Here is a 55850-nt window from a genome sequence, read left to right on the forward strand (position 1 = left end):
ATTTTTGCAGGTCTCATTTTATCTTACTTGGTGCTCACATTATCTCAACAATTTGATTTGGAAGTTCTTCTATTGTGAATTATACCACTTTCAGAAAACCATTAGTCTCTTTATACTGAGAAATACTTTCTCACTTCTATGTTGCTGGTGCCTTTTCTTGTGAAGCTTAAATCAATACAATAGTTTTTAAAATTTGTGGGAAAACTGACTGATCACTTTTTTTCCTAGCTGTCCTGCTAAAACATAATTATTCTTTTAATAGATGTAAATACTCCTTCTCCAGAGAGAACTCTCCAAAATCTTCATTTCAGATTGTGTCAGAACTCCAGGGTTCCACGTGGGTACAGATCTTTCTGGAGCATAGCCACATATGGAATTAGAAGTAACTGGATTTAGTGTTCATTTTCCAGGTATTCTATCAGATATGTTACCACAGAATACAAACTAAATAAGAAATGTCTAAGGGTTTTCATATGGATAGTCTGTTAAAGGCATGAGTGCCTGCCAGTGCTGAATATCTTGAGCACCCCAATATGGCAAATATTTTACCTATCTGAGACCAAAAATCAGACTAACCTCTTGAGGGACTCTGTGCAGAAGTTCTCCCAGCATACTTGTCTGGTGGCCCTAGGAGCAGACTCTACCGAAAGGACAATTGTGGCCACCACCTTTTTGAAGTTTAAAAGATTTTTTTTTTCATTTTTTGGAGTTGCATCATTCTGAAGAGGAAGAGAAGAGGGTATTCTAGACTCCAGAAATCAAGACTCCAGTGAAGAATGCTCTTACCTAGTATAGGGAAGGAGCCTGTGATTTCTTTCTCTACTTCATCTTGTTTGTACATCTTATCTGTAATTCTTTCATTTAAAATGCAGAGCAGTTCTTGGACCAGGAACTAGAAACAAGGACTCTCCATTTCATGTCCAGGTATGCAGCCTACACAGAAATCTGTAGTCCTAAAACTTTTCTTCCTTGCTCTCTAGCCCAATGAATCTCAAATTCACTTTTCAGTTAGGAAAATCCCCAAGAGTGGAGGCCTGAGTCTCCTCAAGGAGAGAAGGAATGAAATGTGGGCTCCTGTGAGCATGCTCTGACTTGTGCACAGGGTATGTGCCTCTACCTCTCACCATGCCAAGAAACAGTTTCTTGCTCCAGTACCAAAGCAAGAATAGGAGAAGCACAAAAAAACCCTCCAACCTTGTACACTTCTAGTTATCAGCCACTGTCAGCTCAAGAACTTCCTGATGTGAATTATATTTAACAGCTCTCAGTGAATTATATTCCACTGGCAATGTATCTGCTACACCCTTTTTTGAGGTCTGGTTTTAAATTTCTTCTCAGAATAGGATTCAAGACACATTGCCATTCTTCAGCTTTGCTTACTGATTAATTTGGAGTAACAGAGCCTGCTGACCTGCAGGAACTAACTTGAATGTAGAGTTGGGCTGGCATTTCTTAAAATGTCAAGTATTAGGCTTAGTAGCTGGCATGTACAGAAGGGGAAGAAAGAAATGCTACTGAAGGAGTTTACTAGTTATTAATTTTCCATTATACTGAAATAAGAGATAGGAGAAATTAACCAAAATGTGCAGTAGTGGAAAATGTATTTTGTCTTAATTGACTTGGTTGACTAAATAGCAGTGTTTTCCAGTGTCAGATACACAAATGACTTGACAGGAATCATTGTGTCTGGGTTTGCACTTCCTTTCACTGGAAACTGCTATTAAGATCTAAGTGCCTGCAGAAGTAAAGCTTTTAACCTCCACCTGCTATGACATTTTATCATTATGAATTCCAGTTCAACGTAGTGAGCTGAAGGTGCATAGATGAAGTGGGATACAAATTACTTTTACACAACTAATACATTACACCCAAATAAATATTAAAACAAGAATCGTAATAACATTAACCATTACTCTTTTTTAAATGTGTTTTGCTGGAGGACGATTTCAGGTATAATGAAGCACAAATAAAGGGAGTTTTTATTTATTTTAGCTTTCAGTAGCGAGGTGAAAAAAGGAAGTATTTTTTAGCTGTTTGCATATTTGTCCTCAGCCAAGCTCCCCCCTGCCAAAAAGAGTACTCAGAGCTTTTCTCTTGTCCAAAGGGGAATTAGCAACTGAGAATGACTGCAGGAAGGAGAGCATAGCTGTCTTGCAACACCATGGGGAAGTCATAGAAGAAGAGTTTTATCATGCTCATCCATACTAGAGTATCTTCCTCACTTTAAGTCACCCTAGCCTGCACTGGAAGGGCATTTTCAACACTCTAGGACATACCTCTCCTCTGGCTACTTGCTTTTAGGAAGAAGAGTACCTTGGGGCCTGCCTGTGTAGATGTGTTTGGCAGCGTGCTGATTCCAGGTGTGTTTTGGGAGGTGTGCTCTAGCAGGGCACCTCCAGATGTATTATGAAGAGGGCAGTCTTTTCCTGAGAACACTGTAAAGACAATCCTTAAACAGTCTCACTGACATAGATAGCAAACCTTTAGTCAGTAATGCATTGGCACTTTACCTCTAGGCCACTACCTTCCTGGGTAAGGTCACAAATGGAGAGAAAATGTCCACAGGATGTGACACACAGACCTGTGAAATAATGAAATAATACAATAAGGAACAATGTAGACACAGATAGTAACATTCCTTTGCATTTGGAGGTAAAATACTGGTCTTGTGCTCTCTTTGGAAAATGAAACAGTTGTATCTCAAAGATCATACAGAGCTTCTCATTTGTGTCTGGGTTTGTGGTCCCAGGGCTGTTGTATCTGCATACAGACTGGTGTGCCCAAAAGATTATCTGGTAGGTTTAAAAAAAGGCTTCTAAAATCATGTCCTAATTTATGACAGCAAAGATCTGTGGGAAATTACTACAGCCTTAAATGCAGTGTAATCTGATAATTCACGTGGCTTTTATCTCATTTTAGAGTTCAGATTCATGTCCTTGTGACAGATACCACAATCTTAAATACAGTTACATTGGAAAGGAGGGAAGGGTAATGCTGCTGATGCAAGCCCTATTTCAAATTTCTTGACAAGTCACATAAACCCAGAGTCCAAACCCTCAAAAATTCGTGGTCCAGTTCTTTTGAATGAATATGCTCTTAGTTGTATCCAACAATATTTAACAGCGAGCAGGAGGAGCATGGGAGGGAGGAGTGGAAAAGGGAAATCTGATCCATAAAAAAAGAAACCTTGGGTTTTCTGGAGTTCTCCTGGCTGCGGCTGCCATCTGGTGGTGTGTCAATCACGGTGAAGTGCATGGCTTCAGTGGCTGCTCAAGCTCTTCCGAGAATGAACTGCGTCTGGGTACAGGGACAGGATGAACAGGACAGTCCCATCCCTCCAGGGGACAGCAGAGGAGAAAGATCTGCCTCAGCAAGTTGAGGAAGGGCTCCTAGTAAATTAGGAGTCAGGTAGGTGGGGTAGCATCACTTTGAATTAACTGCTTTACATGGTTGTTAAGTGTGGTCTTAAAACATAAACCTAAATATTCCACTGAATTAAAAGGAGGTAGGGTTCTGTTCATAGTTGCATTTTGGGATTCTTCTCCTTTCACTTAAATGGGTTTATGGAAGGCTCGATTCCTAACTAAAGTAACACTGGTGTAGGGAGAATTATCTCAGTGTGAAAACCATTACTGCAATTGTGCAAACCAAGAGTAAGCACAACACACAATCTATAAATTCAAGAGTCATCAACACAGGCTTTGCTCTTCTGGAACAGGATGTACAAACACCAATTTTAAAAATCACATATTCTTAGCTTGCATTGTGGTAGGAAATGCTTTTGCTCTGCTGTGGGATATCTAAACCATCCTCTACAAACAGGCAAGAGTTCGTAGCTCTTTGACAGTGGCGTAATGTGCTCTCACCTGAGTTTGCTTGTTTTGGACGTTGCACGTGGCTTTGAAGCGTTTCTTGTGTGCCCTGGTAAAGTAGCAGGAAGACACTGAGAAGAGAGGACATTTCAGAAGCTCCCGATGATCTTTGAGATGCTGTGGATCTTTGCACAAAGACTGTATAAACCCATGAGTGATGTGACAGACCACATGGGCTGTCACTTTTGGTGCAGGACAAGCAGTAATCCACAGATCAAATGGCTGGTGTTGTCTGGGTCATCTGGCTGACGCTGGCTCTGCCAGAGACTTCTGAGTGTCACATCACTGACAATATCCTAATGTCTGAAGTTTGTGCAAACAAAGCAACTCATGCCAGATGCTGTAGATCCAAAACCAATGTCCTGTTGGAAAGTTTCCTGTCAGCTCTTTAGCAGCAGGATCAGGGTTGTCAATCATTTACTTTATTGACAGGTAATGACCAGGGCTGAACTAGCAGCTGATTTTGAAACAATGGGAAGAAGCCCAGGAAAAGAAAGATATCTCACTTACTTGAATTCCTTCATATTGAGGTAACAAGTTGACGTTTTCTATCTAGTCAGAATGTCTAATGCACATGTAGGCATTAGATTATGCAGAACTAACACTATAGCTTTGGGTCACAAGATATAAATTATGAGGAATAGTCTGTATTCCATAGGGGAGCAAGGAGAGGCCAGGGGAGGGATTTTCTGCAGGGCTACAGATCACAATTCCTAAAGTTCGACCTCTGAGGTTGGAGATGATTAATGCAGCACAATTGGAAGGTGTTGGAATATCCACTCTGAAGAAACTACTGCAGGTGCAGACACAATCCCATTTATCTAAAGGCATAAGAGTTTATGTTCTATGTACACCAGAGACCCAGAAAGTGTTCAACTCAGAGAAAGTCTGAGGCCCACAAATCCAGATTATTGGGACCCAGCATCATGAACGTTAAGAAACCAAACACATCTGAAACTGCTGCTGCTAAAGCATAATTTATTTCAAATGTCTTCTCCCACCTCAACTGTTTTTCAGCCACTGATTTACAAATAAATGAGTTTTAAAACATGATGCAGAACTTGTTATACAAAAGGCAAAAAACTGGTACAGTAGACACACTTCTAGAAATAATCAATTACATCAGTTACAGCAATAAAGTTAGAGAGAAATGATCAAAAAAGTTTCTAACCTTGTCAATGGGAATTTAAAAAGTACAATAATGTAGGTCTAGCTTTTTGACAAGGCCTTTATATAGCAGGCTGTTCTCATTTATGGCAATCATTTGGCAATAGATACAACTTCAAACTAAGTATTTTCTGCAAAATCTGCAAAAATCAACTGATATAAAAGACTGAAATTTATAATCAGAGATCTGTTGAAACGTCAAGACAGAGAACACCATTTTCCAAAATAAAAATAGTGGGAAAGCAGTACAAAAAATCACGTCTTCCAAAACATTGCTCTGTCTTGACTGGGTCACCAACGTAGGAACTTTCTGTAGGAAACTTTAGACATGGAGAAATCAGTCTAAAAACCGATCTCAATTTTAAAGTGCATCAGTTATCTGAACAGTACAGATACTTACAACAATCCTAAATACAAAAATTCAAAGAACCAGTTCAATTTTTTAAGTATGTCTTAGATTTATAAACCCTTTAGGTTTAGACATGGATCTTCTTTTCTGCCCATACAGTTTGTAACACAATGGAAACACGATCCTGGATGGCCACTGCTTTCATAACTTACACAAAATGATGTGAAAAATCAATTATGGGTTTATTTTTCTGCCAGCTGAGTTACTGAGAACTCTTTACCAGATCTTAATGATTCTTTAGTCTTTGAAACACACTCACCCATGGAGAAACTCAAGCAAAATTACCAGAAATTATAACTGAATAAGATAAAGGACACAGTATGAGCTGACTGCAATGGTCAAATGGAAATCACAGTTGATCTTAATTTAGGGTAAGTCCATTTGCTGATAGGTGTGCTCAGTGCCTATTTCTGGGAGATGCACAGTAACTATCATTTTTGCAACCCTCATGAATTTGCAAGTATACTGGCCACATAAGAGGCTAAAAGAGACCGTTTTTGTTTATGTACCATGAGAAAGGTAAAATGATGACTACAAAAAAAAAAAGAAAACAAAAAAAAGACAGCTAAATAGCAAAGGCTTTAAATTAAAGCTGAAAGTAACCAAAAAAAAGTTTGGAAATGTGTGAGCTAATCTCTATAAAACCTGTAACAAGGTAAGAAAAGAGATACACTGATGACACTGAAGAAAGCAACAGACGGGAGACAGGCTGCATAAACAGTAATGCCTTCATCTTTCTGGGTTCAGGATTAGATGTGATGATGCAGTGCTAAGACAGAATTTTTTGTCACTTGTGGAACTAGAGACTTGTATTTATCTAGACATCAAAAAGCCTCTTACTATGTCTTACAGTGTAGCATAAAAGCTGAAAATATTAATTGTGTATATTTTATTACTTTTATGGATCTTTATGCAATTGTGATGTTAAATAAAATACTAAACAGTAAAAACTTATTTAGAATGTTGGTCCAGTCTCAAAACACTACTTAGCTAGCAGTCACACAACTATTGAAAGACTACCATCTATTTTTTTAATCAGCTTCAAGGTGTAAAAAAAACCATCACATGGGATTGAGACAACATTATAGAATTACATTTAAGGTGCAGTTTTGGTATTCAGTTAGTTGCATCATCCCTTTGCAGAGGAATTATTTGAAGTGCTTTGGCTATTCTTTCTCCTATAGCTCGACTACTTGCTGCAATTATTCTTCGAGACATCAGATCAAATGGGCCACCTGGAAATCAAAGCAAGCAGAGTAACTACCTTTTATCTGGTGAAAATATAAAGTAGGTAAGAAAATGAGCACTGAAAATATAAAGTTTAAATGACACATTACTCTTTAAGCCCCAAGATAAAGCTGCATTTAATATAGTGGGTATCTCATGTAAGCTACATTAAAATTCTCTTTGGTGTATGCTTACTGTTTTTTCCACTTTTCCAGGTGCTCAGAGAAAGGAGTAAAAGCTGACTTGTAGCTTAAGAACATACAATTGACTCTCTTCATCAATTAACTGGATTGGATTTCTGTTTAGTAGAGAGAACTTGGAAAGGGGATAGAAAAACCTCCTTGTCTTTTAATTTCAGATGTGTTTTTCTCCCAATTAGCTACTTAAAGGATGGAAGACTGTCATGCATGCCTGTGTATTTACCTGATACATCCAGCAGTACTCCACCTGCTTCAGTAACAACGATTCCAGCCCCTGCCATATCCCAGCAGTGAATTCCCATTTCATAATAGGCATCAGCTCCACCCGTTGCCACAAGGCACATGTTCACAGCTGCTGTACCAACAGCTCTAATCCTAAAGGAGACATAGTTGTTTTTTCAGTTGAGTAGAGTTTGTAAGAAAGTCACAGTGTCTGTGTAGACTGCACAAAGAACACAGAAGCATCACACATAAAAGGAACTGAGCTAGAGAAAATCCAGTGGAATGCTGCAGTGAAACAAAACAAAACATTGAGAACAAAGTTTTCCTTAAGAAGCTTGAGGAGCTCCACAAAACACAGATTTCCAGAAATTATATTTATGAATTCTATTAAACAATTTTGTCTTAGAGTGAGAACATATCTTAAAAAATAACTTAACCTAAAGCATATTACAGGAAGTATCTACCCATGCAACCATAGAACAGATGTTCTATGATTTTTCAGTACAAAAAGTAGAGCATACAGTGCTCTCAGTGTTGAAAAAAGAAGTTACTTCAGTTTCTCTGGTGATGTTCAGTAAGCATTGCTGACTGGGAAAAAACCTGACAGTAGTAACCACAAAAAATAAATCTCACAGGGTAAATTTGGTCTGGTTAACTTTATCAAAATCCTCATGTTATGAATTCCAGATTCTTTCAGAACTGTTGATGCACTTACTTAGCAAGTATGACTTTTACAAATAATTGCATTTGTTTCCATTATCAGTAAAATGTACATTAAATTGTAACTGAAAGCAGCAAGATTACTGCAAAAGATTATCTATTAAAAAAATTACAAAAAGAATACTTTTTATAAATAAAATAACACAGCTGAACTGACATGTATTCCCTACTGTCAATTTAGTATATATTCTTTCATGACATTAGAAGACTTTCAAAGTAAAAAAAAATAAATCTACCTTTAAAATGTCAAAACAAGCATCCTGAGAATCTTCGCATAAAACTACAAACCCTTTTAGATGAGAAACATGAGTGGGGTTGAGGATCTGAAATCACTTTTAGACATAAAATGGTTTGCAGAAATGTAGGCTTTGGCTTATATGGAGAAGAATAAAGGGAATGTAACAAAATAAGAACATTCTATGGGCAATTTCAACTGCTTGGACAAGCAAAAAAAAAAATAGTATGGTGTTGAAAGAGCACTGGAAGATCTACTTTTGTCTTCTGATATGTATTTTTTAAAACCCAACAATTTTCATTGCTATGGGGAAAGGAAACTAGGAAATGTAATACACCTTCTGTCCATCCGGTTTTACTCTCTGTACTTCTGAAAAAAAAACAACCCAAAAGGCACAAAATTGTATTGACAAAGCAAAACATACTGAGTTTCTCTGCAGAAGCTACTGGACAAAAATATTTAAATAATATTTCATATTTTAAGATGTCAAATATAATGCAACCACTTCCTCCTAAAAATGATCATGTCTACATATTTACAGTATTAACACTATCAGTAAATATAAAACCCAGGAAGTATCTTACCCATGAATAGGAATACTGAGAAGTCTTTCCATGTTAGACAGGATTATCTTTATAGTCTCTGGATCACGATTTGATCCCAATTCTGTTACTAAGAGGGATTTTGTAATGTCTGGAAAAGAAACAAACCCTCACTTTTTTAACAGCACAGCTTATATAATAACAGCAATCAGCAGAGTTTACTTCATTGCTTTCTTACAAGGCTGAAAAAAAATGAGATATTTTAACGTAAGTATTACATAGAATGTATAATGATCTGTTCTTAAAATGGCAGGAAAAAATACAGTGAACAAAACTGGTTCAATTTTACATATATATTAAACAATGTTATTAGTAACACTTTTATTTCTGTAAAAATTAGAACAGAACTTAGATCTATAAAGGTCCCACTTGAAGTGTAGATTTTGTTTTACATAGGGTAGTGAGTATACAAGAGTGATACTAATTTAAACCACTACTTCACACCTGGAATAACTTGAATTGTTTGGTAGATTTGTTAGAGACTCTAATGAAAAATCACAGATATAGTACAGACATACAAGGTCTGTAAGGTTAAAAGCAAATTTAAAAAAAACCCACAACATACAGACACATAGGCAATAAAAACTTCAGTTGCTGAGTCCTGATATTGCAGAGCACACAGGCATATTATATGCATGAAAGAGAACATAAAAGCTATTTCTTTGAAACTGAACAATAAATGGCAAAAAAACCCCATCTGTTCTTGCAAAAAGAAAACTAGGAACCAAGAAACAGGAATATAGCCAGATCTAAAACTGCTCATGACTCATTTGCAAAATAAAAGTAATTATTAGAAAGAAGCTACTGAGTTCAGCTTACCTTCTTGGCCTGATACTTGCAGTTTCTGACCATTGCAAAATGCACCTTTTCCTTTTCTGGCAGTATACATCTTGTCTTCTACACAACTATACACAATACCAAACTCTATCTGAAAGAAAAAGTAAAGACGCCTTGAGGCTTTTTCCCCCCTTTCTACCTGATTACTGAAAAAATACAGGTATCAGTTATAATTAGCAACAAGGAATTAATTTGGTTTTGACTGATTAGATATTAAATAATAAAAAGTATACCTTTTTGTTTACAACAAAGCCAATTGAAACTGCCACAAATGGAAACCTACAAAACAAAACATTTCACTAATTTATAGTGAGACACTATGCTTCTTTCATTACCATGCTTATTCATAATTTAAACAATGTGAAGTTAAATGTATATTTGAAAAAGAAAATTGGACTATACAGAAAATATTAATTTTCTGGAACTTGTCTGATTTCCTATGAAAACAGACCATATAACACTCAATTACTATCTAAGAATACAATTTTTCCACCCACTGACACTAAGCCTGGTACATCTTAGGACTGTCATCCCTGTTACAGCTGTTATTAGATAGGGACTGACAGTTTATAGCCCAAGAATACAAGCAAGCCTCTATGCTACTAACCCTTCTCAGAAGGAACAAGCTGGGCAAAATGGTCTCATGAAAAGCATCAAATTCTCTTCTCCCTCACTTCCACCTTATGTGTCACATACAGTAGGAACAGGAAGTCAGTGTTACACTGAAAATGCCCTCTACACTCTGGTGCAAAATGTCACTGGAAAAATCACTAATGATATTTTCCTTTCTTTCACGGTAGCAGCTCCTAGATGTCAGTTCATTTGAAATTTCTTAGAAATCAGCACTTGGAGCTGTTACTGTTTCTTGCCAAAGCTTCTCTGAGGGTGCTAATTCCAAGTCCTGTTGCTTCACTATTTAAATCTGCCCATCCATCTTTGGCACTCATGCCAAAGGCTGATGGCTCCTATTACACAGTACAGGTTACAGAGTGAGACTACTGTAATACCTACAGAAATACTAAAATGATTACAAAAACTGCCCAATAGCTCTTAATAAATGCTGTAACCATTGACAAGTTCATAGTATTGCTTTAAAAGACATTTGTAAATGAAAAAAAAAACACCTTACTTCCATGGAACTGAGCAAATAAGGTAATCCATTGAAACTGCTAACATAAAAAAAAATGAAAGATGGACCTGTGTACAAAGTTGGTAGTTCCATCAATAGGGTCAATAATCCATGTGGGGTTATCAGTCAAAATGCTGCCCTGTCCAGCTGCAACAGATTCTTCTCCAATGAAGCTGGAGTAGTAAACACATTTAAAAGATAAAAAAGAATTGCTTAAAATGTCTGAATTACAACACTGTTCTTGAAGTAAAAATCCTTAAAATAAGACACAGGTTTTTGTGACAGTAGTCAAATGTAAAAAGCTGAGAAATACACAAGTTATCTACAAAGCACTAACCCATCTGACCATCAACATTTATGATGGCAGAGGTAAGCACAGTTTGTGGGGAAATTTATGTTTTAACATCCATTACTGGAATTAAGCATTCAGAACATGAAGATTTTCATATTTTTTTTCCTTTAGAAGCATCATCAAATTTTGGTCTGAATACCTGTAGCTGAGTTCCAACTTCCAGTTCATTTTTCTATAAACCACTTCTTTTTAGTTTATGTTGCAACCAAAGACAGCATTTGTGGTCATATGCATTTGATCAGACCACTGTGGTAACTGTTATATTTGTAGTGTGATTTCAACACTAATATGTCAGAAAGTTGTTGCTCTCAAAACTGTTTAGTTTTACAGGCATAACAAAAATAGTAACATGGTCAGGGGATGAAGCCCAAACCAGAGCTGCTTCTGAAGAAGACAGCAGAGTGCACGCTCAACCAGAACACTAAACTTAGGGAATACAAAAGGCACAGTGCCACAGGAATCCAAATTTCACATGTTTTGCTGCTCATGAAAATATTTGTTCTGAACAACAAAATTATCTGATTGAGTGTAAGTGGGTGGAACTCTGTCTTTTGCACGGTTTTGAGTTGATAAAGATTACTCAGCCCATGAAAAGCATTCGTCAAGCACATGCTTTCCTCCACAAACATGCAGAATGAGAAAAACTGCTGAAAGTAAATAAGCTCCCTTTAATATTGACCAGGAGTTTTATGATTAACTATGGAAATGACAATGACTGCTAAGAAAGAAACAGCATGTTTCCAAAGAACAGCAGATCTTCACAAACAGAAGAGAGACAGAGAAAGGTTATTTAGGTAAATGGTTAGGTTATTTCAGGTAAACTTATTAGAAAGAGAAATTCAACACCAGTATGTCTAACATTGTATCAATTATCTAATATGAAATGAAGCTAAAAATATTCTAAAACATTTATCAGTGTCATGGAAAAGTGTTATTTCAAGGTCATTCCAAAAACCTGTACACTTAAACTAACATGGTTAGGTTACTGACATTTTGCATTCCCTCAGATGTTTCTTGTGCATGTTTATTAAGTCTTACATATACAACTACAATAAGAAAACATCCAAGAAAATGTAAGGAAAAATTAGCTAACCTACTTTTAGTTAACTGTATTAAATTTCAGTCATTTTGTCAAAATGGGAAAGCCCCTTGTGAGTAAAAGTAGGCAAAATACAGATAATTCACTCTTCCAGAGATAACAACCTTATCTGGGGAAGGAGGACAGGGGAAGATTTTTAAAAAAAAATATCAGTTTTTTAAATGACTGAGTTTCAGCTATGCAGAAAGAATTCTTTTAAGGATGTCTGATATGAAAGATTTGCCAGAGGCACACTCAGTTCCATGCGACTCTTCCAGCACAGCCAGTAAAGGGATCCTACAAGAAATTTGCGTTCTGGGGCTTCCAAGTATCTTGGGCAACCTTTGATTCTCCCAACACAAATAACAAAGAAGCTACTTACAGGTGACTCAAATTGAAGTTAATTTCAGCATAAGTCTTGAACAAGGCTAAATTTATGTCAGTAGACCCTGGGGATACCTTGATTCATTACTACAGCCCTGGGTAAAATTTCAACTCACTAGTACTCTAAAATACTCAATATACTGAGGATAAGGTAGAGTTCTACAACTTTCCAGCATGTCAATTTGAACCAAGCAAAACCATAAACCTTCCATTTTTTTCTTCCAGTCACCTCATCTATCAAAAGTGTACTGATATAAAGCCTTACCTGTGAGAAGGATATTTTTCTTTTATCAAAGAAATAATGAAGTTTTCTACTTTTTGATCAGTTTCTGTTACTAGATCTACTGGTGAGCTTTTAGTCATAACAGATATTTCTTCTTTGAGTGCTCCACGGATTATCTGTTAACACAAGAAAAAAATCTTTAGTCATTAACAGCATGGAAAATACTAGTTTTACCCAAAAGTTGAGCATCTTTTTACTATAATTTTCTATACTGCACATCCATAACACAAACACAAGCAGTGACAAAACCTAGATTTAACTGTAGGATCTGATGCTTACCCTTGCATCTACCTCCAGACCCCTATTCAGCACAAACTTTTATGTGGCCACTGATACATGAAACTGAGCTCTGTTTCATTAGGGTAAGTTTTAGGTTTATAAATGTAAATACCAGAGTTGAATGAAGAACTGAAGACTGAACTTAAGTCAGCTATTTTTAGCCAGAGAATGCATTTATGACCTTAAAACCATCAGAATCAGCTTAAACAAGAACCCATGCCTCCCAGCTGACAAAATTAGTTTACTATAACTTAGAAAGATTTTCTGAGGGAAGACTTTAATGAGGTTGTTGCAGAGACAATGTTCTGCAGATTCTGCAGCTCCAAGGAACAGAATTACTACATGTGCCATCTCGTCTAGCTACAACATTCAAATGTGCCAAGAAGAACCACCAAGAACTGAACGTTTGGTAATCATGCATGCTGAGGCTCTGCCAAGATATGCTCTTTCCTGTTTTAAGCCACCTCAGATCACAAATGGGTGAAGTTCTGCCACTGCAAGGGATGCTTATTTATAGAAGTAAAGCAGCATTCATAAAGAGAACATGATATGGTATCTTGTGCCAACAAGAAGCTACCGTATAAAGTTGACTGAGGTGTTTGAAAGAAAGGCTGCTTATAGCCTTCAGGTAAAATAATAAGATAGACAGGTCCAGTTTAAGGGAAAAAAAAACAACTGAGAATTTTCTTTTTTTTTTAAAACAAAATTTAAGGACCAAAAGATATTCTTTAGTCTTTAATCAGACTCCGGTCCAAAGAAGAGCAAAGTTCTTTTGTTAAACTGACCAAGCTGTAAACATGAAAGACACTACAATCTTGAACTTGAACACCACTGAATAATTCTGCTAATTTATGTTTTTGACAAAATACTCCTCAGAAGACTATCCAACATTAGCATATATGTAGTTTTGAATGAGCTGTAGACTAAGTAATATTATTTAATAAATAGTTTACACTTACCTCACCAGCTTTCCTTGCTAAAGTAACTGCATAATCCATACATTCTTGCCAAGGATCTGCCATCTTTTCTTAGATATACAGCCTACCAAAAGGATCGATTAACAGAAAAATTATTATAGCTATTATTTTAGATATTCTAATTATGTATTCCCTCTGCATTGTATTCTCCTTGCTAGGAAACTGAAGCCTGTCCCATCCCTTACCCTGAAAAAATAACTTTAAAAGTATTAAAAGTTCAGTCTAATATACCAGATTTTTTTCCCCCCTCACATTTTGTGGCTATCATAAAAGCATAACACAAAAACATTCACAAGCACAGAGCCTCAGACTTGAAAGATACATGCATATACAAAATTCTACATTAGGAAACTTGACCTCAATGTACATAAAGGCTCTGAAAAACAAATAGTGTGGTTATGCACAAACATACTCTCAAATACAGCTCAGGGCCTTTTTTCTTAAAATACTACATTTTTCACTGTAATTTATTGGAGCAGATTGCTGACATACAGCACAGTCTATTTTTAAGTATGGTTTAAAAGACTTCGAATATCTTAAATTAGAAGATTGGAATTTCAAACAAATCTGTCCTTCTTGTGTTTAAGACTTCTGTGCTTAGTTCTAGGGGTTTATTCCAGACACATATATGAAATGGTTTTAATTCTACATGAGAAATTTACAAAATCCCACACTCATTTAAGAGTGCCTTCTATTTTGGCAAGTATTATGAAGCAATACAGGCTACCTTGTATTCTATATGCACTTCTACTTGCATGAGCAGGGGAATTGCAAATCAGCATATCATCCATTATTTCTCCTACACCCCCAACAGACCACACATTCATTCAATGATTCAAGAGTATTCTGGATTTTGACAGTCTGTTTCATTTCACAGAACCTAGCTTTTACAGAAGCCTTCTGGGCACTTAAGTACTTAGTCTTTAAGTGATCACCTGGGTAACGGTTTCATAACACTTGCAGAGTCACGAAGATGAGATAAATGATCATTTTAAAAAAAATTAGAACTGAAACAATATTAAAAAACTGTGCCATTAACATGACCCACAAGTTCCCAGTCCAATCACCCTGATCTGGTCTTTCTCTTGGTCTGAAACAGGTGCAGATGGAAAGAAAAGCTACACAAAATGCAAAGGGTATGATGCCTCCATTATGCTGATAATGTTCTTTACTGATCATAGCATTTCAACACAGAAATAACTTATCAGGACGCAAAACAGGGTACAATAGCACTAAAGTTACTACTCTGATGTTCATAAACGATTGGTAAGTGTTAGCGGGGCCTAAATTACACGGATATCCAGCACAGCAGAGGAAAAAAAAACATTTACATTAAAAACGTCACTAAAACAGTAACTCCAGAACACGCCTTCTCCTTAAGTCCGAACGCCTATACTGACTGGAAGAAGCGTATTTTTTTTCCCAGCTTAGTTTTGTACTCTCGGCATGCCCTGTGACGAGCTTGCCTCGCTAACAGAGCACAGACGTCTGGACCCCGGGCTGAAAGGACCGAAGGGCGGCCCGGCACTGCCCGGCCCGGGGAAGAGCAGCTCCCGCAACGCCGAGCGGCTGGGAGGCTGCGCCCGGCCCCGGCCCTCGGGGCAGAAGCGCATCCCCCTCAGGAACCCCGAAATGGCGGCCGGGGAAGGAAGACAAGACTCACCGGCTGCCGCGATGCCCCGCTGTCACCTCCACCCTTCCCCGGTGCCCGCTGAGGACGGCAGCCGCGCCAGTGCGCAGGCGAAGCGCTGAACCCGCCTCCTCCTGCGCGCTGCCTCATGGAGGCGGAGCGGGGCGGGGCCGCGTGTGGTTGGGTGTGGTTGGGCGGCGTGTGGTTGGGTTGCTGCGCCGTTAACTTCAGAGTTCGGATGTTGAAATTGGTCTCTAATATCTGATTGCTTGTAATTAATTGGACGTGGAAAGAAGAAGATGCTGAAAATGTTCTCCCGCGGAGCACGCGATTGGCGTTTACTTGGGCTTGGGGCGGCCGAAGGAGCCACTCCTGAACACGGGAGTGCGTTGTTCAAACGTGAAGAAAATAGAGTGAAGGGCCGTATAAAAAGGACAAGAACGTACATGTAACCGTCCCTTCAGATTAAAACGGCATTTAATCAATTCAGTTTACGGTGTATTTGGGTTTTTTTTCCCCAGAACCATCAGCACAGCGTCCTTTTCCCCTCACTAGCTCCTACTGCTGACAGTTCTGCCAAGGAGGATAATCCCAAATCAGAGACAACTGATACCTTTATGCTGTAAACACGTTTTCCAGAAAAAAGCAAAAAACCCCTGGCTTTCAGACAAATTTTTGAGAAAAATTCGCAGTTGCAACGATGCATTTGCAAGATCACTATAATCAAAGTCATACAGAAGGAAAAAACTTTCTTTTGTATTTCCATTTTCTATGGCTTTTTGTCCTTTTTTGTCAAGTAAAGATAAACCACTTAGGTGTTGTGTTCACAAATTGGAACTGATGTTATTTACTCTCAGATGTAAAATGGTGATGTACTGTAAACAGGACAAGGGTTGTAATTTCCACTAGGACTTTAAATGATCATCAGTGATCTGCAACAAAGGAAGCAGCCTTATCCCTCACTGCCAGTCCAGCCCACGCCTAGGCACTTGCTCAAGGCCAAACAGGGGTAGTTTTGTCCTTCCCACACCAGTGAAGATACAAATTCCATTCCCAGCAGTTTTGCTGGGTGGCACAAACCACTGCACCTTCTCACATGACTTCCTTCCCATTTGGTAAACAAGTATAGTAACTTAAGACTATTTTTTTAGGTACTGGCATTCATTAAAGAATTGCAGCAGTGATAAGGTGTGTTTTTATTAATTATTTTCCAAGTTCTCCATTACAAGGTTATACTAAAAACATACAGCCATTTGAAAGAGGCACTTTGGCTCTGATTCAGTTTTTGCTGAAGCAAGCTGCCAGACAGGCCTCAGTACAAGTTAACACTGGACTGCACTGGTATGGCTTCTTTGACATTGTTAAGAGTATACTTAACATAGCAAGTACTTTACAGCCTGTTTAAGGGGATCAGAAATTCTGTATTGTTCCTAAAATCTGCAGAAGTAAAACAAAAAAGAAATGCCTGATATTATCTCCTCATAGGTATTATAATTAATAAAAGGCAAACTGTAATTTCCACTCCAGCTGAAAGGAATTTGTATTTCATGGAAGAGGCTACTACAAGGAGAACTGAGCTGCAGGGAGGTATATTTTTATGTGGAACCTCATCAGCAAGATGAACAGAAGTGACCTATTGATAAAAAAGGCTTCTAACTAGGCTGATCACATGCCAGGACACACAAAGGAAACTGATGAAAAGCATGAGATCAGAGCCTGCTTTCTTAATGTGATGAATTATTATTTCTTCTTTCTACATTGCCCAGCTGATGTTAAAGGTCACATATCCAAGCAAAATTCAGCTCTGAATGTTAATACAACCCTTCCTAAACGGTGTTGAACACTGCAAGTATATGCCAGCCAATTTTGTAGCAGCATTTGAACTGGAATGAGGCCATAAGCTGCTATCAAGAGCATTCTCAGCAGTAAAATGCTTGCAAAACCTTGACCTTGTGCATTCTCTAAAATTATTATACAGATGTAACTACCAAACAGCTAGATATTCACTATTTTAATAGTTTGGCTACATGTACCATTTATTATAAAATTATTAAGTATTTATTTTGACAAATTCCTCTTCGCAGATAAGTAACACTGCATGACTTTTCTTTGCATCTATTAGAAGTGAGTTTAACATTTTTTTAAAATTAACTTTGAAGTGAAACAGTTCTGACCCTTCTAAACACAAGTCTGTAAAATTACTGATGGTTTCAAATGTCAAATTTATCCTCCAAAGGGGGGAGTGTTTTTCTTCAGACCCAGTTGCTTAAATTTCCCTATGAACGTGCTAAGATAATAAGCTTTAAAAAACAAAAAAATGTTATATGCCAAGTAAAGATATGCTGGAGTCTAAATAGCTAAAAATGTGAGCAATTCTAGCCTAAACAAGATACTGAAGCTCTGGGAAAATTTCTGCTTTTGTTCCTAGAGCTGATTATTAGAACAGAGTTTTCACCTCTCTTGAATTATTATCTGTCAGACTAGCTTAATTTGGTTTTGTTTCTCAGCTTCTGAAAACTAAGTGGAATGAGCTTCTATACACAATCCCAGGCACTTTCCTGGAGTAAGATGAAAGTGAATGTGAAAACCTTTTGGAGCCTTATCAACTGTGACTTGCCATATTTGTACTGTCATTTACAGGCTGCTAGCCTTTAGCAATAACTGGCGAGTGATGAAAGCAACCTTCCTGGTAAAACCTTTGAGATTGCCCCAAAAATTTACTTCTTGCATCCCAAGTCTATCTTCTATCCACAATAAATGTTATTTTAATTATTTTGCCTGCAACTGATAGTGCAGAAAAATCAGGCGCAGAAGACTCCAGCATGGGTCTTTTCCATGGGCTGTAGTCCTTTGGGAACAGACTGCTCTAGTGTGGCTCCTCCACAGCATGAGTCCTGCCAGCAAACCTGCTCCAGCAAGGGCTCCTCTCTTCATGGGTCACAGGTCCTGCCAGGGACCTGCTCCAATGCAGGCTTCCCATGAGGTCACAGCCTCCTTCAGGCATCCACCTCCATGGGCTACAGGTGGATACTTGCTCCACTGTGGATCTCCATGGGTTACAGGGGGATAGCATACTTCATCATGGTCTCCTCCATGGGCTGAAGGGGAATCTCTGCTTTGGTGCCTGAAGCACCTCCTCCTCCCTCCTTCTTCACTGACCTGGGTGTCTGTAGTGTTGTTTCTCCCACATACTGTCACTGCTCTCTCCAGCTGCTGTTCCACAGTTCTTCCCTTTCTTAAATACATTATCCCAGAGGTGATCACTATCCCTCTAACTGCTGGGCTCAGCCATGGCCAGTGATGGGCCTCCCCTGAAGCTGGCTTTCTTTGGCTCTGCTGGACGTGGGGAAGCTTCTCACAGAAGCCTGTAGCCCCCCCCACTACCAAAACTTTGCCACACAAACCCAGTATGCTGTCAGGTGCATATAAAAAGTACAACTGACAGTGACACACTTACTGAGATATTTTGGAGCTTTATGCAAGTCCAACTGATATAATAAACCTATAGATATTCCTGAGTTGTTATAAAGGTGTACTCCTTGGTAAAACCCAAAACTATACAGCTACTTAACAAGGCCACGTTACTGTTCTGCCAATGGAGAGTATCTTGAAAAAAATGTAAGACCCTTTTACCTTGTGATTTATTTTTTTTTATTGCCGCTGTGCCTAAAATGAGTATGTCATGCATGGCTATCTGTTTGGTTTCAAACCAGTACAAATGAACCAGAATCTGTCATTACAGCCAGTGGAGAGTGGATCCCTTTCAGCAAGTACTTACTGGAGGAAAACCTGGACATTTTTCCTTGGTTAGTGAACACGATAACTAAATGTGCCAAATCCAAATCTGTGAATAATTTACCTGTTAATTCAAGTATGACTCTGTGTCTTCTATAAATAGAACATCATTATCAAGATACTCCAAAATTATATTTCCACCATTGTACAATGGATAGTCTTTGTCAGACAGCCATGTTTCCAGTGTGTGTTCAAAAGGCAAGGCTTCTCCAGAGGCAGTATGGCATAATCGCAATTTCTGTAAGACAAACACCACAGAAATTAAGATCAAGATTTGCCTGAGATGCAAGGAGTGGGGTGGGGGAGGACAAAAAGGGTAAAATAAAACAACAAAAGAAAAAAACCAAACACCTGGAAAATGTTTGTTATTTTTACTGCTTTACCTGGGCTGTTGATTTGTTGTTGTCATTTTTAAGGCTTGCTAAGGAAGCTGCAAAATCTACTACTTTGCCAATACTCCACTTACTGCAAAAGAACATGGGCTTGCTCTTCTCTTTGTTCCCCTTTGGTAAAAACACTTGAAAGTAAATTCTTTCTGTCTAGAAAAACACGAAAAATAAACAAAAAATTATTCATGGAAGAAATACATACCAGTCATACGCTTCTAATAGCTTTTCAGAAAAAAAAAAACCCATAAACTGAAACTTGTTTTATTCCCTCAGTACCGAGACCCCACTTTACTGCAGAATATAAATGAGATCATCAAGTCAGATCCCCTCCATGTCTTCACAAAGTTCTCACCTTTCGCTGGAGTCCCACAGCCAGTCTGTTAGATATAGACAGACATAAAAAGGTGTCTGCCCTGGGTTTACCAGACTGCTCTGGGGAGAAAAAAGGTGAGCTTAACTAAGCAGTGCTGGCTTTTGGCAACACTATAATGCTTCAAATTGGAATGCAAAGGTGGTTAAGACAGAAAAAGTCACTTCTAGAAATTGCCTGCATTCCTAACCAACATTCTGGTCATAATCCTTCATCCCATTTTTCTCCTTTTATGTACTAAACACTCTTTCAATATTTACTAGATGGAAACATTTATTTAAGAAATTTCAAGACTGACATGTGAGGGAAAGATTTTAAATGGGATTAGGGCAAGCCCTTCTTCAGGTTTTTGGGTTGTTTGTTTTTTTTTTTTTTTTTACATTCAACAGAAAACTCAGAGCAAGCATGACTGGTGTATTCATCAGTTCAGACTGTACTTGCTGAGTCCAGGCCAGACACTATCAAACCACACAAAAGTCTTCTTTTGAAACAACTGATTTATGCATTTCCTAGAAAAATTTGGAAATGCTCTTCACCCAGCTATGTCTGTAATACTGAGTCTGAATTTCAACCTGTGCATTTTCCTAAAAACTTTTTTCACACACATAAAAAATCTTTAACATTCAGGAGTGTTACAAAGGGGCAAGGAAAGCAGGATGTGAATCTTGCTAAAACAGAAATTACCACAACTTGTAAAAAAGATAACACAACAGCCACCCTATTATTATTATTATTATGGACACACACTAATAACACCCAATTGCTATCAGTGCCCTGGCACCTTCCTACCATAGCTCCTACAGTTCTAAGGCTGATGAAACATTCTCCCACAGTTCACTGTAACTTTGTTCAGAAGACAGCTCATTGTACTGTTGCATCCTCAATGTAGGATATACCTCCTGGATCTTCTGTGGCATATCCAGGAAAATACTGATCAGCCAGGGATACAATAACTAACACTATTTTACAGCATGGCCCCAGCCAGGAGGTCCCCTTTTTGGGAACCAAATGGATAGGGGGTAAGATATAAGTCCCCCAGTCCACTTGGCAAACCAATTATGTTGGACCTCTGTCTTGAACACCCAAAGGTTAAAATACTGGAGGTGAAATAATATGGAGCTTAGGGAAAGCTTTTGCTTGACAGAAAGCTGATGGTCTTAAAACTGTGGCAGGACTTCATAAATGGTTTGCTGACACTCCCATGCCCTCTGCTGTGCAACCTGACAATGGCATTCATTAAAAAAAAAAAATAAATTCCAGAATGGTGTGAACACAAGAGTTGCCTGGGCCTTTCACCTGCCCTACAGACCCCAAAGTAATGGCACAGTCGAAGTGGAATGGTCTACTTAAATGAGCTCTAGGGCAAAGTTTTTATAGACGGAAATGGAATAAACATCTACTTAAAGATGTCTGATGCTTAAATAACTGGCAGTCATTCACTGGATGCCTGGTAGAACAAACTTATTTACTGCTCACCAACCCATAAAGATCTAAAGCCTCTGCTGTCAGCCTGTTCTTTTTCTCAGGGTGACACTGTTCTTACTAACTACCCTTTAATGGTTTAAATATCTGTCACTTTACTAACTTACTGAAAAAAGAGGATATGGTACACTGTAAGTGGGGACTCCATTCAACTTTCACAGAAGGTTGGAGAATTCCCAAGTCTGAGCAATTTCTTATTGCTTTGGGTAATGAACTATACTGAGATGGATTCTTTAGCCTGAACAAACCTGGAGTGCACCCAAGGAATCATCACGTTACCTTTACGGAAACCTCAACCGTATAATGTTGCTAAAAACACCCACTATACTTTACTTACTCTTATTTGTACCCTCTCCCTACCTATGTCAAGAATTGGACAATAATGATGTCATTCAGTTCAGGAAATGAATCCATTATTCATAATTCATTATAATAGAATAGTTCATTATAATAGAAATTACCCATTTCTCAAATGGGTAATAAATCCAAATCTTGGAATCATTTACACCATCCCTCAGTTTTCAGGGTGGGTTGCTGACTCTGCTGCTGAAACATCTTGTTATCAACTTAAGTTGGTGTACTCGTACCCCAACCCTCCAAATTATCAAACTCAATCTTTTAAGTCCCATTCTTATGATAAGACCCTATGGTGCACTGCAGTGCCTCAACATACAAATTCAACCTGGGTAGGAAAAAAACCCAACCATGACTATACCCTGCTCTATAACTGGATACAAACCCAGTTTCAGCTGATACACTATAATTTATCCAGAGTTTGCTATGAATCAGATTTTAAAAACATCAATTTTTTTAGAATAAATTGGTGATTACAAGTAATAGTGTTGTAAACATTTTGCCACCCTGGAATCTCACATAAGCTGTTAATGGCACATTTTGACACAGATACTGTAATCTCACTGATCCTAGTTCTACATTTTACATAGTAATGGTTGGTTAAGAACTTAGGACAACTGGACCATCTGTATGTAATTGGAGTAATACATCTGGCTCTATATACACCAATACTTTTCACACCATTTGAATGAGGCCGAACTAACCTGCTTCAATTTCATCATCCTGGCAATTAAAAAGAGGTTTATCAGTGATGTGAGGAATGTTTCCATAGAAAATTTACATTACCAAATCAGTGGCCCTCCATTCTAGCATCATCCAGATAGTTCTGATTCTGGGGCACAAATGCCTATAAAGGTCTGCCACCACAATATACAGGGACAATGTACAGGTCTTATTCTCTGTGAATTTCAATTAAAAAATTAGCTTCTACCTTTTCACACAACCATTACCCTGTATCCAGTAAGTGTGTTGTGATCAGTCCCTTAGTAAAAAGAATTACAACATTTCATAAATTTATGTATGCATTATTTCCAATTTTTAGTATTGCTGAGCTGGAATGACCTATTTTAAGTATGTCTGCTACACCTGAAACTGTGCAAAATACTACTGCAGATGCTTTAAAAATGTTTGTAATCAGAAGTCAGTTTGCCCTCCACAATTAGCTACTCAAAATCATTGGGCCTTGGATTATCTTTTAGAGTCACAAGGAGGTATATGTACAAACATAATTTATGGTTTTTATACTAATGAATTTAAACAAATTGATATAAACATCATTCAATGTCAAGTTTGTACTTTTCACCAAACAGCTCATAAGCAACTCTTGTCACACGGTCAACCTGATGAGTGCTTTTGGTTCTGGTCCTGGTTACCCAATTTCAGAATAATGAGACCATTGCATTTTGTTAATATTAACCCTTAATATAGATGTTATAGATGTATACATTATTTTGTACTATATCTTACTTTAGATCTTTATGCACATCAATTGCTAGTATCAGTGTTTTCTTTGTCTCTTCCCCTGTTCAGATGAAGACCCTTCAGGTAACACACAGCTCATTCCTGCCATGGAGTCCTATTTATGAACCAGTTACTAAGCTGTAGGCCATGGGCAAGAGGTGACATATCACCACCACTGGCATCCTTCCCTGTTCATGATGATGTCAAGGGATATGGTGAGACTGACTCCTGGTAATACAGTTAGACTAACTAACATCATTTTACAAGGCAAATGGACATTCTCTGTGACCAAGCTGGTCATGTATGGCCCTCTCCTGCTGGCCTACATACTAGGTTTTTTCTCCCCCCTCCCATTCAGCCTCAAGGTTCTTGGGCACCAGGCTGACTATTCCCTTATTTACTGGCCTGGAAGGTCCCAGGCACCTGGCCAACCTGGTGGTGATGACCCCAACACAAAAAGAGGGAAGCAGAACAGCACACAGAGTGCTGCCCTTAAAACTAAGCAGTTAAAAGCCCTGAGACTCAGACCAGAACTGATGCTGGACTGCAAAACCTGTGCTTCCCCTGATGTCCAGGGACACCTCCACCTGTGTCCTCCACCTCCACCTCATCTGTGTCCTCCAAGGACTGAGTGAGTGACTAGTACTCTATTTCATATTTTGAGTCTGGATGATAACTCTGATATTAAAGCCAAACATTAAGATTTGACCCAATCTGCAAAGGGTCCAGGTGCTTAGGAACCATAAGCTAAACTGTGGTCAAAAATTCCTGTGCTACCCTGCTTATGAAACTGTTTTATGCTGGTTCCAATTACAGAAATCCTGTGCTACTCTGATCATAAAATTTTATGCTGTGCTGATCATCAAATTCAGTTAAAATAATAATAAAGCTTTAATTGTAACTACAACTTTGTGCCATCATCTTTCTGCCAGGAATCTCTGAAAGAGCCTGTCTGTCCTGGAGTATCAGATGACACTTGTATGGCAGGAATATATATTTCTGCTATAAAATAAAGGAATTTGATCTGACTGCTGCAAACTCTACACAGACCTTATAGGAGACATTAAGACCAGTGAGATTGCTTTTGCGTACCAAGCTAAAATATACATATAAAGCAACTGTGGGCTTGAGAAATAAATCCCAAGCCAAACCGAGGGGACTAAATGAAGAGCAAGGATTCCACAAAACTTTACATTTCCTTTGAAAATTCAAATACTGGAAACAAACACAACTGACCTGAGGCAAGGACTTGTCCCCGCATGCATGCATTTTCAGTTTCATTAATGCCACTTTTGCTGCTGTCTCACTGTTTTTTGCTCCTTTACGTTTTTTGCTTTTTCCTTCTTCGCTTTTTTTTGAATCTGAAAACAGTATTATTTCTGTTACTGTGATGATACAGATTGTCTCCTGAACAGCTCTTGGCGTTAGCCTCATTATATCTGCAAGGTTCCAAATCCTTTCATGTCCCTTTTTTGTCCTTCTGAGGCCATGACATCAAGAACTCCTATTCATTAACAGCTGGAATTGTTACAGTCCTTACAGAACCCCTTTACATTGAAAAAATAGGTGAACACTCTCACAAGATAAACACAAGCTGAAAAACCGCAGTATAGATAAATTCCTAACTTTTTACATGTGGGGCCCTTACAGCATTCATATGGCAACAGTTTCAGATTCTCCTGTCTACACAGTTAAGCAGTGCTGTTAATTCTCTTTTCAGTCCTATAACTTCTTTAAAATCTGCAAAACATTACCTTGTAGACTCACTTTGTTGGGTTTTTTTGCCAGCTTGGTTGTGGAGATACAATCCCAGCAGACTGGCATGTGCACCCCATACAGTACAACTGCATTATTTGCATATGAACTAATATGCAAGTAATAATGGCTGGGTACAATTCATTACATTATGGTACTTGTAGAATGAGAATAAGACAATAATTCTGAAAGAAACCTCGGCCCTATTTATTCTTTAGAGATTCTCTTCAGAGACATGTAATACTGTTGTCTCAGTATAAATGAACAGTTTTATATCCTGACACGTGAGTTAAGGGCTACTGAAACAAGGATACTCCACATCCTTTCATCTTATTTGGTCAAACCTGACCCTTCAGTGGAGATTACAAGCTCAAACAGCCTTCTGAAGAAAACTGTAGAATATAAATCCCACTGTACTTGCCTATAATATGTTTAACTAGCTGCTGGGTGGCAGCCATTCGAGGAGTTGGTGTTTCCAGTTTCTCACATTCATGGTCTGATTGATGCCGGTGTCTGCAAACAACAGTGTAAAACTTTTATTACCTTTTCCATACACTAATGAATGAGTACAGATGTTTAAACTCTTCCACTCACCTTAGACAAAAATGTTTTTCACAATAGGGACATAAAACTGGCAAAAGCTCCTTTCCATTACAGTTCTTGTATGAGCATGGGTAAGATCTGTGCTGATCTGGCTTCACAGAATTGTTTTTTATGTTCACCTAGGCATTAGTACAAAATACTTTATGTAAATAAACACATTTTACAGATAAAAGTCACCACCCCAGCTTTCCAAAGGAACTGTGCTAGCTCTCTATTCAAAACCAGTCCAGCAATTTTCTCCTACTTTTGTCCTGATTAAGTCTAGATCAGAGTTAGAAAAAGAACGAGTATTCTACTCAAACTCAATTTACTTTTGACAGGCAGCAAGACAGCAGATTCATTGTTTTAAGACTGTCACATTGTCAATTAAATAATTCATACTTTATAATATGTGTCTATCTCTAATCTGCAAATAGTTAAGTTGCATGGAATTTTAATTTTAAGTTAGTCATATAATATTAGATTACCTCAGAACACCCATGTGCATCCCGGCTCCTGTGCTGAAGGCTTTGCAGCAGAAGAAGAAAATATCACAGTTACCAGCTTGTCAGGAAAAGAAAACTGTGTGTGAGTTGATTCAAGTGTTTAAAGAACTATCTGACAAGTTTTATCACGGAAACACTTCAATTTAATAATGACTTTTCAAAACTTGTTCTAACCTATGCATTTCAGATCTTGAATGGATTAATCATATTGTTCCTGAGTATGTAAAACATTTACCTCTTGGAATTTACACCCCAAGATAACAATTTAAAGAGATTAAGAAAATTATCAAGCATGGGAATTAATTTGAGAACAACTGGAGTTTGCTTGTGTTAATGGATTTTGAAGCACCTTCCACCCAGCAGAAATCACTTAAAAGACTTCTAACATGTTAAAGTGAAATCTGTCCTCAGTTTATCTGAGTTTATCACAACTGCCCTCTGCTGATCTGAGGTGTAAACTGAAGTGCAGGAACAGATTTGAACCTTGGAGGAAGCTTCAATTATTTTATTTCTACAAGAAAAAATATCTCCCTTACCCCCAAATAAATCAGTACAAAACAGAGTCTAAGGCTGACGCCTTCCAAAATAATCTACCTGTATTACAGAGATATTCCCATTTATGCCAAAGCTTCCCAACAGCCACTTGAAAAAATGTGGCAAGATCAATGAAACAATATTTTTTTAATTTAATGGATCTGAATTAAGTCAGTGAATGTTCTATACATTTAGCTCTTCACAACTGCCACAATGGTATCTTATAGGAAAACCAGTTTAATTGCCTTTTATGCTAAGGTTGACCTAGGGAAGTCAACAGATGTGTTTTTGTCTCTCATTATATCCTTTTGGACAAAATGTCCAGCACACAGCTAGACAAGTCCATAACACACTGGGTGAGTGATTGGCTGATGAGGTGCAGAAGAGGTGATAAAGATAGTGAAAGGCCTCAAGGGCAAGACTTTCAAGGAGTAGCTGAGGTCACTTGGTTTGTTTAGCTCGGGGAAGGCTCAATTGTTGCAATCTACAGCTTCCTCAAGGGGGGCAGTAGAGGGGGACATCCTGATCTCTCTCTGGTGACCAATGGTGGTACAAGAGGAAATGGGATAAAGCTGTTTCATTGCAAGTTCAAGCCTGGACAACAGGAAAAGGCTCTTCACTGAGAGGGTGACTGGTCACTGGAACAGGGTCCCTGGAAAAATGGTCATGGCACTAAGCCTGTGAGACTCCAAGAAGCATCTGAATGATGCTTTTAATAAAATCATAGAATGGTTTCAGTTGGAAAGGACCCTAAAGATCATCTAGTTTCAACCCCTGTGCATAGGCAGGGACACTTTGCACTAGACTAGAAAGCTGTTCAAAGCCCCATCCAAACTGATTCCAGGAATGAGGCATCCACAACTTCCCTGGGCAAACCTGTTCCTGTCTTGCCACCCTCACACTAAATAATTTTTTCCTAATATCTAACCTAAATCTACCATCTTACATCTTAAAGCCAGAGGACCTTTCATCCTATGACTACATGCCCCTGTTAAATATCCCTCCCCAGCTTTCGTGTAGGCACCCTTCGGATACTGCAAGGCTATTATGAGTTCTCCTCAGAGCTTTCTCTTCTTCAAGCTGAACAAGTCCAACTTTCTCAGCCTGTACTCATAGGAGAGATGCTCCAGACCTCTGATCAATTTCGTTGCCCTCCTCTGGACTCCCTCCAAGAGGTCCATGTCCTTCTTGTGCTGGGGGCTCAGAGCTGGACACAGTACCCCAGGTCACTTACCAGAAGACACCTGAACAGCCATCACATACAAATGGGAGAAAATCTGAAACAGACATTTTTTTTCAGTTAGACAACATGGTCATTGTTTTGCTAATAGTTTCTACCTTAATTTTTACATGACTAAGTTTTGTTTACCTATACCACTGGGTAGGTGTCTTTGCAAGGACACTTAGCAAATGCATGTAGTACCTAGAAATAGCTTTTGTAACACAGTTCCACTGTTAACTCTAGTTAGCATTACTGGAAAATGTACAAATAGGTCAATTATATTTATTTACATTCTAGATGCTGGAATTATGCTTTAATGTGAATTTTTGGTACTAGACTTTGAAACTTGGACATTTGGATAGCTATCAAACTCTAGTTACACTAAAGATTGAATTTACTGTGAGATCACTCAGAATACTATCTACTGACTGCTGGGGCACTGGACAATTTACATTTTTATTATATAGACTGCCAGCTGAAGGAGATGCTATCCCTTCCAAAAAACCTAGCATCTCCTCTATTTTCCAGTTCTGATCCCACTCTTCCCTCTCTATCCTTTATTTCACACATACCATCATTGGGTAATTTAAATTGAACATAATTCTGACATCTCTGTGCACACACCCCATCTACTGCATCAGTTCTTATACATAAAATCACTTAACTGTCTGCTGAACTGAACCACATCACATATGGTAGCAAATGCCCATCCCTGGGCCACTAACTCTTGTTTCTCCATCCTTCAGATTTGGTCTAAATGGATCACCATACATCTGGACTGCAAAGGTCAGGTCACAAAGATTTCAGTCACTTCCCCTGTAAGACCCAGTGCTCCCATCAGAAGGCTGTCAGCACAAGCTGCCTTTCTGAAAGGCTGCTTGTTTACAAGTGTCTTTTTCTGACATCAGGGAAGGCAAGCAAGGGAAGCACGGAAAAGCAGGGTACCCACAGCTGGCAAAGCAGGGGACTAAACACCGAGTGGTACTGCTGAAGCGACAGGCCCTGGACAGGGGATCGCGCAGGGCTCCAGTATGTTATACCCACAAGACCTGGCTCTGGGACATCTACCCTCTGCTAGTAATTACAACTGGATTTAATTATGTAGCTCCTCTTGTCTTTCTGGTTGTCCCTGTTCACAAGACGCCTTTCAGACCTGCCTACCAGTAGCAAAGCTATCGTATTCTTATATCTGTCTACTGTAGTCATTAATGGTATCAGACAAGACATACGCGGAGAAAAAAAAGACGCCCCAAGTTCAGCGCGACTTACCCAGCGCCCCGCCGCAGCAGCTCTGAGAACGGCCCGAGGGGATGGCACCACCCCGCAGCCCCCTGACCGCCACTACAGCCCCGCCCCGGGCCCGCCCACGGCCCAGTTTCCCCGCCCGCGGCCGCCGGCGAGAGGCCGGGCCCTGTATGACACCGCGACCCGCCGGGAACCTTACCGAGCTGGCGGCAATCCGGCACTCCGCAGTGCTGCCCCACTTCCAGCTCCGCCATCTTCCGCTCGTCCCGAAAGCCGTGGGGCAGCGGAGAGGCGACAGAGGCGGGGCGCGCAAGGGCTGCCGGGCCGCTTGCGGACACCGGCGCCCAGGCAGGGGGGAGGCAAAGCGGGGCGGGGCTGCTGTGCCGGTGAACCCCGCCCCGGGGAGCGGCTTGGGGGGCGGGGACGCTGAGGCACGGGCCAGGTCAGGTCAGGTCAGGTCAGCGGGGGCGGTAGGCACGGGAGTGTTAGGCTGCCAGGGCCCAGCCGGTTTCGGCCTCTCGGATGCGCCCTCTGAGGTTCCGGGCAGGTCTGACTGCCTCGCTGGCTCCGGACAAACTGCGCTGACGAGCTCGTCAGCAGCGCCGCAGGCTTCCAGTCCACCCGGAGCCGCGGGGTTGGGGCTTGTGATGAATCCGGATGCTCTTATCGGGGAAAAATATTTTTTGTGTCTTATTCTTGTAGCGAGTTGCCTCACCCCCTCCGAACGTGGTCTGTTGCGAGGGGCAGAGGGAAGGGGAATGCGGCTTTCCGAGAGGCTTCTTGCCCTCTTGTAATTTATTAATTTATTTATACCACCGTGGGTTTTAGCCATGCACCTATACTTTTAAGAGCACACATTAAATTCCACCATTCCTTAAGAATTTAATGTTTTATTTTCTCCGTTCTAACCCGTCTGCGTTCCTGTGCCTTAGAGTCACCCGGCACGGCGTTAAGAACCGTGACTAACGGCAGGGTCCATCCCAGCCCTGACCCCACTGACCACCCACCAGTCGTTCTGCCTCTGACACCTGCTTGTCGCCCACCGGGCGCGGGGTGTTCCGTTCTGGCCAGGCTACTAGAGCCTACAGCCCTCCCAAAACACAAACCTACGGGGGAAATCACAATTAGCAGCAGCCGCCTCAGGACGGGCAAGACGGACGAGCCGGCCCGGCCCCGCCTCGGCCGCCTTCAGCCCCGCCCGGGGCTCTGCCTTCCACCCCCCGGTGACCCTTGCGGAGTGCCTTGGGAGAGAGGGTTTAGCTTTGCTGCCCTCCTCCAGACGCTGGCAGAGGGCACGCGTGAGGCCCGCGGCGGGCAGCAGCACCTCGGAGCCCCGGAGCCGCCCTTGGGCGGGCAGTCCGGTCCCGCCCCGCCGCCAGGTGCGGTGCCACCGTCCGCGGACCCAGGAAGTGCCGTCACGGCCTGTGCCGGGTGAAGAGGCTTCCGCGGGGCGGACAGACCCTTCCGTCGTCGGGTGGCGAGCCGGGGCCGCCGCCGCCATGAGCAAGATTTCCAAATTCTTCAAAGGGGGCGGCTCGGCCGCCTCCAAGAGCCGCGGGAGGCCCTCGCCGCAGGAGGCACTGGCCCGTCTGCGGGAGACTGAGGAGATGCTCAGCAAGAAGCAGGAGTACCTGGAGACCCGAATCGAGCGGGAGCTGGCGGCAGCCCGGCAGTACGGTACTAAGAACAAGCGAGGTGAGTCCGCCCGTCAGGACCGCTCTGAGCCCCGCCGCTGGGGAAGCGCAGGTGCGCCCCGCGGGGCCGGCGGCGGCAGCTTGGGTACTTGGCGGGCTGTAAATCCCGCGGTTCGAACCCCGTAGGTGCGGGGGCTCGGGTATGAAGAGGGAGGGGGGGAGTAAGGGTTGTTACTGGGTGGGGTCTGTTGGCTCCGCAGGTGCGCGGAGTGGGCTCCGAGCGAGCGTCACCACGGAGAGTGCGCATCTGGAACACCTTGGTGGCTTTGGGACTTTCTCATCTATACGTGTTCAATGCATAGTGGATTCATTGTGGTGGGCTGATAACAGGGTGCTTTATTCCTCACAGATTTATTGTCTGTGGTTTCTCGTGCAATGCTTTTGTTCACGCTTTGCGCGGCAAAGTGTTGTTCACCGTGGGAAAGAGGTCACAGCTTGGGTGTTGAGCATTGGGTGTACAGAGGAACTGAAGCATGTGAGGACCTCTTGCATATTCGTGGCAGAATTCACCTTATTCCCACTGTAAGGGTTGGCAAATATACTGCTGGCAACAGAGGAACAAAGTGATTCAATGATTTGCCTCACATCACAAAGGAAGTGCATGATACTACTTAAAAATGAATAATAGATCAAGGCATTAGTGACTACTTGCCTGGGCTGCTGTTAGCTGCAAAGGAGAGGATACTAAGGGATAAACATCAGCCTATACTGGTGTTGTAATCCCTGAGAAGCAAATGATGGTAGTGTCTTTGGGATACTCAGGCTTCAGAAACAAATTAATGGCTTCCTAAAGCCACCTGGAGTTCTTTTTGTCTACTTTGGGCTTTATTTTTCTTTAAATACTAAAGAAGCAAAACATTTCAAATGAAAGATATTTGATGTAACAGGAAAGAAGCTCTGTTATTGCTTTCAATTGCTGGATAATTTAAAAAGTTAATGCAATTTAACTCAGAATTTAGGATTAGTTGCATGTTAAAGGTGTTTTGGTTAGCCCTTTAATGTGTTTGTAATACTTAAGCATTTATTCTCATTAGCAAAAGGCATTTCTTCAGAAAGGATTTAAGAGCATCAGTTGAGATGGGACAGATTTAAAGGCACAAACAGTTGGAGGGGGTAAAGCCGGTTCAGCACCTCTGCAGCATGGGGGCTGTCAAGGTTGTTGCAGTCCTACACTTTTCACTCCCCTGTATTCAACTGGAGTGTCTGCTTTGTTGCTCAGTGTAGGTATTGAAGCCTGTGTGCTAATGCAGCGAGCTCTTTTGGGGAGGTGATCCAGCTGAAAAAGGGTTTGCTGTGGGACAGAGTGACCAGAGTGTCAGAGCTGACATGAGAAAATAGGCTGGCTTCTATGACTATAGCAATTCCTGTTTTGATCCAGGCAAGCTGAAATTTTATCTCCAGCACAGACTTTAAGCTGGCATGGTTGCAGGAAGAAACAATGCTTCCTGCCTTGCTCCTGCCCCTGTGCTGCTCCCTTCCTTTCCATCACAGAACTGCCTGAAGGGTGTGTTTCAGAAAGCTGGATGTAGCTGTAAGCTGCCATGGATTTTTTTTTTATGTTATTTTTTTTTACCCAGGGTGGGTTAAGTTCCACTTATCCAGTTGAATCCACAGCTGCACAGGTGCTCTGGCACCTGTGAAGGAGGGAGAGGTGTAAGGCGAGGAATGTGTACTTGTTTTGGGGAGAAGGTGGATCTTCTCCTTTAACTCAGTTGGTCGATGCTGGTTCTAGGTGTTTGTCAAACTATGGCCTCGTGCTTCAGGGGTGCAGCATTTGACACAGGAAGCTTTTTTACCAGATGTTTGTTTCCACTGGTATGTTCAGTGTGCAGTTCCCCTAGTTCTATGCCTTTGTTTGTGGAGTGATGCTGCAAAGTGGATTGTTGAGCTGATTGTTTAAAAACCCCTCTTTTTTATCTTTTAGTTTGCTCAGGAACCTACAGGAAAGGGCAGCAAAAAGAGTAGGGCAAGAAGTGCAGAGTGGGAAATTTTTCATGCCAAAGTGGCTCTAAAACCAAAGCAGGATAGTGTAACTACAGTCAGAAGAGAAACAAAAGAAGCTAACCTTGCTGTGCTGAAGTGCTTGAATTTAGCAGGCTGGTGAGTGAACTTAAATCTCAAGGATACCTCTTAATTTGATATAGCAAGTGCTTTACAGTTTAATTGCTGTTGATTTACATAAAACAGCATAATAATTGGTATACTGTAGTTCAGAAGAAATACATGCTAACCAGCATCTCCTGTAGTGTTATGTAGACATACACACAAATGAGGGAATGAAAGGGAATCTACATTCCTTGTTAAAGTGAGTGCTTCAAAGGGACCTTGAAGGTAATTTTTAATGTTTTTCTCTTAATTGCATATGTGGAGAAGCTTGTGGAAACTAAACAGGAGTGTCAAGACTGGAGCAAGGTGTATCTAGGTATAGAAAAAGCACCCAATTAGCATGATGTCATTTGATTTTCAGGTGTATGAGTCTGACTCAGTTATACTGACACAAGAGAGATTCAGGCACTAGCAATTTTTCATGAGTTCAGATGATTCTTGCATGGTCTCATGTGACATCAGTAGTCTTAAGTTGACTTAAAGCTGTAACACGTTAGCAATGCTAATAGATGTGAAACATCACTTAAATGTTTTTGGCTTCTCCTTCATGGAGTATCTTTGCAGTTCCTGTACCTAATCTGAAATTAGCTACACTTTTGGGGTGATACATTCCCAGTATTCCCCATTAGTATCTTACTGTTGCTAGACTGCTTGAGAGTTTTTGAAATAGCAATGTGCATTGCAGATCTCATGTCACGATAAGCAGTATTTCTTTTCACACATAGCACTGCCTTTTAATGTCACCCCATTCCAGATACAAACTCAGGATTTTATTTTATTTTATTTTATTTTTTAATCTCTAGCTGTACTTTTTTTGGTATCTCATTTTCAGCCCATACACAGCTGCCAATGCCATCTGCAAACTGGCTTTTCATCTTCAATGTTTTCACAGAATCACAGAATGTTAGGGGTTGGAAAGGGCCTCCCACATTTTGAGCATCATACAGGCAAATTTAAAGGACAGAAAGTGATACTGAATATCTAAGAACTCTGTTTAAAAGGAAATGTGTTTTCTCAAATGTACCAGGGCCTGTGAAAATAACACATGAATGAGTGTTGTTTCAGCTTGGAATTTTTTACAGATAATGAAAAATGGCTAAATGAAAAGAATTAAGTTAAAAGAAGTGTCCAAAGTAGCATTAAATCTTAACTATAAAGAGCCACATAATACTACTGAGGATAAAGTCTTTACAGCAAGTTGGAGTAACAGGTAGATTTTTAGAAGTAGATGCTTCTAAATGGCTTATGTGGGACATTTGGGCAGGGCTTATGTAGCCGTGTGGCATTCCTCTTCAATGAGTTAGTTGTAACCAGAAAGCTGTTAAAACCAGTCGTGTGTTATCATGTGGACAGGTCTGTCATACCTATGGCAGGGTGTATGACAGGATGGAAAAGAGGGTTTCTGTCAGGGAGATAGGAGGAAGTGTGTTTGTTCTGTGAGTTACAGCTATTGTTCTCTGATCCTCATGACCACATTTCAAGTGTGTTGCTCTCAACAGGAGTGATTGTAATGGGTCAAGTGCATTGTGGTTCTTGAATAAGTGCCTTGGTTGTAACTGTATGTGGCTTCCCCCATGAAGGTTTAAGGGTTATGAATTCTGATAGTGAAGTGGTATGATTTTATGGCCTCAGCAGGCTTTGTTTTGGTTGTCCCTGGTGTATGGGTCATCAGATGTTGTCATCCATCAGTCCCTTGCAGGACTGAAGTGGAGGTTTGTGAACTGCATCCAAGAATGAGGCCCAGTATTTTCACAGTAGTGTTACATGTATAGAAGAAACACTCTTTTCCCTCTTCTCCAGTTTTTCCCTGGGGTTACTAGAAAGTGTTTTTATTGCTGCTTGAGAAGATGAGACGGGTAACTCCAGTTGGTAAATGGGCATCAGTGCTGGCCTTGACAGGCAAATGTGTTGTTATCACTATACCGTCTCTTCATTTTGATCTGCCATGAAACAATGAGGAGGGTGCCACAACTGTTTCTATGTCATTAATTTTGTTCTTTCCTTTAGAAACCTAGATTTTCAGTGTGTCTGGGATTACTATTGCCCAGCAGGCCATTTTTGCTTCCTTAATGAATTATCAGCATTTTACTAAGACTGGAAAAGTGTCCTTCTGTATGTTAAGAACAGTAGTTCTTTAATATGGATACTTAAACTTACATAATAGTCTGCTGTTGTTTCAGCCACTTATCTTGAAAATAAAATAAAAACTTGGATTAAAAGCAGTGCTTCCTAATCTATGAGCTGTATCCTGCTTGCTGGACTTAGAAGTATAGCAGAGGAAATGTGCTAAAGCTCAGCCAGCTGCTAGCCACTTCATTATGAAATGCAGGAGTTGAATTGGCTTCTTTGGAACACAACAGATACAGGGCATGAGATTGCTTTTTTTGCTGGAGGAGACCTCCTCCTCTTCCTAGTTGAATTTGTATTAATTACATTTGCTTCCTCAGATTCTACCTCTGCTTAGACTCTTCTTCCCTGGGCTGTCTTCCTCCTTTGAAATCTCTGGAATGGGCAACACCCTTTTCTAGATGCTATTTCTTAGACCTTCAGTGAAGTAAGTCTGTGCTCAATTGCTTTGTTTTTGACAGATATGCTTCAGTTTGGTTATTATAACACAGTAGCATTTCTGTGAAACATTTCAGTCTTCTTGTATGAGTTGCACACAAATTTTTAAATGCCTGCAGTAGAAGAACACTTGAGGTTCATGATATTCTGTATAATGCAGAAAAATAGATGTCAAATAACAAGGAAATTCTCACACCTTGGCTATGGAAACTACTAGAACAAAACACTGCAATGAAGGGCATTGATTTAATATAAATGAGAAAAATCATATAGTGTGGTGTGAGAACTGTGCCTTGGTTGATAACGAAGGGCTTGGAATTGGTTGCCTGTGAATTGCTTTGTTCTGTCCTTGGTAAAACTAATGAGAATAAAGATATGCTGCACTACAATAATTAGGAAAAAGCTGTTTATGAACAGGTGAAGTCACACAGAGTTTAGCCTCTTCTGTGGTTCCTTAATGTGGGTGTGGTTTAATTAAATGTTAATACAGGAACTGTCAAGGATTTTGAAAACAACTGCTTTGTGTGAAATTGAGGAAACCAATTTTGTCTCTGAGCAGCCAATAATAACAGCACCATTACAGAGTCCCATTTCTGACAAATACTAACTGGGAGTACTTCCCTGCGGTTACTGGTTACTCCAATTGAAGCCTTTCTGCATCAGCTGGTTAGTGCCTCTCAGTCCACAGGCTTTAGGGTCCTCCCTGGCACAGAATTTTAGAATTGCCAGTAAGAGTTCTGAAATTACATCATCTGGTGCTCATGCATCTTTTTCAGAATAGGTGTGACCTTTGGACCAGGGCCCAAAGCTTGGGAAAATCTTGGAATTTGAATACTATAATTAATATGTTGTGATTGCAAAATGCTGTCTTGAAACATTTTCCAGCAGGTGAATGCCAGAAGGAATTTGTGTATCTTGGCCTGTGTGAATACTTACTTGTCCTGGCACAGCTACTGATGTGTTATTTTGACCATGTTTATTCAGGAATTCATCAACAAAGCACTAGATTTATTATGTTACACACCATAAATTTATCCCTTGAAGGGATCCTAACTTAATTTTAGAAGTTGTGTACCTCAGTGTCTTGGTGCAGTGTTAATGCTTGTGGGCAGATGTTTGAACAGGATATCAACAGTAACTGCTGCCATCACTTGAGTTTGGGGGACTCCCAGTGCAGCTGTTGCTTGATGGCTTGGAATCTTGCTTAAAAATTAAATCTAAGAGACAGGGGAAAGGACATAGGTATTAACAGCACTGAAAAAACAATGGTTTAGTTCAGTGTCTTGGTTTAGTTTGGTGATTTTCTTGCATGACACATGTGTAGCTTGGAAGGGACAGTGGTCAGGAAATGCATGTGGCAAGATAGTGTACTTTCCACACCTGGAGGCCAACAGAAAGCGCTTTCCTACTCCTGCTTGTCACGTGCATTTATTCTGGTAATGATTAACTCTGGTCAAAGTTATACTGCTCATAACTTAGCAAATATAAAAGACTAATCTCAACAATTTACAGAGATAATGGGGAGCGGTGGATTTGAGCATGGCTGTGTCTACAAAGTGCTGTGTGTTTTCAAGTTCTAAGGTTTGAAGATGGTGTTCCTAAACAGTGATAGATGGAAACAGATGGAGCTGACAGCCAGAGAAATATGAGTTCTCCTGATCTTACCCACCTGCTTGGTTAAGCCATCTGGGATTTCCATTAAACTTGACGGTTTCTGCTGCTTTAACAAAATTTGGAAAGCAGCATTGGTGCAGATGTGGTTACCATGACAGATCTTCTCACTCTGTCTTCCTTAGCTTTTTTTGATACAGTGCAACTTCTTTTCTTCCCTGCTTCCTCCTTCCTGACTTTTCTCTGATGTTTTTCTTTCTCCTCCCCAACTTCCCTGCTTTTAGGCAAACCTGTGTGCACAGGATGGAATTCAAGATATCTCTCAGTGGAGGAAGAAGCTGCTCTTACCTGTAGTGCATAAAGGAGTTATCTAAAAGAGGCTTCCCAGCATGTTCATGCAACAGCATGTTGCTGGTAAACAGCCTGCTGGTCTGGTGTGGGCAAAGTTTGTCTCCCTACTTGTAAGGTAGGAGAGTGAGAATTTTAAATTCAGGAGGTCGACTTGGTGCTGAACTACTTGTCCTTACATTTTGCTGTATAAATACATGGTGCACTTTGCCTCTTTGCTTTTCAGCTGCCCTACAAGCACTTAAGAGGAAAAAGAGATATGAGAAACAGTTGAGTCAAATTGATGGGACGCTTTCGACCATTGAGTTCCAAAGAGAGGCACTGGAAAATTCCCATACCAACACAGAAGTGCTCAAGAATATGGGTTATGCTGCAAAAGCTATGAAAAAAGTACATGAAAATATGTAAGTGCTTTCTAATAGTGCTTTCAAGTTGAGCTTAATAATCACTTTCAGACTTAATAATCACTTTCACTGCAGTCTGTTGTATCATGTCAGGCAGTTTTGACTTCATTTTGTATGCAAGCATTTAATGTCAGGAAAGGTAACTGGTGCTGTAATGTGTTTGGCAGAAAAGTTTCTTTAACACCAAGTCTAGAAGAAAGTCCAGCAAACTACATACATTGGCATGGTATGTCTTTTAAGCCTGCTTTGGCAATAAGGGCTGGTTTCTGCCCTTATTTTTCCAAAATAAAAATGAGTTGAGGAAACTAGGTGGACTCTTTCCCTCAAAATTTGTAAGCTGGACTGTGTGATTCAAAGTTCTAATTAGACCTGAATGAAAGAGTGGGTTTTGTGTATGCATGTAGTGGTTTTATATTTTATATTGTTTCATGAAGTGTTTTCTTGCCTGAATAAACTGAGCTAAATCAGAAAGATTTTTCTGGGAGAGTAAACAGGAACTGAAACAATAATGAAGTTAGCACTAAGGGGAAGCTTTTAAATGGAGTATAGTCCTGTTAAGTTCCCCTAATTCTGGTGGAAGCTTCATATCAGAAAGGATCCATCTATAAAGATGCTGACCTTTGGAAGGAGATGGGATCTACCCAGGGAATGTGATTGCTGGCTGGCACAGGTATGAGGAACACAGTGAAGGAGAGAAGCACAGACAGCAGCAGTTTGACTTTTGTTATAACTGTAACTAGAAGAAATTGGACTGGATGAAACACATAGAAGCTTGCCAGGACATTCAGATGTAGGTGAAGGAAATTATTCCCTGTGAGCTCTGCTTGCTTATACAGCCATGGGCATAAAATTAAGGTAGGGTTTGATTCAATTTCTTTGAGTCTCTCCTGTAGGGTTTGATGTATCTTTAAAAAATGTTTTCATGTTATCTTGCCAGGGACTTGAACAAAATTGATGATTTGATGCAAGATATCACTGAACAGCAGGATGTTGCCCAAGAAATTTCAGATGCCATCTCAAACCGAGCTGCCTTTGGTGATGAGTTTGATGAGGTTGGTATTCCAGGAAAGCCTGTGAGTTTTAGCTGTTAAATGACTCCATAGTTACTTTGTTATGTAATGGCTTATTCCTTGTGTCCTATCTAAGAAGGTACTGATGTGAAATTCCTTAATTCTTAGGTTCTAGCTTATGCTGTCAGGACATATTTATAATTATATATGTATCTACCTACACACATGTATGAGAAATAAAATAAACACTATAAAAATATATGTATGTAAAATATAAACATATTTTAATTTATGTAAAATTTTTAAAGGTAATTCTAGCTGCACTCCTGTGGTTGTTATTCCCATGTGTACCATGGAAGGAGGAGGTCACTAAAACGTGTAATTTGTGGTGCTCCAAGTGGACACTGAAACATATAATTTTTTATGCTCCAAATAGACATCCGTTTGACTAAGTGCATGTTGCTATGTCATGACCAAACTGCTATTCACAATTCTAAATATTTGGATCAGTTTGTTAAGGTCTTTTTTGATGGTTGGAGGTGCAGCTCCAGATTTTCTACACAAATAGATCCATTTGATAAAAGATAATTCCTGTTGGACATAATAAGGCTTCTTCCTTGAGCTCTTTTGCAGCTCCCACAAGGCTCTTAGGACTGTCTGAAGATTTGTTGCAGTAGCTTTCATCTAGTGTTCCTGGACTTGGTTTTTTATGTCCAAGCAGGACACTACTTGATTTTGATCCAACCGTGACTGAGGACTTAAGGGTCAAATATACTCAAAATTCCTTTCAGTCAACAGTTACAATGTGTTGAAAATAATATTCTTTGTAGTTTGTTCCCATTATATGCTTTCCTGTTTTACCACTGTGAATGTAAATAGACTTTTCAAGAAACATTTCATCAAACTGACATTAAGGAATGGGATTTGGCTTGTGTAAACTGGGTTTCAAGCAAATGAAAAACATATTGTCAGCCTGAGCAGTTATGCAGTGTCACTTACTTTTTATCAGTGCTTAATCTTTAGGAGTCTAGTGTTAGTAAGTATGTTGTAGATTGATCTGAAAGTTGGATTCAGAGATAGTAGTCAAAGTTGATGGACATGTTTTCTCTTCTTGCAAGGTAAGACACTGTCACCTGGGGCATCACTGTACCAGCACCTGCTTTTGCATAGAAGCTTAATAGTTACAGTAATTGTAAAGCCTGGTTTGCAGGGAACTTCAGCTTAGAGCACTAAATTCAATGACTTAATCATGTCATTGATTATGATTGGGTTATGAGGGGATTTATGTTGGAGGATGGTAATTATTTTTTAAAGGACTTTTTGACCACACATTTTGATTACCTCTTTACATGTGTGCTATGAGTATAAGATTGTGGAAGCATGTAATTTCTACTGCTACAGATAGACACCAAAATATAAGGATTCTTTCTTCCTGTGTTTACACAATGTATGTCATGGATCATGCAAAAAAGCTGTGTCCTACCTGAGTAGGATGTTCACTGGGAGAGGTGATCCTTGCCTGGAGGCCTGTGTCGGATAATCAGATGTGAAATGCACACACTCCAGTGGATAAAATCTAGAACCTAAGAGTTCAAATAATTTCTTCCCTCTGTTCTCCTTTGACCTAGGTTCAAGATGAAAAAGGGGATTTTTATTTGCTATTGCAAAACTTCACAGCCTAGTTGTGGAGAAATTCCTGAGTTGTGGGAAACTTAAGTTAAATCTAGGAAATGACCATTTAGGGAGAGGTCTTCAGAAATATCTGAATATCTGTTTTCATGGATACAACTTAGATATGAACTTTGTAAGAATCTTGCAGTCACAGCACTGACCAAAGCACATAAGGTACAGACACTTACAGATCAGCTTAATGTGCAAGTTAGACATGGGGCACATTTCTTTGAGAGATCAGCTGTCAATTGAACATAATCAGGTGTAGACCTGATGCTGAAATTTTTGTATTATATCCCAGGATCTGTACTGTGAATTAGGTCAGGTAGGCAAGCTATATATTTAAGACAAAAAAAAAAAAAAAAAAGGCTAGAAACATGAGAAAGTAATTCTAGGAAGAACTGTGATGGCTATGTTGTTTATAGTATTAACTTCCATGTTGGTGATAAGCAAGGTTTAAATGGGTAGGCAAAACCCATTGCAAAACCTAGTAACTCTCACTTTGGCACAGATACTTTTTCTCACTTCTTTTGCCCATGTTTCTTTTTAAACCATTTTATCAATGTGAAAAAGATACATTTCTCTACAAGTATGTAATATTTAGCTTACTTTCTTTGGGAATCTAGTCAAGGAATAAGACTATGGCTTTTAAAGAAGTGTACAGCCTTTTTATTTTTAGTTTTATAAAAGTGGGTTAGATCATCTGTGCAAATCAGCTTCTGAAGCTAAAATCCCAAGAGTGTTGTGTGCTTCAGGAGTGAATAACAGGACCCAGGAGGACAGCTCGGGTTTCAGTGCTGCTTCAAAATCATGTATAATCCTAAACTTGTGTGATAGAGCTGAAGCACGGTGATTAATGAGACTCTACTTTGTAACCAGTGGAAGCTGGTTGCTTTTTAAAATGGAAGAAATTGCACATTAAAAATAGCATCTGTTAAAAAGTACGGGCTCTAAATTTGGAGCAAACCTGAGGAAGGCAGAGAGACCTTTTTTTTTTTTTTCTTTTACTCTGCCTTTTTGACAAGTACTACAGTGCCATCAGTTTTCTGTCTAATTGTGTTCCTTGTCCTGTTTCTCACTTCCATCTTCCTCATTCCAACTTTCAATTAAGGTTTACTCTTATTGTCCACACTTAGTGAAAATTGTATTTGTGGTGTTGTTTTTTGATACTTGTTTTCAAGTGTAAAACTATTTTTTTTCAGTAGTGCTTTGTTTCATGGTGGTTAAATGTGCCCTTGCTGAGATCACTGTCAGGATAATAAATTTGTAAATAATATTTTCCTTGGATTTAGGACGAGCTAATGGCAGAATTAGAAGAACTGGAGCAAGAAGAATTGAACAAGGGAATGAGAGATGTCAGGTTGCCAAGTGTTCCATCCACATCGCTGCCTTCTCGGCCTGGTAAACTGCCTGCTTCCCATTTTACATTTGTTATGATTAAGCCATGCTTGTGAGTAGGAGAGGAAGAGAATTTCTGATCTGTACTTAACTCTGTTTTAACTTTTAAACTTTTTTAGATACCTTCTTCTGTTTTTGTATCTGTTCATTAGAAAAAGCAGAGTAGAATTCTGGTTTGCTGTGTGAAAGCATTTAGGGTCAAATTCTCTGTAGATTTAGGATACCTGAGGAACTTGACCTCACATTGATACTGATGCATGTCCTACAGAAATATAGTGACATCACTGAGGACTGGGGCAACTTTTTTTTTTTTTTTTTTTCTCAATTAAATCCTTAGTTGTTTTAATTAGAGTCTGACCTAGATTCAAAATGTTTGCGTCACAAAGATCCAGCTTTGTAGGGTAGTGGTTTGATATTTGCCACTTGTATTTTAATTAGAATTGGAGGAGGCAGAAGGAAGTACACATTTAAAGAAAGGTTGTTCCTTTGGTTTCTTTTTACAGAGCAAACTTATTCCTGGCATTGAGTAGTAGTCTTACTTCTCTAGTTCTGCCCTGGCCTTTTAAAATTAACCTATTAAAAAGAATATATAAAAACTATAACTTTCACCATATTCTTGTCCTCTGTCAGCTGATAAAAGAGTATAAATATTCAGTGACAAGAAGAGGGCACACGTGGCCCAGGTTGTTTTCAATTCATTCTGCTGCAGAACTTGTTACCTAGACAAGCTCAGCACAAAGACTCTGAGGTGTGTTTTGGCAGACAGCACTTAAATACCTGAGCAGCAGTTTAAAAAGTTCAACTGGGACTGTGGCCTCATCTACATAAGTAAATTGTAGAGCAGCTAGTAAAAAATGGATTTAGGAAAACCCAGTGCAATTACAGTCTACACACATCTTTTCCAGATCCAGCTGTGCCAGTCGATGTTTTTACTGAACCTGGGCCATCTCCATGTGCTTATCACTATCTTAATTTGCTACATCATCTGTCTGTGTGACTGCTTCAGGCAAAATGAGCTGATTACAACTGTATAGTTAAGGACCTTGCAAAACCAGCTTATCTTTTCTGAAGCTGGCTGCTTACTATTACACAGCAATGACAAAATAAGAACAGATAATGGCTCTATGATGCTTGTAGTTGGGGATGCATGTTACCTCCTGATTTCAGAGATCAGGAAACTGAGATGGAGCAAGGCATAGTGGCCTTATTCAGTCACAAAAATCAGCCAGTGGCACTTGCATCTAGAGTAGGGACTGGATCCCTGGTCTCCCATGTACTTTTTTTCCAGATTTAGTCCCTAAAGATGGTAGCTACAGCCCCTCTAAAGATGGTGGTTCCCAGATATATGGCTGCCACAAATGGGTATTGCACCCAGTAACTGTGTTCACTGTTGTCTGGAGGAAAGCAAATCTGGACATACACAGTCCCACACATGGAGACAGCCCGAGGTTGAACATGGGCTGCAGGGCATGCAGTCAGTGAATAAAGACTACCTGGGTGATGTTTTAGTTCAGGCAATGTAAAAGATGAGTGATTTGAGTTTAAAAAAAAGTGTGTGAGAGCGCTGGTGCAGAGCTGGAAATTGTTCTTGCTGTGACCAAAGCAGTAAACTGATGTCACCTGAGCAAAAATAAGTTCAGGAATTTCTTTCTCCATTTTAATAAATGACACCTCTCATTAAAATGGGGTGAGTCTATTAGTAGACCTGACCTGCACATGCAGAACCCTTCAGCACTATTTGGGAAGGTACCAGGATGCACAGCCAGCTAGGGGTATGTCACTGCTTAAGTGTCTGTGGGAGAATTTGCAGTGTTCATGTCTGTCATGCTTGTTGTCTGTGACAGCTTTTAAAGAGTAAGTGTATTTTCTGTACAGAGTCTTCTCTGTACAGTCTTCTGTAGTCTTCTAGTAGGAATTACAGCAGACCTATACAGTTAACTTCAGGATTTAAGGTGAGGCAATGGTAGGGAAAAATAGTTGAATCTCTCATCAGCTTTGTTACTGCATTACCTATGTTTAGCCTTGCTACTCAGTAAATTAATGCGAGATCTACCAGCTGAAAAGGATTGTGTAAGTCATGGTAACAAATAAAATGGTTCTGACTGTTATATTAGTTGATGGTTATTTTTCATCTCTCTTCTTCTGCAGCATCAACCAGGAATAGAGTGGAGGATGAAGATGAAATGAAGCAACTGGCTTCCTGGGCTTCGTAAGAGCATGGTCTTTTTATAACACAGAACTTTACAATGCAGATGTGAAGAACTGTTTTATAACTATACCAATTTAGTGTGGCTGCATTTCTTACAGGCTGGGTTTTTTTATGGAAAATCTTGCTAAGAATGGTGTCACTGTCTTATTACAAAACTAGTCTAAAACAAAGGAAAAATACAATAATTACCAAAACTCTATGCATTAATTATTTTTTTTCCAGTCTTGGACAGAGATGTTTTGTCATCAGTAACTGTTCTTATTGGGTAATGTCTTAATATATTGTGGCTGATTTGTAAAACCTGTGTGCCTCACTTATGCATGCAGCTGTATAAATTGTTGAAATGAAAAAATTAAATAAATTATTAAGGTCCTTTTTCAGAGGGATATTTGGTTCAGACTATTTGACTATTAGCAGAACAGCTTTATACATGTCCTAACTTGTAAGTTTCTTTGAGCCCAGTATCTCACAGCCATTCATTTTGGCATGGAGATTTAAAAAATGTGTGGAGCACCTTGTGGTATCCTAGATTCACAAATGAAGTATCTGAGTTCTTACAGATCCCTGCTAAACAAAACTGATTATCTCTTAACCCTGTCAAATATCCAGAAGAGGTTTGACCTTCCTGTGTTCTTCTCCACCTGTGCTCTTCTAGAGTGAGTCCTTACTTTGTGTGATAATGCCCATCCTCAAAGGAATATGAAGTTTTTCTCTGCTTTTGTCCCTTTGCCATCAGAAATTGTTCATCCTGGAGGAGACTGAGGGGAGACCTCATGGCAGATTCCTGCTTCCTCAGTAGGGAAGGAGGAGGAGCAGGCTATCTGGTGACCAACGATAGGACCCAAGGGAATGGGAGGAAGATGTGCTGGGGGAAGTTTAGGTTAGATATTAGGGAAAAGCTTTCCAGCCAGAGGGCAGTTGAGCAGTGGAACAGGTTTCCCAGGGAAGTAGTTATGGCACCAAGGCTGCCTAAGTTCAAGAAGCATTTGGATGATGCTCTCAGGCACATGGTGTGATCCTTGGGGTGCCCTACACAGGCACAGGAGTTGGACTTGATGATCCTGATGGGTCCCTTCCAACTCAGCAGATTCTGTGGTTCTATTAATTAGTAACACATTTTTTAACTACACAATTTCAAAATAATTTTAGTTGCTGAGCATTTGGTTCTTTTTGTTTATGCGTTTTCTGGACAGAAAAGTTATCAGGATATTGCATTTGAAATGTCTTTTTAACCTTGGGTAAAGGATGATTCTGGATTACTTGTAAGGTTGATGTGTTATTGTCCAACAAACAGCTTTTTATCTTAAGGGAAAAATGGCAATCTGCATGGTAAATTGCTACATATATAAAGACATATGTTCAAATTCAAGCCAAAAATCAAATAGGCTGCTTTGTACTAACAAAGTTTATTAAGATTTAAGTTATATGCTAGTAGCCTGCTGTCATTCACAAGGAAATAGTTCTTAGGGATGTGAGAAGCACAGTCTCATTAATCTAAGTTTCTTGTTTTAAGTTTACTGATGATTGAGCTACTTGGTGAATAATGGGAGACTTGGTTTCTGTAGATCTATAGCAACAGAAAACTGACCCCTTAAACTTAAAAAATAAAATACATTTTGAAGTCTCAGTTGGGAAACCAGACACTGACAAAATGCAACTCAGTTTTAATGCTTGCTGAAATTCAGGATGAGATGCCAGCTGAAAGCAGGCATAGTTAATAAAATAACAAAGAGTTATATTTGAGTATATATCTGAGTCACATAGAATCCATTTGGTAATCCTTGTGGCTGTAATTCTGCTTTCAAGATATGCAGTCTATGCAAGTCTCTGAATTGAGTACACTGAGTATTAGTGTACACTGATTGCATCACTGTGTGAGGCCGACTGTGTGCTTGTGGGTACTTGTGGTATTTCTAAATATGAGGCAGTACCAACATAGTCCCATGCATAGCTGGGAAAAGCTGGCTTCTAGCATCTGCTCTTGGTAAAATTAGTAGTTTTACAATTCTTGGCACTTACTTGATACTTAGAGTATTTAAAGTTCTCTCCAATATGGCTCTAGGCTTCCAATTTGAAAAGAAACTGGTTTTTTTTTTTTGTCTGCTTTGGAAAATATGGACCTCCTGGTTTTGTGTACTTTCCATGTGAGTATCCTGCAAGGGAAAAAAAACCCACAGGGAAAGTATTCTTTGCAAGCTATCATCTGACTGCTGACCTCCAGCAATGTTTTGGCCAAGTATTGATCCTGGGAAACCTCAGGTGTCTTCAGCTTATTGACTTCAGGCACTTAAGGAAAAAAAATTGTGAAGGTTGAAGAAAAGAAACTGGTCATTGGTGTGAGTTTCTTTAAAAGCTTGTGTGTAGCAGCTGGTGGTGATTCTGGTGGACAGTACAAACCAGTTCACAGGCTAGGACATGTGTGGTTGGTGAAGCTATCCTCTGAGATACTCCAGTCATGCACACAATCTAAAATACAGTGTGGACCCCCCAGACTGGAGTGTTTGTGGCCATATTTGTTTGGGAGGTCTCAGATCACCAGTTGTCCACAAAAGCAAAGGGTTTCTGGGGGCTTATTCATCTGAGGTGGTGACTCTTCCCTGTATGAATTGAAATGACACCAGGACAAATGGCTCTTCCTTCTCTGAACATAGGTCTCTCTTCATACCAAGATGGTAATTGGTTAGTATGTAAGCAGACAAGAGTCAATAGGCTCAACATGGTATTGTAAATGAACTCTCTAGAAACTGGAACTTAATTTACAAGATGACTGTGGCAGCAGATGCTGTACTATAACATACTTCCTTTTGTGTTTCTTATTTATTTTGAGAGTGTTCCCTTCTCTTAGCAGGGTTGGACATGTTTAATCTGGAAAGCTTTAAAAGGAGGAAAATATGTTAATAAAAAATGAAAAGAGTTATGTATACATGTACTGTAAATACATACTTCGGTGTCGTATCTGTGTTATATAATTGTATTTTTTTTCCTGTCAGGCAAAACTGTACTCTCCTTACACTATCATTAAGATACAGTGCCCTTAGAGGATGTGAGGATAGTTTGAAACACTTTAAAATGCATTAATCTTTCAGCATCAGGTTAGAATTCAATAATTCTTCAGAGGTGATTTTGCTTAAAAAAACCAACTAGCCAATCCACCAAAAAGCCCCAGTGTATGCTGTGGTGTTTGGGCTGTATTGCTTCACACTTAAGAGTTGTATTTTGCAAGAGTTTATTTTATTTTAATGTATCAAAGATACATGTATCAATGTACCTACCTTCCCCCCTGCCCTCAACATGTCTTGTTTCAGAACTGTGTGTGTTTCACTTTCCAGGCCTTAGTTGAAAGGAAGAACGGTCAGGTCTTTTAAACATGAAAAAGAAATCTGCTACAGGCAAAGATGAATTGAAACAAATAAAAGAATCTATTTCTTCATGCATCTTGTTATAATCTCCATAAAATATGTGTGTGTGTGTGTGTGAATGTGGTATCTCACATTTTATGTGCACACACACATCTCTATTTAAGGATGTTTATAAAAGTGTTGGAGCAATGATTTAAGAGGGCCATTTATTAGCTAATAGGGAAAGGGCTTGGTTGGGCAGCTTTGTAAAGCTTAAAGGCTTCATCACAAAACATGAAGGATCTGTTCTGATATGTACATGTACCTGCTCTGTATACAGCTGTGGAGAGGGGAGGAGCAGAACCAGCATGTGTCCAAGGGGGAAGGGAATATTTCCAATGAGAAAAATCTCATGTTTTCATGATGCAGAGCCTAAATTACTTTAATGTCATTTTTTAATAAACGTAAGATGGAAGCTTTTGTCTCAAAAATTACTTAACAGCATGAACTAGCTTAAACATGTTAAGAAATGGCAACTATTACATTTCTAATCTTTCAAAGCCGTCATATTCTCTTGCATCTGTCCCCACTGCAGAGACCTTTGCAAGACCCATCACTGTACTTCTGTTCAGTCAGGTGTATATAGAATGGAAAACATGCCCAGTTCATAGGACTTCGATCATGGTTTTAATGGCTTACTGTTTTCTACTCAACATGTAATTAACCAGCCATCACAACTACACACTCGGGATCAGTATCTGCAATGCAACAAATAAAGCTAGACAATATATTTATGAAATAATTGCCTAGAAATTTCTAAACATCCTTGTATAACTGGGATGGTTGCATCTCTCAGGGACTGCCAGCAGCTCTGCTGCCTTGCTTCCTGTTTCCCCTGCATGCCATGCATCCTCATGTTTTTCATTCTGTGTTTGATTAGCTGACTTATTTTTCCTTCCCTCTGACTGAAATTCTACCAGTAATTCCCAGCTGATGCTTAACATAGTTGATCATTGTCTTCCTCTGTACCAAGATGAGCTTTGAGCAAATACCCTCTGAGACAAGTTAAAAGTCACTGGTGTTTCTTGAGTCATTTTTAGGGTGTCAGGGCTGTGTAGGTACCCACTCAGTTGGCTTTATCAAATAGCAGGCAACTGATTGTCCTAGGATCTGTGGTTTGTAAGTGAGCTACATTTAATAAAATAGGGGGAGAGCTAATCTGTCTGAGCTAGTGGCCTTACCCCATGTAAGTACCAGGTCTTGGTAACTCTCTTTGGTATGATACCAGTTTTTCAATGAGGTACTGCCTTGGTGTTTTGTGAGTTCAAGCAGGATTGCATGGCCCTCCCTCCCTACTGAGTTTAGCACCCTTTCCACAAAATATACAAGATGTAATTTAGGGGGAATGTAATTAGTATGCAACTCTTCATATATATTAGATGTACTTTTTCTGATTGGATTCAGCTTACCAAAGGGACCTTGGTGCAGCTGCTGAACTGCCTGGGGTCAGCTAGGGCTACCTAGGTACAGGCATGTCCTATGTTATGCCATACCTACCTACTGTGTATTCCTTCTGCATGTACAGGGGTTGTTGGGAGTGCTTGGTGAGATGCTGTTTGTGCTTAGCAGCAGAGATGAGCTCCATCAGTGGCAAGGCTTGGACTCTGCAGACCTCCAGGAGGAGCTCTAGGTTAAGCGTGCAGGGAGCCAACAGGCTTGGTAGGCTGCGATTTTCACCTAGAAGCTGATTTTGCTGTTAACTGCTCATGCTGGAGGGCAATGGGCCTGCTTGGAAGTGCTGCTCAAAAAGCAGAGGGGGAACCCTCCTCCCCTCATTCCTCCCTTTACTAATCCCCACTTTTTCAAAGGTAAAGTGCTCCTTTAAATACTACTCCACCTTCTTGTCTCCTTTTCTGGTTTCTGTCTTAACTTTCCCCATCCACAGCTGCCTTGTTATCCAGCTTGATTCCTTTCTCTGGATTTGCAAACATGCAGGACAGCAGTATCTTGGTAGCAGACACTCATGCAGAAGTTTACTAGCTCCTTCCTTACATACTTACCAACTGGAGCCAGGACAAAGATTAAAGTTAGAAGTACCCATTTTCACAGAGAAGTTCAGCCCAGCATGTTGAAGGGACTCAGACTCTTTAATACTGGTTCAGCGAATTGTGCTTCGCAGTGACCAGCTGCAAGCTGGATGTCATCACTGCAGCACACTGAGAATGCTGAAGTGCAATGAGGGATTTCTCAGTCAAGTCTGTGTCTCTGAGCCCTTGCTAGGGTTCAGAGCATGTCTCTAGTTGTCAGGTAACCTCAGTGATACATTGAGTTAGGTGGGAACATAGGGAACTTGCCTATAGGCAGGCACTGCAACTGTTGGTTTTGAGGCTGTTGAGGATGTTAAAGTGTAGAATTAATCACTCTGTTTTATTGAGGTTTTGGATAGTTAAAGGTAATTTTACCAAGAAGGAGTGGTCTTATTCATCAAAGGAAATTCAGTCTGCGCAGATTTGTTCCATTTTCAGGACTGGCTACACAGTAGAATAGAATTGGGTTTGGGCCAATTGCCCACTATGGAATAAATTCTTCAGCCCTGTTGTTTGTTCTGGTGCTATGTCTGCATGTAACTAGGGTCACATACTGTACTCTCCAGAAAAAACTTTAACATGCCTGAAGTAGTATTGATACACTGGAGCTCATATATCCTCCAGGTACTGTAAGAATACCTGAAGTAAGAAACTACAAAATCTTTGCTCTGAAGGGAGATAATAGACTGGAAAGAGAAAATCATAACAGAAGAATATCAAGAAGGAGAAGAATAAATCATATAGATAATGCTTTGATTCTTTCACCATGCTTTGCAAGCTGGATGCTTTGCAAATGTATTTTTTACTCTGCAAGTGCAAGGGCTTAGAAAGAAAAAATGCTTCAGATCTTCTGCAGCAAGAGGCTGTTAGACTGACTTGGCTAAGCTAGAATGGTGGCAGTGGCAAATACCAAATCTGGTCACAAGAACGGGTAAAAAAAAAAAAAAAAAAAGTTGCCTTTGTCTCAAGTAATTTCTGTTAAAACAAAACCCTGTACAGTGGAAACTGCGCATGGATGACCAAGTAAAATGGATTATGTGACGAGTGACCTTCCTGTGGCTGTAACACAAAGTTTCAGAACTTAATAGCTCAACCTGGATAGCAGAGACCACCTCACACTTTTCAGGCTAAAACCTTCAGGTCCCAATGCTTTGCCAGCTTTGTCAGCAAAATGTGGCTAATCGATTTAGTTTCCTGAGCTTGGGAAAAATTCCTCCTGCATGAACCAAAATATTCTGGAGGAGGTTTGTAATAGCATTACCCTGACAACAGATCTTATCTGTATGGCATATCAGACACTTGTGGTTGAACACAAAGGGGATTATTTCACAAAGAAGACAATAGGAGAGAAAAAATGATGGGGGATAATGATAAGTAGTTGAGACATTAATTTATGTAGCCCAAGACTGTCCAGAGCACATATTGTGTCTGAATGACATTTGAGCAAACAGCTGCTTCACCAGAGGAGAACAGAGCAGCCCCTTTGTTGAGAGATCTTGTGCTCTGACCTTTTGGATGATCATGAGTCTTGTGTAACTCACATCCTTTAAGAAGGGAAAGATGTTGGTCTTTCTGTGGTTTTCCAGATTGAGAACTGAAACACATATCACACAGAAGGTGCCATTAGCTGACTGCAGCATGCCAACAGCACAGATAGATAAAAGCAATTACTTGCACATGTTCTGCTTCTCAGGTTAACTCACAGCAAGGCTGAGCTTAATATTTCATTTTTTAATACTCCTTCGTAACACACTACTTTGAACATTAATTTAACAACACTTTCAACTCAATTTTTAATTGTAAATTAGAGCAGAGATAATTGAATCAGATCTGAATGATGTGACATGACAAAGCAGTGATCTCCATAAGAAACTCTTGTACATGTTAACAGAAATAACACCCCTACAGACACACCAACATCTTACTGAATGGTTTGCTTTATTGTTTTTCAAAAGACTAAGTAGAGCAAGAGTTTTCTCATCTGTCTCTTCCCATGCAAGTTGTTATCCCTTTGCCCATTTCTAAGCTAAAAGGGATTGCATGATGGTTTTGTGAGGTTTGCATTATCCCACAAGCTATGCTGTAGGATTTCTAAGTTAACACTGCACATCAACACACATATGACAATAAACTTCTTAGGGCCAGGCTTTCTTTAAATGTACAAAGAAGCTGCCATAATATCCCTGTAGCTGACTTATCCCTTTAACAGACTTATTTATGCTACAGAATGAGAGGGGAGACCCCTTCACATCACAAGCTCTCCACCCAGTGACACTGTTACAAGAAACACTGAGAACATGAAGGACAGAGCCACAGGAAATTGGGGAGGAGAGATTCTGTCTGCCACACGCTGCAAGTGCTTCCTAAAATATGTTTAGCTCTTTATATATTTATTTATTTATTTTTCAAATGCAAAGTGGTAACAAGATCTTGAAAGGTCAGTGTGTAACCTTCTCCCATTAGGAACTTGGCATAAGAGTCATGTTTGATAAATGCACATTAGCTGCCGAGCAAACCTATGAGCAAGATTTCATAGTCGTTTCCATAAAACAGCTGTGGCAGCTGTGATTTCTTCCGGATGAAAAGCATTAATCCACAATGCAAACCTCCTAGTGCTTTCAGTTTGCAGTAGAAAGTTAGAAAATCTAAAAGAAGCTAATAATTATTGAGCAAGGATATTCTGACCTACTTGAAACCCAGTCGAGATATCCCAAGACATAGTTCCTGTATTATACAGACAGGAGTCTCACTGGATCAGCAAACCATCTAATTTTAACCTGCTGACAAGCCTGTGGGATCAGCAGTAACCCTAGAACTATACCAACTGACTTACTGTGCAATTAGGGTGAATCACATAATTGCTTTCTTCCTTGTTTTCTCTACTTGCAAAGCAGAGGGAAATACAATACTCACCTTTCAGATACAAACCGGGGACAAACTCCTTACTTGGAGAGCACCTTGATGATCCTTGAGTCACAAAAGCACTGAGTATGAAGCATCAAACATTTAAGAACTCCATTAGAAGCTTAAAAGGGGTAAAAGGGGCAAAGATCTCCATGAAATTTGTGTTGAAAACCATGAAAACCTAAGTTAGAGGACTTCCCCTTAAGGCTCAGCACATGGTTGTACAGAACCTGGTAACTTCCCTTAAGACAGATGAGACTCAGGTAGTGCTGGGAGCTGAGCCCAGAAGCCCATTTATTAGGCCAGCACTTTAATCAGATGAGCCACACCACCACTGGCAGGGAAGACCCCCACTGATGGCTTCTGCACTGTGGGGGGGGTGATCTCTGATGATGCACGTTCCTGTCTTCTGAAGGTGAAAGGTTCAGCTCCGGCAAGCAGGGACAGCATTTTTGAGAACTAGACTAAAATTACTAATGTTTACCATTGTCTCTTCCAAATCTCCTTTCTCCAGAGCCATGCTGTCCTGCTTCTGGTTTGCAATCTTTACAAGAAATACCAGAATGCCACAGGGCAGACTGGTCCTCTGTGACATCCTTGATGAGACAGAAAAGGCACAAGTCACACAAACAGGGACAGGAAGAGGGTAAGAATCCAGATTATACATGAGACAAATGTGTTCCAGACTACTTTTTTACTTGCTGGGTGAAGGTTAAAGGTGCAAAAGGGGATCTTTGCCAGATAATCTAGAACTTCATTAGCTTTCCTGAATTTTAATTTGAGTCAGGTGCAGTTCTGTTGCAGAAAGAATTAATGCTAAAAATTTTCAGTAAATTTTCAACATGTTGTAAAAATGGCCTACACATTGGGCTTTCTGATTTGCCCAGTTACATGGATTTACACTTGAGGACTCAGTAACTCTGGCCATTTGCACAGCTTCTTCAGCCTTCCTGTTTCATCTAAATGATCATGAAAAATGCCTGTCTTTCAGAAACAACCTGCATGTCCACATCCTCTGCTCTGGGCAGCCTAAATGTAACTCAGACTGACACTTGTTAAACAGGATCCTTCAATGCTAATATCAGCTTATTTTGATGATGCTGGATGTAACTGCACTTTGGAGCTTCACAATGTGCCCACCAGAAGAATAAAAATGCTTTGTATATAACATATGGGGTTATGCTTAGACACATCTTGTAACAGCCTTCTCCTGACTCTGAAACAACCATGAGAATAAATTTGAATTCATCAACCCAAGCAGAAATTTAGAAACATTTCCTATTCCAGTATAATAGGAACTATCCAATTGGAGAATAATCCATCAAGCAACAGCAGGATAAGTATGTCTGACAGTCACTATTACTCTCAAGTGGGGATGACATAAGTTTGTAATTTATATCTATCTATATCTATTACATGGTAAGACTATGCTAAACTTGTTTAGAATAGGAAACTGCATTTTTCCACTTTTCCAAATCTGTGCAGCTGTTTCAGGCAAGGCAGACTTCAGAAGACTGAAAACTCTAGCTCAGATTGTTTTCCTTGTAACATGCAACCTGAGAAAGATCAAATACAAAAGGTTGCCATTTGAAGCAAGCAAAGCACAAGTGATTGCAAAGAAACACCAGGACTATGGAAAAAAGAAACCCTAGAAGGTTCCTGAATGGGTTAAGATAACACAGAACCTAAACGCCCCACAACACCGAAACTACCACATGGTGATAAAATGATTCTGGTTTGCAACTGATTTTTGCTTTCAAAGGGGAAAAATCCCTATGTGTAAACTAAGGACAAGACAATCCCCTCTTATCTCCTCTGCTTTTGCCACTTTCTGGTATTTTCTTTCAGTTGAGAAGATAAAATCCTATGCATTAAAAGTGTGATGAAGATTAAAAAATCAAAATGTAGAACAAAAAAGCTCCACTCTCAGTACATTGACTGTTCACCCAGAATATGAACTGATAAAAAGGCACATCCTTTGGAGACAGATGCATTTCCAGCACTCCAAGTTCAAAGAAACATGGATGTGAGGATGATTGGTTATCCTAGCATCCCTTAAGCCAAGCCCTGTATTTTAAAGAGAAAGTACATGTCGAGTTTTGAATGTTGGATCTGTCTGGAAATCTCAATGTACTGATCTCTGAGACAAAGATTTAATTGAAATATAGTAGGGTAGCAAGAAAGACCTCTAGACTTGGTATTCCATAAAGGCAGCATTTCCCACAGGAATTTTGCCTTCCTTGGTAACTCATAACCTTGAGACTGTTTATTTATCTCATATTTCTTCAGAAAAACTGATTCTGAAGCTGCTGCAACCACAATATCTCCCCCTCCCAAGTGTGTATTAAGAGTCTGCTAATTACATAGCCATGCTACAGCATGCAAAAATAAAAAAACAAACCAAACCAACCAAACAAAAACAACTCCACAAACAAAACCACATAAAGCTTCCTAGAGGAAGATGCAAATTTTTCCCTGGGTAATTGCTACTGCTTCATAGCTACATTTCAGTTAAAAAAGCCACAGAGAGAAAAATCACACCACTCAGTAGCTGAATGAGATGCACAGAGTAAAACCAGTATGGGACAGACATACCACCTAAAAGAGGAGCTATCCGTGTCCCTTTTCTCTACAACTGTGACCCTTCCCCAAAGCTACAGAGAAATGTTTAACAGAAAGAGGCAAGAACAGCCACTTACTACAAGACACTGTGTAGACTGCTCCTACAGCTGTTAGGTGCTGTTTCATGAATTAGTGAATTTGCTCCCTTCCTTGAGCTGACTCAATGGGACTATTATAGTCATGCTGATTAATGCTTGTCACAGTGGGAAAGGTATGAAGTGGGAGTTTTGTAGGGACCCATTCTTGATTCAAGAGCAGTCAGCATTTTAATTGATTTAGGAGGCTACAAATCAAAAGCTGAGAAGCGGTGTGGGCAGAGTGCTTATGAGGATAAAAAAATTCCTGCAGGACTATTAAATGTAAGATGTAGTACAAAAATAAGCAAAACCCCAGTAAGATTAAGTTGGGTACAATATACTGATACCTAAAACCAAGGGGGAAAAAAACCATCACGTTGTACATTAGTGGCTGAAATGTTAAGACAATTGCCTTTGGGATGATTTACCTAAACCAGAAAGGAACAAAGCATTACTAGTGGCAATTCTTGTACTTAGTCCACTCTGCCACAAATCCAGTTTGAATACT

General features: G+C 39.8%; 3 protein-coding genes across 4 annotated transcripts; 1 reads left to right on the forward strand and 2 right to left on the reverse strand.

Annotated features, from left to right (window-relative positions):
- Positions 1 to 4830: 4830 nt before the first annotated feature.
- Positions 4831 to 15767, reverse strand: IMPA1 (inositol monophosphatase 1). Of its 2 annotated transcripts, none has more exons than XM_008493522.2 (9): positions 15637 to 15767; positions 13956 to 14037; positions 12700 to 12833; positions 10689 to 10793; positions 9725 to 9770; positions 9474 to 9582; positions 8637 to 8745; positions 7099 to 7250; positions 4831 to 6683 (listed from the first exon to the last, which is right to left on the reverse strand). In XM_008493522.2, the coding sequence occupies exons 2-9, from the start codon at positions 14016 to 14018 to the stop codon at positions 6565 to 6567; spliced, it is 837 nt and encodes a 278-aa protein (XP_008491744.1). In that variant the 5' UTR covers positions 14019 to 14037; positions 15637 to 15767; the 3' UTR covers positions 4831 to 6564. The 2 variants fall into 2 exon arrangements, with proteins under 2 accessions (XP_008491744.1, XP_030301456.1); XM_030445596.1 differs by lacking the exon at positions 15637 to 15767 and adding an exon at positions 15305 to 15530.
- Positions 15768 to 19259: 3492 nt separating this feature from the next.
- On the reverse strand, positions 19260 to 29663 carry ZFAND1 (zinc finger AN1-type containing 1). The gene is made up of 8 exons (XM_030445444.1): positions 29498 to 29663; positions 28066 to 28108; positions 26280 to 26319; positions 25804 to 25931; positions 25631 to 25722; positions 24691 to 24815; positions 19782 to 19937; positions 19260 to 19636 (listed from the first exon to the last, which is right to left on the reverse strand). Exons 1-8 carry the CDS (start codon positions 29550 to 29552, stop codon positions 19466 to 19468), a joined length of 810 nt encoding a protein of 269 aa, XP_030301304.1. The 5' UTR covers positions 29553 to 29663; the 3' UTR covers positions 19260 to 19465.
- An 832-nt stretch (positions 29664 to 30495) lies between these two features.
- On the forward strand, positions 30496 to 44510 carry CHMP4C (charged multivesicular body protein 4C). The gene is made up of 5 exons (XM_008493524.2): positions 30496 to 30993; positions 37849 to 38026; positions 38964 to 39078; positions 42000 to 42108; positions 44254 to 44510. Exons 1-5 carry the CDS (start codon positions 30798 to 30800, stop codon positions 44316 to 44318), a joined length of 663 nt encoding a protein of 220 aa, XP_008491746.2. The 5' UTR covers positions 30496 to 30797; the 3' UTR covers positions 44319 to 44510.
- Positions 44511 to 55850: the final 11340 nt, after the last annotated feature.

Source organism: Calypte anna, chromosome 2 (assembly GCF_003957555.1).
Source record: "Calypte anna isolate BGI_N300 chromosome 2, bCalAnn1_v1.p, whole genome shotgun sequence".
NCBI lineage: Eukaryota > Metazoa > Chordata > Aves > Apodiformes > Trochilidae > Calypte > Calypte anna.

Coding starts and splice junctions, on each gene's coding strand:
- CHMP4C (XM_008493524.2), top strand. CDS start 30,798: ATGAGCAAGATTTCCAAATTCTTCAAAGGGGGCGGCTCGGCCGCCTCC. Junction 38,027..38,963: donor AAAAAAGTACATGAAAATAT/GTAAGTGCTTTC, acceptor TTATCTTGCCAG/GGACTTGAACAAAATTGATG. Junction 39,079..41,999: donor TTGGTGATGAGTTTGATGAG/GTTGGTATTCCA, acceptor CCTTGGATTTAG/GACGAGCTAATGGCAGAATT.
- ZFAND1 (XM_030445444.1), bottom strand. CDS start 29,552: ATGGCGGAGCTGGAAGTGGGGCAGCACTGCGGAGTGCCGGATTGCCGC. Junction 25,723..25,803: donor GAAAAACATTTTTGTCTAAG/GTGAGTGGAAGA, acceptor TGTTGTTTGCAG/ACACCGGCATCAATCAGACC. Junction 19,637..19,781: donor ACAACAAATCAACAGCCCAG/GTAAAGCAGTAA, acceptor TTTGTCTTACAG/AAATTGCGATTATGCCATAC.
- IMPA1 (XM_008493522.2), bottom strand. CDS start 14,018: ATGGCAGATCCTTGGCAAGAATGTATGGATTATGCAGTTACTTTAGCA. Junction 9,771..10,688: donor ACTACCAACTTTGTACACAG/GTCCATCTTTCA, acceptor TTTGTTTTGTAG/GTTTCCATTTGTGGCAGTTT. Junction 8,746..9,473: donor GCAAGTATCAGGCCAAGAAG/GTAAGCTGAACT, acceptor TTTCTTTTCCAG/ACATTACAAAATCCCTCTTA.